The following is a 67621-nucleotide window of genomic DNA, read 5'->3' as shown; positions in this document are numbered from 1 at the left end:
ACATTTCATTACACCAAATACACAACATAATGTTCTTTTTAGCAACGTCATATGACCCCTTTAAGATAACTATAACAGTAATTATATTCACATCCACAGGCTTGTACTATGATGGTGGCTGAACAAACTCAGGGTTACAGGATTAGTTTTGAGTTGACAAAACCAAACCAGTCCAATCCGGCTTTGTTGGTACCATGATGCTGATCATCAACTTTCTGTGTCAACTCAGGTGTTAATCCTGAGTTTATAAAGCAACGAACAACGAACAGCCAATCACATGCCTTGAAACTCTGATTCCCTTCTCGCGAGAGAGTCAGTGCATTCACTACCACAGATTCAAAGATTGAAAAATATGAATAATTTAAACACATTTACACAGCAAGACGAAACGATCAATCCATGAAAGAGGACAAATTAAAGACAAATTAAAATCATCTTGCCATATCAGTACAAGTAAAAGCTGTGAAGTTAGTTTATATAGTTGATACAATTTATAGGAATAAAACACTTAAAATCTAAGCTCATATGTAGTCATGTTTAAAGCTATTGATTCTAAAACTTACTTATATTGCATATCTTTATATATTTATATTCATTTAAAATAAAAGCTTAATTATTATTAAACTAAACTGGCTCATGAAATGGATTAAGGGTATAATAATTATAGAAATCGTATTAAATAATTATCTCTAAAAGCCAGATGATTTTATCTTTAATAATGTTTTACTATGTAGTGTCCTTTAATTTGGAGTAAGAGAAACTGGGCGAGGGACTTACCTGGCTAGTCAGCTAAACTGGCTTCATGGTACAGGCCCAGTACCATGAGGCCTCAATGCATGATGTCTTCTGTTTATTACTAGTGCGCTCTGCAGTTTTGTCATCTGCAGCTTTAAATGCTCGAGCCCTTTAAAGTGGAGTGGGTTTTGATTGGCTGTCAGAGTTTTAATCGTTCATCTGGCCTTATAGGGGTTATGCGCAACAGACTTCCGTATTCTGTTAACCTGGCCTCGCCGCTTCCGGTTCAAGCATTTTGCATATGCTTCGTTAAATATGAAGCAGTTTCACTCAAGATGCCTTCAAAGTAGATACCAAAGATTATCATAGCCAATGTCCATCACATATGTGGAATGATTTTTTATTTGTATTTTTTTCACTAACATTTAAATAAAATTTTTTTTTATAAAACATCAACAATAAAAACAGCTAGCTAGTTTAACTGATTATCTTAAAATCCATCGATATCGCTATTATTTATTATGGCTGTTAGCATGTTCTCCGACAAGCAGAAGCGATGAGACCTGTTTTCCGAGTTTGGTCGGGTGACGTTCCTTTCTTATTCTCAATTAGCGTGACAATTAAAACTTTGTAGTTGTCCTTATCGTCCTTTTTGTGAACTGGCCTGTGTGTTTTGTGAATCTCAAAACGTGACTGACTCGTTATAAACAGCTGGTTCATATCATTTGGTTGTGACCCTGCTGAAAAAAAAAAAAACAGCTGGTTGGCTGGTCTTAGCTGGTTTAAGCTGGAAGTAGCTGGTTTTAGCTGGTCTCCCAGACTGGCTAAGATAGTTTTAGCTTGTTGGCCAGCTGGTCTCCCAGTCTGACCAGCTAAAGAAGTGGCCAAAACCCCTCTAAAACCAGCCTGCTTGACCAGCTATGACCAGGCTGGACAACCAGCTAAAACCAGCCAACCAGCTTAGGCTGGTTTTAGCTGTTTTTTTTTTTTAACAGGGTAATCGGACATCACTGCTCATGCAGTGTTTGTTGTTGTGTGAAGGAAACACCAGCACTCACTTGGAAGATAGAATGAACTACCACCTCCTCATGAGTTTCTGACGAAATGGCAAGGTTTATTTAAATTTGTTCGTTTACATTATTGTCACAGTCTTCTTAGTCTTATTATTCTGGTCCTGTGTGAACACATAATGGATTCAGAATCAGGGATGCTTGTTCCATCGGGAGGTCGGATTTCCTCTGTGCTAGAAAAGCATTATGCCATCACTGTATATGTGTGATATGATGAGATGTGAAATCGGAGAACAGGTCAGTACAGATATAGGGCAATGTGTATTTCTCTGTGTGTGTCTTTGCGCTGACATTTGATCGTGATGAATTTTAAAGCAGGATCAAGGGGTAGCGAGCGACAGTCTGGGCCAGTTAATGAAGACAGTGGGAGGTATCGGTGCATTATATGTATGTGTAGGACTGCACTGAATCACAGAGTGGGATCAGAAGACCTTGGGGTTGAAGGGCAGTGTGTTTAGTCTATGCAGTCAGTGTGGGGTATGTTTTTATGTATGTGAGATCAAAAGCAGTGGTTATGAAACTCCACCCCCTCTCATCCAGGCTAGCATTCACCCAGTTATTGAGCATTCAATAAGAATATCTTGGTATTAAAGTGTCCAAACTGTAAAAATATCTTACTATTCAGACTCATAGAAAAAGGTGCATATCCTTTGCACTCTTATGGATTAGTTTAGACCAGTGGTTCTCAGTTCCAGTCCTCACCACTCTGCATATTTTGCATGTCTCTCTCATTTAACACACCATTCAGATAATCAGCTCGTTAGAAGAGAGCTCCATGCATGAACTGTGTTCCAATTGACATGGTCCCTACACAGTGTTCATTGCTCCCTACTACCCGAGTATGGGAAATCCATTTTCAAAGTTTTTAATTCTCATTATTGTAATATTGAAAACAGTAATGTTTTCAGGTTGTTCAAGCTGTAGTTTACAAGCAGTCTACAAACTGTCTGTAGTAACTGTCTGCAATATTTATAACTGTCCTCAAAGCAAATGTCTTCAGAGTACAATTAAAGCAAACTCTACAGCTGGGTTGTGTGGTATTACAGTATCTCTCCAGTCACTGTCTTTGATCAGCGCATCCCTCCAGCCCCCTGTTTCCAGGCAGTAAAGCCCCCAGAGCTGCTCTCATCTGTCATTTTCTCCCCTTACACATCCTCCAACCCTCTCACCCCCTGCTTCTAGGAAATATTTCTCCCGGGACTGTCTTTGTTTAAAGCAAATAGGCCGAATCCAAGCCAAAAGCAGAAAATGAGTGCTTCCATTCATATACATGCACTGTTCCTGGTTCTGAGGCCAAGAGCTGACTAAGCCAAGGCAATGCTGAGTAAATCTTTAGCATCCAACCTGCTGCTATTTGAAAACAAGAATAGACGATTATATTTCAGTTTGCTGTGTAAACATAACATAAACATATATTTCATATGCAAACAGAACAATGTATTTTTGCTTTAATCTCACAAAATCATGTCATTTTTCAACCTAAGATCAAAGGAAAAGAATAATAAATTGTTTGCATTAAGAAGATGAAGCCTGTTATTAATGACCATTAAGATTTGTTGCATTGTGACATTTTTTTTCATGATAATTAAACTGTCAGATTCTCATTGCCATTCTGTCTGTCTGTCTGTCTGTCTGTCTATCTATCTATCTATCTATCTATCTATCATATTTAAAATGTTATATAATAATTCGTAACATTGATATTTGTAAAATATAGTGCAATTATATAATATATTTAAAATTATATAATGTAATAATAATAAGAACAATAATGTACATAAATACTACACCGTTTAAATATGCTCTTTCCAGTTTATTTATTGTAGTAATGAGAATGAGATTGTTTTGTAGTATGGTAATGAGAACTGCGGTTTAAAATGTGCTTAATGAAACTAATTCTGTAATGGTCTTCATTTTCACAAAGCAAAATCTAATTTCTTTCTTTCTTTGTCTTGATTTTGGGGTGAAATATGACCTGCACATGATCTAGACAGGTTTCGTGTGATTCACCCTTCAAGTGAAAGGAGCGTCATATTCAGAGATTTTTCTCTTTTGCAAATGGATTCCCAGTCCCCAAAGCACTCTAGACATGAACCATCATGTCAGTATAATTGTAAAATGATAGGCAATAAGTCAGACAGATACACGTGAATGAATCGTAAGATGAGGGTGCCCATTTCAATTATGTACATTAGTTATAGATGAGGAATCTTTCGGGAATAACCCATACCGAATACATTTGCAGAATTAATACACTGTGCAAGGCCATTTTCTTGTACGTAATTGCACCCTAATTATCCATTAGTTATTGAATTAGCCTTTTATCTGTTTGTCACAGGCAAAGGCTTAATAAATGGAAGAGAAATCATCAACTTGGTTATCAACGCTCCAAATTTGCAACACAGTGAGCGAGGGAAAATGCAGAGAGAGAGAGGGATGGAGAGAGATACACTACAGTAGCAGAGAAAGATGGAGACAGACAGACAGAGAGAAAGACATACATATATTCATGAGCATCTTCGGGTTGTAATTAAGAATCAAGTAGCTACAATGAAGCCGTTAGTTTATTAAGTTTTAAGAGACTATGCAAGTAACTCGGAAGATTTTTGCTTTTCTTTCTCTCTGCTGATGCACAGCAATCTGGGAAATTATTTTGCAAATGATTTCAACTGTTTTTCCCCCCAACATCCTTTTGTAATTGTTTATATTATTTATATTGTACTGTAAATCGTGTATTCTGAGTTTGCTGACCTTAATTAATTTGAAACAGAATGTGACCATAAAAAAAGTAAAATATCAAAATATCTATAAAAAAAAATATTGTTGATTAATGATGTATTTCATCAAAATTTGGATGTATACTGAATTATTATTATTTTTTGGTTAAAAAACAGTTTTCACTCGGAAATGCATAGCAATCTGGGAAATTATTTTGCAAATTATTTCAAATATGTTTTTTTTTTTGGTTAATTATTTTTATTTTATAATACTTATATATATATATATATATATATGATTTGTGGATGTGGATTCAGTTTGATTACCTTAATTTATTTGAAACAGAATCCAACCACAATATCAAAACCAAAAATGTATTAGCAACTTTAATTTATTATAGCTGTATATTACATATATTTTTAATTTAAAACATTGATTTAGAAAAAATCTTTGGCTTTTTATAATTAATTTAGTATTTTTGGTACCAAATTATAATAGAAATTACATAGAAATACCACACATTCTGTTATGAAATTCTATAGAATTTTCCCAAGGCATTCCGACTTCAACTTCGGGACATCTAAAGAGGCTTAAAAATAACAAGGAAAATACAATATCAATAAGATTCTACCATTTATTACACATAATGACATTCTTAAATAAAAATGCTTCACTTAACAGTTCTTGCATAGATATATTACAATACCAATTTAAAAAAGAATTATGAAACAAACCAGTAACAAAAATAAACTCTTTTCCTTTTTCCTTAATAAAGAACATTGTCATACTAACATCATATAATACAAATAATATATGCAAACACTTTTTACAACAAACAAAACAAAACAAAAAAAATCAATAAAAATAAAAATCAGCATAAATATAGGAGCAAAGTGGAAAGCATGAAATGCCTGCGAAAAGCAGAGGGATTGGAACAGATTTAATTTACAGCAGGAAGTGTGGAAAAAAGCCTTTAACTGGAAAACTACGCTACAAGTGCAACAAACATTGGAAATCACTCTGTTTATCAGCTTCATACCATCCATTTGAAAGCTTTTAGCACAGCGTTTTGAGCAATGGAAGGGTACAAAGAAAACAATGCTTCAGATGTCTAGTGAGCGAACAGAGACCAGCTGCTAATGTGAATGTACAGACTAATGTGTCAATCCAAAAACAATGTACAGACCTCTAAAACGGACTAATCATAGTATCACGAGATATGAAATGCATTCAAACTCCTAATTTAGTGTTCCCTGCATGTTTAGTAGTGTCTCAGCTCATGTCAGATCTTTAGGATGTAAATTTTACATTGTAGAATGTAAAAACATACCTGCAAGTGTGCATTACAAATAATTGCATTATCCCAAAGCAAAAAGGTCAGTTAGTTGTCTGTACGATTTAAAAGCTGTTTAAGTGGGTAACATACAAGGTGTATGCACACGAGAGAAACTAAAGACAGTGCACATAAAACAAGCCCTAAAAAAAGCATACAACGAGCTTCTCTGTAGGGTTTCTCAGGACCATTAAGACAAACTCATTAGCTAGTTTTTGCCAAAGTAACATCCCTAATTGGTCCGGCTGGAGGATGTTAAAGAAGGATTTTAGGAAAAAGGTGCACTTAAAGTGAACAAATGGTCAAAAGTCCACAAGGAAAACTACTAGTGAGGATCATATATCTTGATTCATAGAATGCAAAAATTTGACAAGCTCTCTGAGAATTTTAACACAAGATTTGTTTCTGTCCCATGAGCATTCAAGTACATAGTAAATCCTCACAAAACCTGATGAAAAATGCCTAGGTCATATTTCACCTAAAATTGCCCGTTAAGCCTATTAAGAAGACTATTAACATTATTTTGCATTGTGACTATATTGTCATGATGGTTTATCCCCAACTTCTCAACAAACTGGTTAAAATAAATCAGCATGACAGCAGTACAACAGACTGTACAGTAACACACACACACACACACACACACACACACACACACACACACATATAAATTAAAAATTATTATATAAATATATATATATATATATACATACATACACACAATTTTATTTAATAATACATAATATATAATAATATAATAACATATATCAATTTAAATGAGAATTGGGTAATGATATCACAATGCAGAAAAAAGTCTTACTTAATCCAAATATTTCTTTTGGTTTTTGAGGTGAAATGTGTAACATGTTTTTGACAGGTTCTGTGATAATATATTTATTATTTCTCATATGTGTTTTACCCTTCTTGCCACAGAACCTAAAATAAACACCTGATGTCATTATTTGCATCTATTTCAAATGTAACTCTTTGTCGAACTGAAACGATCTTGCATGCATAATCAATAGGATTGATCTTCTAATAGTTGTTAAGAGGTTTCATTAATGGAAATATTGGATTGTGTTGCCCAAAAATATGGAATAAAACGATGCTTTAATTCCTAGTCTGCATAGCCCATGATCATGTTTGCTACAATTTTGTAACATTTCAGGTTGCAGTCTTAAATCTTCTATGAAAAGCATGTTTCATGCACTAGATTTTAGCTGGAGAAGCGGCCCGTACAATGGTCTCTTGAGGACATCTGATGCGCACGGCTCTGCTCTGGATTCCGGTGACCTTGTGTCTTTGTTATTTTTCATAGACTAATGTGGCCAGGGAGGGAGGTAAGCTGACACCCAGCTACACAGTGAAACTGACTGTGTCGGGCGGTTGCGATAAGATCTCCCGGTCAGCATAAGTGTGGCATGCGACCCCCAGTGTGGTCCTACTCCGTTCCGCCCCATTGAGGGGCTAGCCGCTGCCGGAAGAGCCCAATTCCTTTCTCATTACCCATACTGCCATTCTGTCAGACGTGCCTCCCGTTGGTCCATGTTAGACAAGTGAGTGAGAAGGACAAGGAACTGACAGACGGTTTCAACAAGACATGATTATCCTTGTCCATCGCCTATTTTTGGGTGATATGAACCAAATGGTATTTTAAATCTACACATATGGTTAAAATCATCATAATATGCAATAAAAAATGACTATGCAAATGTTTATGCTGTCTAAAATTACATTTTGATTCTGATTATGCATCTGATCTCAGGGGTTTAGAACATTTTGAATAAGCCAAAGCATCAGTATCAGCATCTTGATGTTTATATACAGTATGAAATGGTTAAAAATAAATAAAATAAATTGTATTTATTTTTTGTGCTCATTTTATACATCTTCAGATCTGGGCCTCTGAGTTCAATCATACAAATGTGGTTTCCACAATGCACACAAAACAGGATGTTGGAAAAAAGGGACAGTTCACACAAAAATGCAAACTGTCATAATTTACTGACCCTCATGTTGAGTCCAAAGCTGTATGACTTTCTTTTAGCAGAACGTTTATAATATTTAACAAATATTATGAAAGTGAAGAGGAACAAGTGGAGCTCCGAACAGTTCAGCTGCAAAAGTAGTCCATACAACTTATACTTAAATTGAAATCTGAAATATTACGTATTATAGCTATGTTCGTGCAAACTTTATACATGAAGATACATTTCATCACTTTTGAAGTCCCAAAATCCAATTTTTTGCATGTCTTGTAATTGTTTGTTACAAGCTTGAAAATGTGGAAGTGAGAAAGAGATTCAAGAGCTACTGCACAAAGTAAGACTTGTGAATAACAAGTTACATTTTGGTCTGTTTTTAGACACAGAAGTCTTGAAATATAGTCACATGGACTATTTTTATGGTGCTTCCATGTCATTTTATAGAGTTTGACAGCCTCTATTCCTGTTTTTCACTGTAGGAAAAAGAGCATTCTTCAGAACATCTTCCGTGTTCCACTAAGTAAAGAAAGTCGCACAGGTTCGGAACGACACAAGGGTGGGTATACGATGACAGATTTTTAATTTTATGCGAGTTCTTCCTTCAGCAAGCATTTCTGTAGATCTTTATGCATGAGCCACAGTGGGATCTATCTGGAGCAGATCAGGCCTTTCAGTGGTCTGAATGATTGCATAAGTGCAGGGCCTTCCACAATCAGGAACACTTTCCATCCCACACTTGATTGTACATTGTAATTTAAACCTCACTTTTACTATACAATTTTCACACTGTACAGCCGTTTTTACCAGGAACACAAGGTAGATATGTAATGTGTAAGTAAAAAAAAAACACCACAAAGTCTAAACATGTAGATGTCGCCTATAGGACCAGAAAAACACACAACACACATCTTTCTTATGATGTTTTCATCTGTGCAAACTAAAATAATTGATGGGAAATGTCTGTCCGGACAGTTTTTCGGGACATTCTGTGATGCATTTACAAAATCTAAACTTTGTGATCGCAAATCTCTGCCTTGAGTGATGGAAGTCATTGTTCTGTTGTGAAGTCCGCAGATAAACCATGGTACTTTTCTCATTTCATGCTAGTCCTAGAAATTCTGAAAGAACCCAAGTTTATGGGATAACATTTCATGGGTCATAAATAATGTTGAGGAATGCTAAAAATGTGTGCAACAACAACATTGCTCTTCTTCTTTTTTTTGCCACTAAAGGTTTGCGTTTCTATAGAAATGAAGTCCACCTCAGATGCGTCTGTGCCAGTGTAGAATCCACTACTCTTCGCTTGTGCATATGGCAGTTTGTTTTTTTTTTTTGTCCATTTTTATTTCTTTATCTTTTTCTAATTTGTACACATCCACAGGAGAAAAGCAAAAAAAGAAGTCTTCTGAATTATATAACATAGTCATCATTCAAAAAGATCTCTTCCTTCATTTTTTTTTTCTTTATAAAAAGTCACAAAGTGTCGCTGCGCAGCAGTTGGTTGGCAGGGAGGGATGTCAAAGAGAGAGATTTGTCCGTCTACAAAGAAGGTGAGAGTGTTTCCTCCACTGCCCCTAGTAAGATTCAAATTTGAGCAATGGGCGATTCCACTTGGTCGCCTTTTGCCTTTGAAATCCAGATTTCTCTGGATGGACATTCCACTTTAGATCTTGGCTGTGCATTGGCGGGATCGAAGCAAAAAGAAAATCCTTACTCAAAATGGAAAAAAAAAAAAAAAATCCATCTCTTTGGATTGGCATCCTATCCCTATGATATTCTCCAAAATTTCTCAAGGAGATGCATTCGGGACACGTCCCACACAGTGCAGTGAATCAAATCATTGTTCAATGGTAGCTTGTCCGTTTGTGACAATCTGCGTAAGATGTACTCTACGTAAAATTGACGAAAGATTTAAATGGATCTTGGAGACACTGGAACACAATAATAGTAGTAACTAAATTGAGTCATTAATGTTTTAAGTATTAGGCAAATACCTACTGAAGCACGTTGTCTTTCAGTGACATAAGATGTCGTACCACCTTCTCAGATCTGTAGACCTCCAAATTTACGTCCTCATGGTCAGACGTGGCCGACCAAACCTCAAGACCTGTTCCCTCACGAGGGGCCTCTCTCTGGTGGGATGAGCGAATGGCCTGAGTGGTATCCGACTCCTTCCCATAATCCCTCTCTTTCTCTCCCTCTACTTTCTCTCTGTCTCTTTCTCCACCTTGCCATTTTGCCGCCTCTTTCTCCTCCTCTTCCTCCTCAGATGTGCCTCTTCATGTGCAGTGCCAAGTGATCAGATCGAGAGAAACACCTAAAGGGAAAGAAAAAAATAACTGATTAGGAAACCTGTGTGACCTGAAATATGGATCTTTTTGAATCTAAGGAGAACTTATTTTAGTTTTAAAGAATTGATTATAATAGCTTTCAACTTTTTAAATTATGTCTCTTAAATAACTTTAGTAACACTTTAGATTAGGGAGCACTATTCGCTATTGATTAGTTGTTTATTAATGTGCGTATTAGGTGCTAACCAATACCTAAACATAACTACTACTACTACCTTACTTATAATCAATAAGAAGCAAATTAGGAGTTTATTGTGGGAAAACTCTTAGTTAATAGTGAATATTCCTTAATCTAAAGTGCTACCATAACTTTTTATAATTTTTTAAAGTAAAAGTTTTTAGTGTTAAAATAAAAGATTTGGTCGTCCCAATAATACATTTATTAAAATTAACAAAAATATAATCTTTTATTTTATATTCTTGCTAATAATTTTTTTATTTTATAACACTGTATAAAATGTTGTATGAATAACTAATTATATACATAGCAATTATTATCATTATCTATATTAGATATTCTACATTATCATGTAGAATTATAATAATTATAGGCAATAATAATAATAATAATAATTCATCATCATCATTATTATTATTATTATTATTATTATTATTATTATTATTATTATTATATTGTTAACATAAACTTAAAGCTAAAAAATAAGAGAAAAGGTATAGATAAACCTAGTTGATTATTGGAGCATCTTGACCCATCCCTCAGACATATGCTTTCATGTTAAGTCTCACCTGTCCTGGAACGGCAAGGGGAGGAACACAAATTGGGAAATCAAGGGGTGTGTTTTTGGCAGGGTTGGACAGATGGCAGATCAAGCCACTGCCAGGAGGCACCAAACCAGCTGGTGTACCTCCACCCTCTTCCACACCCCCACCCCGCTGTCCTGACAGGGGGTCCGGACATGGTCGGGCCGGATTAAGAATGGGCCTGAGGGCCAAGGCTACAGGTCTAGCGTCTCGGTCTACTGTATTTACTGTTCAGACGAGACTGGGAGACCTTCCACATGCTGCTCTCCACTGTTCCCGTCAACTCCATCATTGTAATGGTAATCCTGGGCTCCCTTGACAACAACAGAATGGATTCCCCAAGGTGTATGAGCAGCCAGGATGACAAGAGAGGGTGGAGCTGAGCTCAAAGTGAGATGCGCAAGTCTAACAAGCATGAAGGACCTATTTATACATCAAAGCGAAGACAAGTTAAGATTCACTTCAGAGGTGGAAGCTCTTGGTCAATACCAGGAGGCAACAGTCTCGCAGGCACTGCGCCCAAATTGAAAATGTTCTGAAAGAAAGCACAGATCTACGTGCTTAGCTTTGTACCCAAATGGAAATGCATACTTTTTATATTTTAGTTTAGTTTATAGTTTGTTTTATGAAATAAAGTCCTTCCATGTAAAGTATGTTGGAACATTTAGAGCGTACCAGCATGCATTTACATTAATTACAGCTTTTGTGTGGAGTATCCCAAATCTTTCAGTTTAGTAATGTCTTAAGCCGCGGTCACACTAGACTTTTCGCTCCACTGACTTCCATTCATACGCATGCAAATGTGTCAGAGCGGAAACGCAAGCCCGTGCGAAGATATTTCTCATTTCGCTGTGTAGCAAAGTTCAATTTTGGTGAACTCTGACCTGCGAATTTGCGTCCTGTGAATGCGTGAGACCAATAGAAGATTAAAAACCTCACAAAGTGTCCTCTCGGTACAGAAATGGAGGAATCGCTAATTTTAGCAGTGTCGCATCATCTTGCTTTATTCAACACAACTTTAAAAGATTACAAAAATCACATAAAAAGAGAAGCGGCTTGGTTTGCGGTGGCAAGGGAAACAGGAGCGGATGGCACATTTGAAAAGTGAAACGTGTAATTTTATGTGATTTTTTTTATTACATGAGATTTGTATGTGTGCGTGTGTGTACTTGATTAACTATACTTGTGACTGATTGCAATCACTTACATAGAAAATAATTATGACTAGTGAGGATATTTTGGCGCGTGATGTCATATCCTGCTCCCGCTCCATTTCGCAGCACCGTCCGAACGAATTTCGCCTTAGGCCGCATTCACACTGCAGGTCTTGATGCCCAATTCTGATTTGTTGACTGTATCAAATTTTTTTTGAGAACCAACTTACATCTTATTTTAAAAGTGACCCATACACTTGGAAAACTTTAGGCTGAAAAGGAAGCAAAAATGACGCAATTTGCAATGAATGCAGATGAAATGATAATACAAGCTTTTGCTTGAACAAAGGCTCAAAAGAAATAAAACCTCAGAATATCTCCACTAGGTTGAGACTTCGTCATCCATTGTGCCATTGAAAAGAGTCATGTGATCGCGTGATTGGTGTCCACCTAAGTTGATATAATTCGCCGCCGTTGCTTTTTCAATGACGTACGACTCACATTGACAGGGGAATATCCAATCTGTCCGCTTACATGGCAGACACAAATGTATGTATCTGGTTCATATCACATTTATTTCCACATAAAAGAGGCCTGAAATCAATCTGAGAATATCGGAATCCATGTGCTTTTTTCCTGCTTACACGTTCATGGGACATATCTGATTTGTGCCACACTGGAGGAAAAAAAAAATAGGTCACTTGATCCATGTAATGTAAATGCAGCCTAAGACAGTACTGTTATTGCTAGAACTAAACTAACAATATCTGAAAACCGCAACTGGTTTAGCTGTTTTCATGTATACACTACATGATTTTAGGCCCGATTTTTACTCGCCAACAGTCTTCTGGAGATTGTGGACAAAAGCGCAAAATCAGAGGCAAATCAGTACTCGTTCACGTGAGTGACAATTGCGTAGAGTGAATTCTCAACTACTCAATCTGAGAGAAGCGGCAATGTCTGGACCTGTCTGTGACTTAGAGTGAAATGTGTTTTGACTGGAAATTACATGAGCCAATGAAAGAGCACTATACAGGGCAAGGAAAATTTCAAGGGGAGGAGTCGTAGTATTATGTCTTTTCATGTATTAAAATAGAAATAGACCCATTAAAATACAAGAACAAAATTAAAGTTTATAAGATTAAAATATGAAGTATAGAACAAAAAGTTTAAAATGAAGGAAAAACAAAACACAAAATATACAAAGGCTTTATAAGACATTACAGGAAGGCCAGAATAAAAAAATATATATGTTTTAAATTTAGATTTAAAACTATTAATACTTTCAGCACATCGTATGTCCTCTGGAAGGTTGTTCCAGAGGTGAGGAACATAACGGCTAAAAGCAGCATCACCAAATTGTTTAGTTCTACTATGAGGTGCCGTTAGAAGAAAATAATCTGAATATCTGAGAGTCCTTCTGGGTTCATATACTGTGAGCATTTTTGAAAGATAGTCTGGAGCAAATCCATGCAATGCCTTATAAACTAATAAGAGATTTTTAAAATCAATACGAAAACTAACTGGTAACCAGTGTAATGACATTAATACAGGTGTAATGTGATCTCTCTTTTTGGCTTTTGTCAATATTCAAGCAGCAGTATTTTGGATTAGCTGTAGTTGATTAATTGTATTCTTTGGTAGACCCGCAAGGAGGGCATTACAATAGCCAAGACTGCTAGTTATAAATGCATGCATTATATTTTCTGTATTGCTCAGAGAGAGAAATTGTCTTACTTTAGCACTGTTCTTCAGATTAGAAAATGCAATTTTGGTAATATTATGTACATGTGCTTTAAAGTTAAAATCTGAATCAAAGACAACTCCTAAGTTTTTTGCCACTTGACGGGTTTAATCCTAGTATATTTAGCTTAGGGGTCAATTTCTCTCTCTGTGCTTTTGATCCAATAATCAAACCTTCAGTTTTATCTTGGTTGAGTTGTAAGAAATTTTGTGACATCCAGTCATTTATGTCAAATTAAAACAGCAAATTGAACAGGATCATCAGGAGACACGGATATAATTCAACTTTGTATCATCAGCATAACTATGAAAAGTGATACCATGCCTCCTGATGATGTGACAGAGAGGTAACAAATATAGATTAAAAAGCAGTGGTCCTAAAACTGATCCCTGATGAACCCCATGATACCTTGTATGTTCAGACAAGGTATTATTAATAGATACTACAAATGTTCATCCGCTAAGGTATGATAAAAACCAATTCAAAACCAATCCAAGTTCCAGATAGACCAACATAATCACTTAATCTATTCATGAGAATCTGGTGATCTATTTTATCAAACACAGCACTCAAGTCAAGAAGCACTAGTTCAGTAACTACTTCGTATAAATAATTTTATGCAATAGTTTAGGAACCTACTATGTATAAATAATGATTATATATAAAAAAAAATGAGTTTGTCTGCTGGCCCGTTCAGACAAACTGATTCACTAGAATGAACTGGACTTCCCAATATGCAGCATAAAAAAGAAAGAAAATATTTTAGGACATTTTAGCTTCCCCAACACTAATGTGAGTAAATGTAATTGGGGAAAAATGGGGCAGATGACTCTACTTGTCACTCACCATGTTCAGTTTCAAGCTTATTTACAAGATCTGGTGAATACAGAGAAACCATTGTCTGAATAGCAGATGTTTTTAATCATTAAGCTACATCTAGCGGCACAGGTGACAGGTGGACCATCTTAGATGGAGATTTGAAAATGAAAATATTTCAGACTATTCATCACATTTTTAGACTCAGGACACCTGTGTTAGATTTTGCTATTAAAAATAATGTTTAAGATATAAATCAGTTTACAAAAATTGCTGACCAAGAATTCCCAAAATCCCCACAAGGTGCTAGAACTAAATGAGGCTTAGTAAGAATTAAATGAGGCTGATTTGTATTTATTATTAAAAATCCAAAATAGTATTACAATATACACTACTGTGCAAAAGTCTTTGGCCATTATTTGTATTTTCACCAACAAAAAATGGTTTTAAGTCAGTTATTTCTGTCTTTTGCTGTATGTAGTGTGTCAGTAGAAAATATGTTTACATTTCTAAACATTTCTTTTGCCATTAATTGGAATAATGCAGTGAGATTTTTGTATGCACAAGGAGTCTGACAACAGCCAGTACTGATCTGATCTCACTGATCTGATCTCACCATCATCCAGTCCGTCTGGGATTACATGAAGAAACAAAAAAATGGAGACAGACTAAATAGAACTGTGTCAATGACTCCAAGACGCTTCAAGAACCCTACCTGCAAAGCTACCTGAAAAACTATGCGCAAGTGGACCTAGGACAAAAGCTGTTTTAAATGCAAAGGTTGGTGACACCAAATGTTGATTTGACTTAGTTAATAGAAGTTAATTGATGAATAAAATCTATTTATGACATTATTTTTGGAAGCATCCTCACTTTACAGCATTTTTACATGAGTGCCTAAAACTTTTCACAGTATTGTAGCTTTGCAGGAAGGTTTCTTGGAGAAGACGTTGCCACAGTTCTTCTGGATTTAGTCTGTCTCAGTTTTTTTTCTGTTTCTTCATATAATTTCAGACGGACTGGATGATGGTGGGATCAGATCTCTGTGTGGAGCACACTGACTGTTGTCAGACTCCTTGTGCAAACAAAAATCTAACTGGATAACTACAATTAATGGCAAAATGTTTGGAAATGTAAACTGATATTTCCTACTGACACACTACAGCAAAATATAGAAATAAGTGACTTAAAATATATATATTTTTTTGTTGGTGAAAATACTAATGGCCCAAGACTTTTGCAGAATTCTGTATGTGTGTGTGTGTGTATATATATATATATATATATATATAAAAATGATAGTAGAAGTGCAACTAAATATAATTATCTTTGTTTAAACATTTGTTTAATGTTTACATTTTTATTTTTAACATTACAAACTAGTATTACAAAATAGTATTTTTTTTTAATTGTAAATATATAATTATATTTATTAATTTCAATATAGTATTTTTGCATTAATATGTACAGGGAAACTGTCTAGTTGCTGGTCACCATTAAATTGTCTTGCATTTTAGAAATTAATATTACATGTAGTCTCATTCATATTGCATGTACAACAATTATACAAGAATGAAAAAGGTTAAAAAATGAAATAAATTCACTTCATTTTATTTGTTATAATGTGATGTATACACTCTTAGTCCATATTTGACCCAAAGTTGGGTTAAAACAACCCAGCATTTTTTAGGGTGTAATATGAAGTTATAACATGAAGTGTAACAAAATGTGACATGTCAGCTAGCATTTGTAGGCGTCACATAGGTGATTCTCTGGAGTTTTGAGTCTCACCTGTCGCAGTGATTGCACTTGAAAGGCTTAGCGCCGGTATGTTTGCGGTAGTGCCTTGTCAACTCGTCGCTTCTCGCGAACCGCCATTCACAGCCTTCCCATGAGCACTTGTACGGCTTCTCCCCTGGTACGGACACACAAACAAACATGCACACACCTGATTAAAAACGCCTCCTCATGGGGCCTTGAAATCAACGACTCGGTCCAGCCAGCCGTCTAATTAATTTGTTTTAAGTTGATTAGCCTATCAGAAGAGTGTTGACACAATTGGAGTTCATGAAATACATGATCGTCATTAGGGCTCACAGCTGTCGGACCAAATGAACTCGCACTCGATGAGCTTCCAATAAGATATTCAGTGTGTTTAACAGATGCGAGAGGCTGCATTCACATTTTTGATGTTCTATGTTTTTGTTGTGGATTGGAGCTGCCTTGCAGGAGAGCTGTGGTTCGTATGGGGTCTCATCACTTGTTCATTAGTGCTGCTGAATGTAACATATGAAATGGGGGGCAGGCAGAGTTTATTTGGATCTCTGGGAGAGGTGATAATTGGAGTAGTAATGATGGGTAATGGGGAGGAACCTCATATTTACTGTCAACCAGCTGGCCCTGTCTCCACTGTTTGCCACATCTACAAATCTTCTGAAACAAGACTGTGGCTTCATATAAATAGCTTGACAATAAAAAAGTCAGATTTTCATGCAAAAACGGCTCCTAAATTTAACTAGTAGTCATTAAATCAACATTAACTGAAATATTAAATCAAAATTGATCCTATTTACAAGGCAGTCTATGGCAAAAAAGTGTATTTTTTAATCAATAAAAAACAACATCCAGAAAACAAACAAAACAATGCAAACAACTTTCATTTTTACTTTTATTTATTTATTAAAAGTAATTTTTTTTATTTATTTGGTTATTTTTTAAATCTTATTTTTTGTTTATTTATAAAATAAATGTATTTATTTTTAAAACATTAATTTAACATCCTGTTTTACTTAGATCCCACTATGCAAGTAAAATGGACTGTGAATCAATTTCATGTTGTCTTCTTGTCTAGCATCGAAAACCTTCCATGACGGCCACAATTTCATTCTGAGCTGTAAAAACAACAAGTTATATTTAGGTCAGAATTTAAGTGCTAAATTGCATTCCCTTTCACACACATTCACAAGCTAGCCACATTAAGCAGGACAGGTTTAGACCTGTGCTCACTACGACCACAGCACCAGCCAATTATACGTCAGGGAGGCATGGATGCTCGAGTTTGTCGCCTAGCAACCGGGCAGGAGCGTAACGTAGGAGGCAGCAGTGGAGCCGGCTCGATCTGGCATCGTCTGTCCCTCTGTGCCACCAGCCAATTACGGCTCATACTGGCAGGGGAGGATGCAGTTGCCTGGCAACCAGGATGTTACATGATACATATATGTACAAGTGGATATAGGTGCGTATGTGTGAGCGCATGCATACATGCTCGTGGGAATGAAAGTGCACAGAAAAGGCTAGCAGTGTAAACTGATACCAGCGCCGAGACCTGAGAATCGTTCCCAATTATAGAGTCCCATTCGGAGACACATCAGTTGCCTGGCAACTCCCCACCCCCATCACACAACCTTTCCTCTCTCACACACACTTTTTCTCTCTCTAAGCACCCTTACAGGTGCCAGAGTCTCGCTTAATTACATTTTCTCAGTTAAACTGGAGACAGAATGACTCATTATGATCTGTGGAGCTCACGGCGGCACCAAGCAGAAAGCCTATTTCTGCCCTTCACCGCTCTTCCAAGTTTTTTACGAATCAGACTTCGTTATTATGGAACGCTGAGCGAGAGACAAAGTGGAAACGAGTGCCGCCACGTTCCTCTCTTCACCCCTCTATGTCTCCCTGAAAACTCGCTCTTATCTCGTTCCCAAACGCCATTCATAAAACGCTCCAGAGGGCAATGTCATTTCCATTCACGCCGCCTTCATTTCTGTACAAATCTCAATCACAGAATTTGTCTCCGAAATAGGATTTTGCCAATTGCAAACGAGTTGACAAATCGTTTTGGCATCAGTTTTTAACGTAGCTCACTGCATCTTTGTTTTCTTGGACAAATGCAATACCGAAATTGCTCAAAGACTATGGCTAATGAATAATGCAGTTTTACTTCGCAAAATGGAATTATGATTTGCATTATTGTGGCCAATAAGCAACAGGACAGTTTAAATATGGACTTTTTCTGCATTTAATATAATATAATATTTTTGTATGCACAAGGAGTTCATACAAAGGAGTAATATAATATAATATTTTTGAGTAAAAACATCTAAACATTCTTTAATATTGTTTGGCATCAGATTTTAACGCAGTTTATTGCTTTGTTTTTTTTTGTGGAAAAATTCAATACAGAAATTGCTCAGAAATACTATGGCTAATGAATAATGCAGTTTTAGTTAGCAAAGAGGAAATAAAATTTGATTGATGCAGCAAGCAATCAAACAGGACAGTTTAAACTCTGATTTTATATATTAATATATTATTATTATTTTATTTCTATTTAGTTTTTTTTTCTTTCCATTGGTACATTATTTAAAATGCCCCCCTCCAATGTAGCTGTCGAATATTATTTGAGTTCCAGCATATTTACCGTATAATACTTTTGGCTTTTGTGTGTCTCATTCACATCAAACCTGGTGTGACATGTCAAGCTTGACTATGCACAAATTAGATTTAGGAGCTATGGTGGAGGGCAAGATTTTCAGAGAATTGTTACTTAAAGCTATTGTGTGACTTCAGAAAGCTTGGAAAGCACACAAATCATATCAAATACTATTATGGTGCTTTTTTTGTCCTTTTTGGACCTTGACAAGGCGTCCTGGTATTCTTGTGCATTCTGGAGCATCAGTCCTTGCATCACAATATGTATGCCTAAAATACTTCTAATATATCAGAAGGGAGCCATTAACATGTGGCATGTTCTGGTTTCAAGACTTGAGGATCTGCCCTGGTGTGTTAACAGGCACGCAGCAGACGTAGGGAAATATACAGGCGAGTATGTCTCATTCCAGCCGGTCCATCCATCATGAGGCAGTTATTCACTCCGTGGACAGCTTTGGGACAGCCGTCTGAGTGCTTTTGGATTGAGATCGAAGAGACAGAGAATTATGGCCGTTTTCTGCACCATTCGAATCTGCTGAGGAAGTGCTGTCGCAACCTTGAGAAAATGTTTGTCGCAGAGGGGGCTGGACAGGCATGCTGCCATGGCGACGACGAAGTACCATTAATTACATCAGTTTGTCGTTTATTGTGGAAAATAAGATTGATGGCGCAAAATAAGAATATTGATGATAAATGTGGTGGAAATGACTGAATATTTCTCATGTTATCATGTTATTAATGTAAGAGCAGGTAAAGTGTTTGTTTAAAACTGCAAATAAACTAAACATTTAATTAACAACTACATCAAACAGATGATGCCATGTTGTTGCTAGATATGTTTCGGCTCCCTCCCTTAATAAGTCTATGGTCTATGGTATTTTCGGTCGACCTTCAGTAGAGTGAATCATTGTGTAACACAGTTCGTAGATCGGGAAGAAGGAGGCGGGAACCAGCAAACATTTAAACATAATTTAATAATAAAATAAACAAACACAACTGAAAATAGCGCGACAGCCCCTCACGGACGACTGCCGTGCACAAACAGAACCAAAACACAAAATAAAGTCCAGGCCTGGTCCTCTATCATCTTGCACTATCGTCACTCCTCCTTTTATCCTTCCGGAGCTCCTCCGTGGGACTCGAGACCGGTGAGTGGCGCAGGTGTCGTGCATTATCACTTACTCCACCGGCCTCGCTCCGTTCCCATGGCTCTCGGCCCCGCCCCATAACCCCATCAAAGGAGACGGAAGGATGAGGAGAGACAGAGACGAGAGAAGGGAGAAAGGGAAAAAAAAATCTTGTTCCGGTTCCCAGACACACAGCCGCTCGACCCTCCACCAGCTGGGTAAACTCTTCCGCGATGCCTGGCGGCGGCACTGGATAGCCGCCCGGTGGACGGTGACTGCTCCTCCGGGTTCGGGGCAGCCAGCAGGAGTCCCCCGTTCCCTGCTCCTCCCCATCATGGCGGACGGCAGGAGGCTCCGACCTCAGGCGAACTGCGGCGACTCCTCCGCTCCCTCACGGACGGCAGCCGTCCCTCCACAGCCCAGGCGGCTGGCAGCGAGTTTGTCCGCCCCCCCGGCAACTCACTCCAGCCCATCGTCTTGAGCGTCCATGGCGGCAGACTGCTCCGCCATGCTCGATGGCACCGCGGATTCACCACAGCGGCGAGGGATCTCTGGCAGCATGTCCCTCCTTCCTCCCAGGTTTCGGCACCAATGTAACACAGTTTGTAGTTCGGGAAAAAGGAGGTGGGAGGCGACGAACATTTAACAAAACTTTAATAATAAAATAAACACAAAACAGCGCGACAGCCCCTCACGGACGACTGCCGCACATAAATAGAACCAAAACACAAAATAAAATCCAGGCCTGGTCATCTCTCGTCACTCCTCCTTTTATCCTTCCGGAGCTCCTCCGTGGGACTCGAGACTTACTCCACCGGCCTCGCTCCGTTCCCACGGCTCTCGGCCCCCCCCCACTTGTCACACATTGACTGTATTTATGATTTACTTATTTATTCTACTCATTTATTCATGACTCATTCATTCAACCCATACTATATATACACACAAACATAAAATAAAAAAATACTGAATATTGGTTGAATGAATGATTCAATCACTCACTCAAATACAGTAACTTGTATTGCTCCTGAATGAATCAGTGTTTTAGAACAAAAAATTATTCTACAAGTACTTCAGTGACTCACTCATAATGAAAGTCACTGTTCTAAAACAAAAGTCAGTGTTTTAGAACAAATCAGTTCTATAAATGATTCAGTGACTCATTCATAAATACAGTTAATATTTTTGTTCCTAAACAAATCAGTGTTTTTAAATGAGTCAGTTAAGTGAATGATTCATTGACTCATACATTAAAAGACAGTCACTTGCCACATACTGGTGTAACTTTGTAATCTGCAGGAAGAGTCGCTGAAAAATGCAAAAATCAGCAGAATAATCCCTGCAAATAATTCTAAAAATATGCATGCTTACCTGTGTGTGTCCTCTGGTGCGCCTTCAGATGTGAACTCTTGGTGTAGACCTTCCGACACCCGTTGAACTGGCAGCGATGAACCCTCTTCTTGTTCTCTGCCATCTCACCGGCTCCCATTGTGCAGGTGCCACCCTGTTCCCCGTCGCTCTGTGCACCACTGCTGCCATGCTGGGGAGAAAGTGGCACCAGGTGGGCTGCCACAAGCTTGGCAGAGCTCAAGCCCACCTTTCGGGCCACTAGCTTGAGCGTGAGGGTCCCGTCGGGTGAGGCACTGAGGGTGTGCATGGGTTTGACTAAGTGACGGCCTAGTTCTGGAGATGAGGGTGGTGTTAAGGAGGTGACGGCATTCAGCTGGGCTGCGTTGACCCCTAAGGTGATGTCTGGAGAGGTCAAAGTGGAGGAGAGGGTTTCTTTGTGTGGGGTGAGGTGAGGAGGAGGACTGGGGGGGTTGTTGAGGCTGGGAAGGAGGGGGTCTAACAGGTCTTCATCTGCATCTTCCTTTATGAAGGACGGGGTAAGAAGACCATCCAGGTCCTCATCGAAAAGGTCAGACAGCCGTTTGGGTTCCGTCTGCAGATAGCGTTCCAATTCCAAACATGTCTGTGGAAAAAGATTTAGGTATTTTTATTGACCTGAACACTTCAAATGATTTGCTTTCTTGGGCAAGCAAAACAAAACACCTACACATCATAAATGGCACGCTTCATTCAGAAAACAAAAAAGTAAAGATTTTGCAAAGTGACACTTTTTTTTTTTGTAAAATAACACATAAATTGAATAATTTATTCTTAAATTTGTATTTTAACTTTTTTGTATTATTTGTAATTTTGCAATTTAATTAAAAATCATGTACAGTGTTTGTAAAGCCTCTCAAGTTTTAAACTTTTAAACATTTTTTTTTTTTAATAAATTGATACTTGATTTGTAGTTTATTCATAAAAACTTTATGTAAAAACCATACTAATGTAATATTTTTTGAAAATTATCACATAAATTGCTTAATTTATTCATAAAACCTTTATGCTTACATTAATCATTCTTAAAGGGGTCATATGATGTTGCTAAAAAGAACATTATTTTGTGTATTTGGTGTAATGAAATGTGTTTATGCGGTTTAAAGTAAAAAAAACACATTATTTTCCACATACTGTACATTATTGTTTATCCTCTATGCCCCGCCTTTCTGAAACGCATCGATTTTTATAAAGCTCATCGGTCTGAAAAGCGAGGTGTGCTCTGATTGGCCAGCTATCCAGTGCATTGTGATTGGCTGAATACCTCAAGCGTGTGACGGAAATGTTATGCCCCTTACCATATTGTGATGCCTTTTCCTGGCCGGAGCGACGAGACAAAAACATTAAAACTCATTGTAAACGAGGCATTTGTTGCATCCAGTGGGGACATAATTAAGTGCGTTGTGATTGGCCGAATTCCTCAAGCGTGTGACGGAAATGTTACGTCCCTTACCATATTGTGATGCCTGCGGCAACCACATGTGACGACCCCGGGCTGGACTCCGCTTCGTCCACGGTGAAAGCCGGTCCGGAGATCGACAGCGCGAAGTTGATGTATTTCCTCAGCGGCCAGCACAGATCAGCTCCAGGCATGATGAAGCGGATATCATCCTCTTTTGGAAGGCCAAACAAAGTAGTTTCGCTTTCACAACGAAACACACAGCGCCTTCACGGCAGCGGCGGCAACAACAATACTACAGCGAGAATAAAAGTTACGCCTTCTTTCTTTGCGTGAACATTTGGGCGGCGTTATGCAAATCTTCCCACATCGTGACGTAGACATGTGGGGGTGTTAGAACGAGTCGTTTTAGGTAGGCGTGGTTGACACTTAACTTTTATAAAGAATATCTCTTTGGATTTGAGACTTTAGTCTTTGCAACTTTACAGATCTTCTTTATGCACCAAGAGCTTGTAACACTCCAAAGAGAAAGGAAAAATTTTAATCGCATCATATGACCCCTTTAAAACAGTTTGTGTGTAAACTGTTGCAAGAACACAATCAATTTTCCATAAAAAACATACTTACATTCTTCATTAAAAAGTAATTTTTACATACATCATTCGTAAATCATTTGCATTATATTTACACAAGAATTACATTTAAATTTACACATTGAATTTACTTATTGCGCTTGTTTCATGAATTAGACCTGTTCATCATAAAACTTACTTCACATGCTTTAGGCCCTAGTAATATGGAAAGCATTGTATCTTGACGTTACTGAGATGCATCAAAAATGCAGTTGTTACTTGACACCAGATCCATTTCTTCTTTTAATATCACTTTAAATATCACATTTACGCTTTGTTTAAACAATATTAACTATTAACTCAAGCAATTAAATGAAAGATAAAATCATCCAGGCTAATCTACTTTATTAATGGTGTGTGCAATGTGATTTTTTTCTTCTTCTTCAGACTAACCCCTTTCTGGGCCGTTAACTGGGTACTGAGACTGCTACTGCATATAATTTGCTTCAGCAGGTCTTCAGGAATAGATGGTTACACTGTGATTGATTACACAGGCTAGACTGGAGCTCTCTGGAGCTGAAGAAACAGACCTGGCCTGAATTGCTTGTTAGAGCGCCTTATGTGGAGCAAAACTGGCTCTTTTCACACAGAAGGGGAGAGGGAGAGAGGTTGTGAGAGAGAAAGAGCCATCAGACATGGATTCTGCCTTTTTGGATGGGTTTTTATATTTCAGCCTAAAGAATTGTGCGCAGAACAGCAGCGTCAACACAATACAATTTAATGGCAATTTATATGCCGCTACCTCTCCATTAAGATACTTCAAGGGGCCATATAATGGACATTAAAATTTTTCTTTTTAAATTAAACGACACAAAACCTCTTCCAGTGTACACTATTTTTAAACTGTAAAGCAATTTTTAAAAAATCTGTAAAATGCTCTGTTACGACTGTTGCTCTCTATCTCTGATATGAACTAATTTAAAGGGGTCCTATTATGCTTTTTCACTTTTTTAATCTTAGTCAGTGTGTAGTGTGTATGTTTGGGCATAAAAAAGATCTAGAAAGTTATAAATCTCAAAGTCCACTCCAAAGGGATATATTTAATTTTAAAAAAATCCCATTTCAAGAACTACAACGAACGGCTCGTTTGGACTACAGCGTTGGTTTCCGGGCTTTGTGATATCACAAAGCGGCTCATTAGAATATCATTAAAAATAATTCCCGCCTACAGAAATTCGAATGGTTGGGGGGTGGGGAGGGGCGAGGTTGTGGTTAGAACGCTTGGTTGAGTGAGTGCATCAGACGAGACGATGAAGAAGAAGTGCTGCTGCAGAGTTAGTGCATCAGAGAAAATGAAGAAGAAGAGCTGCTGTGCTGTAGCGTCAAATTTTCGGCATGTCTAGAACAATTCTTACAAGTACAACACAACGTAGCTGGGCACCGCGGACAGACGCCGAACGCCGCCGGTGTGCCTACACTCATTGAAAATAATGTATTCGAATTTTAAAGACGTGGCGCAACGCCACGCTGCTCTTCTCGTCCGGTGTGCGCCCGCCTGAAACGCCGTTTATATGAAAAATAATCAGTTTTTCGAACCACCAAGCATGAGAGCATGTTCTAGTACACCCCCAAAACAAAATCAAGACTTTGTAAAAGAGCATAATAGGACCCCTTTAAGATAATGGGTAAAGCTCATGTCAGCTCAAAACTAAATTACAAAAACAAACGTAAATTTTTGTGAATATTACAAATAATAAAGTTAGATGCTGGAAAATGGCCATGCAATATATACTGTGTATATATATATATATATATATGATTTTTTTAAATGAATGAGATAAAGTTGGAGACTGAAAAATGCCCATGCAATACTAGGTTACAAAAAAAGACAATAATAATTCCAAATAATACTTTGTAAATAATTGAATACATTTATATTATATTATTTTATATTAAATTTATTTTATAAATATTAGAAATAGAGTTAGAGACAAAGTTAGTTAGTTACAAAAATCCTAATAATAGGCCTGCTTTGTAAATAAATAAACAATTTTTTTTTTTATATTTGAAATAATAAAATGCTCCAAAAGTGCATAATGTTTTTCCTTTAAAGTACTTTTTTTTGCACAGTTATGTGAGAAGCAGCAATAAAGTCAAGTTTTTATTTTCTGAAAGGTTTCTCATAACATGACCCAAACCTTTTACAAAATGATAAAGAACAGTAACCTATCATCTCAGACAAACTGGCCTCTAGCTATAAATGTCTCGTTTGAATCTCTGGCTCCAAACACAACGGCGGTTCGGCGCAGCTTCTGTTGCTAGGCGATGCTGTTTGCTTGTCAGCTTTATGAAAGGATCATCTGCCGTTTTTTTTTCAGCGTTAAAAGCATTTTAATGTCTGCGCTGAACTCGAAGGTTTCAGAAGTCAGGTAAACAGAGCATAGCTGAACTGACATTACCTGAGACGTCACCCAGAATATCTAAACACGACAGAAAATGCTGTAGTTAGAAGACACAGATCTTCGCATAACCATCTCAGAGCAATCTGGTAAAAGAACCATTTCACTCGACTCGTTCAAAATAAATATTTGCATTTCTAAAAATCTGTTGTTTTCTCTTTCGCAAACACACACACGGTTTCTCGCTGTGCCCTGAACTGATGGGTAATTAGTCACTTAAATGACGCAGTAAAGAGATACTCTCCATTCACTGAAAGCGCTGATGGGCTTGTGCATCTCTGTGCATGTTTCCCAGCTCAACCAATGACATTTAAAAGCCTCAATTCAGCACGCCGGCAGCGGTGCGCGCTGTATGGGCCCTTTGGACACACGCCGACATGGGAGGGATTGATTTTCTAATGTGCTATAGGTCTGCGGTGGTCTGGGGTGTCATGCCTGCATGCTGTTGAACCATCACACGTATGACAGGAACATGGGCAGAGTGAGTTCATGGGAATTCGCGTGAGCACATCACATTGAGAAAGGGCAGACGTGTGTATGTGTTGGGGAAAAAGAGTAAGATAAATTTTGAAGGTGAGGCATTTGCGAGTCAAGGAGAGCAGGTTTTCCTTATCGCTCTTTTGCTTTTTTCTGTCTCGCCACTCTTCTTCTCTCCCCTCCTCCTGCAGGCCCTGAGGAAGTGACATTCAGGGGATATTGTTACTTAAAATGGCAGCAAATTCAATGCGCTCAGTGCCGTCTGGGTCGCTTTGGGCTGTGTGATTTAATGGTGCAGCAGACTGGATGCCAATCAAGTCGAAAGCGATGCCATAAAAGCTACACGGCAGATTTGCGAATCTCCAGCAATTTGGATGTTTAATCAAAAGTGATCACAACTCAACGCCCCAGTTTTGACATAAAATAGGCAATAAAAAGCAGAGCGTTGCTCTGTTGGATAACAGATGACTTGAATTTCATGTTGTAGTTCCTGTGTGGGTCACACATGATCTGTGAGAGACTGTCCCAAGTCAAGGTAATTTGGTGTCTTCCAGGCATTTCATTACAATCAGAAAGCCAAGCAAAGCTATTTGATATTCATGAAGCTGATATGTATGAATTAGTATAAACAGATAGAGTGCCAGACATAGTTTTTATCTGCAAAATCCAATCAGATGAAACACCATCAGAGTTACATAAACTTCCTAAAAATCAGTTTTGTTTTTTTTCTAGATTGAATGAGACACATTCAAGCAGTAGCACAATAGCAGATATACATAACCTGAGAAACAAGCTGGCAATCGTAAACAGGCAACAGTTAAAAATATATTACTTGGTATTATTATTATTATTATTGTTGTTGATTGCAAAATAATCAATAATATATTATCATTAATAAAAAATAAGAAATATTATTATAAGTACTAACAATATTGAGTATTATTATTATTTATTATTATTATTATTATTATTAGTAGTAGTAGTAGTATATAACAATCATAATAAATAAATACATTAATTAATTACTTTTTAGAATTATTGAAATAAATTAAATGCAATGAAAGTGTACAATATTTCTCCTTTAAAAAACATTTGTGACATAGATGAGATTTAGGTACAGCACAAGTGTCAACATCTCTTTTCCATGGTAAAACTCACTGCCATGATTGAGCAATGATTGATCATGAATACGTTTTGAAAGGTCACAAACTTTTCATTTTTATTTTGGTGGTCCAATTGGTAAGAATTGGCCTATACATTCTTCAGTTCAAAAACAGCACACACAACTCTGGCATCTGGGACATATTTTGAAATATTTCCACTTGACGTGCCGTCTTAAAAATGCTAAATTCAAGGCACAAGATGCTTATAAATATGACAAGATGTGATGCAACGGTAAAACATGTTCTGATGCATATGCACATTGACAGGCAATTTAAAAATAGTGCAGACAGAACTCGTTCTACCCTTGGCTGATTGATTTAGAGTATTTAAGCAGTCAAAATGAGCATCCCCAGTGACAACCACTATACTAATGACAAAAACATCACCACAGAAATACAACAAACAAATGAAACACATCATCTAACACTAATCAGATGTGACATTTCTTCTTTTTGTCCTAAGAAACCTGATTGGTTGAACATCTTGCTCCAAATGTCTTTCAACTGGCTGTAATTTGTCATGTCATCCAGCGGTTTCAACATTTGATTGTCAGTGAAAACCTGCTGTGCCAATACGCTACTGCTTTATTTCCATCTATGGTTCCATAAAGAACCTTCAACATCCATGGAAACTTTCCATTGGACAAAATGTTCTTTATATTGGAAAAAAGGTTGTTTTAGGAACCCAAAATGACATCACTGCAAAAAAAAAAAAAACCCTTCTGGAACTTTTATTTATAAGAGTGTATTTAGGATATGGTACACAAATATAACAAAATGCAAATAAATAAATCATCATAAACCTCAGTTGCATGTCTTCCGCCTTATAAAGCGTGCACATATCTAACAGTATCTAATGTCACTGGGTGCAGAAACCGAGCAAGTGAAGACCCCCTGCTGGCATCTGGCACCACGTCGTAGAAGGAGCGACTGTCAAACACTGTGAGGTTTGAACTGATAAAGTGAGCCATCTGCCACATGCCCCGCAGCGAGCGCAGCTGAGAATCTGAGAGTGAGAAATGCAAGGCCTCTTCTCTGTCAGTCATGTAGGTGCCCTTTTTTTGGAAGCCTGTCCATCGATGCCGATTTGTGACCTGTTCCTTGCCGCGGGTTTGACGCTGATCTATCATCGGTAAAGTGACGAACCTAACTCGCGATCAGTTGTTATGGCAGCGATGTTGACATGTCTGTCTTCCATCATCGAACCCGCTACGTAATTATCTTTTCTGCATCTGTGCACCTGTGACAACATGTCACTTCCTCTTGCATCTCAGCACGCCCTCTAGCCGTCTAACCCATCACAATGCCGCCGTATATTCGGCATAAATGGAGCAATGGGTGAGCGCAATATAAAACCGGCTATCGCTCGCTTAAGTTTAATATAGGGTAATCTGATTTGAGAAAGGAGTCGGAGATACCCTCATACAATCTTCCCTTCGCACCATGACGCTCAGTGGGAATACCGTCATGCGGTGCGCCAATTAACAGCGAAGCACTGCCTCCCTCCAGCAGACAAAGCTAATAAAACAAGCTGGTTATAAAAATGAATGAGGAGCCCATGGAAGAGAAGCAGCACCGACATCCAGACCAAATGCAAACAGCTGGTAAGCGAGTAATTTTTGGGAGATGATTTAGCATCAGCTGTCCCCAGCTAAAGTCCATTGACGGCAGAGAAGCACCGAGCTCTCTGAAAACATGGGAACGGGGGTTATTTGTCAGGTCAGGTTGCTGATCGCTTTCCTAGAGCATTTGTCAAAAGGTCCAAAAGGGAAAACGTGCTTGCAGAAAATAATCTTTCCCAGTGGCTGGTACCTGCGTTTCCAATTTCGAGAATGGAAGAATCGTTCGCTGCTCGGGATGCGTGATGTTTCCGTATTGGCCTCCATTCAAAAGCATGTGCACCTTAATGCATTATCCCTTGTGCTGTGCTGAAAATCTTTTACATAATTTGGTGTTTCCATGACCAGCCTTTTAAAAATAATATTCTATATTATCACCAAATCTTGGACTCACTCCTTTTGTCAACTTGTTTCTTTCAAATATAACCAGTTTTGCATTTCGTTTTCTAACTGATTGATCGTAGGCCTCATAGATCTGAGCTGCACCTCAGTTTTTGAGTGAATAAAGCGTTATTTGTGGACAATTTTGGCAATATTCACTCAAAAACTGAGGAACATAAGTTCAGATCAATGAGGCCTACAATCAGTTCCAAAAAGAAATACAAACCCTGTGCTAACTGAAAGAAACCAAAAGAAAACAAGTTGGTAAAAATAATGAAACCAGTATTTTATTTTATTTTATTTTTGAGGGAACACCTCAAGTGTAAAAAGATGGATTAAAAAATCCTCAAAATGTACAAAAGTGATCTTTTTTTTATTTTTTTTATTGGGTAACTAAAGCAAAGTCTCTAAATTTTAGTCTAATGTGCTAACATTAACTAGCATTTTTTGGGGGGAAAAAATCTAATTTTGAACCAAAAAATATGGTTATTTGGTATTTTTAACCCATTTTTGTGAAAAATATCTTTCTGCAGTTTCCTTGGTTACACTAGTCTCACCAAGATTGCATTTTTTTTGCTCAAAAATACAGTAAAACAGTAATACTATGAAATATGATTACAACTTAAAATAACCGTTTTCTATCTTAATATTTTAATTTGTAATTTATTCCTATAATGACAGAGCTGAATTTCAAAAAATATGGTTATTTGGTATTTTTAACCCATTTTTGTGAAAAATATCTTTCTGCAGTTTCCTTGGTTACACTAGTCTCACCAAGATTGCATTTTTTTTGCTCAAAAATACAGTAAAACAGTAATACTATGAAATATTATTACAACTTAAAATAACCGTTTTCTATCTTAATATTTTAATTTGTAATTTATTCCTATAATGACAGAGCTGAAATTTCAGCATCATTACTCCAGTCTTCAGTGTCACATGATCCTTTAGAAATCATTCTAATATGCTGATTTGCTGCTCAAGAAATATTTCTTATTATTATCAATGTTAAAAACAGTTGTCCTCAATTTTCTTGGGGGGAACTTTGATACTTAATGATTCCAAACTTTTAATTTGTAATGTTTTTTTATTTACTTATTTGTGTTATTTATTTATTAGGAACATCATTCCTCCGTGTAAGTTGCTAAATGAGTAACGCAAATAGTATTTGTTGCCATTCTGACCATACCAACTGTCTGAAATACATCTGACAAAACACATGAAAGCTGATTAGCCATTAGACAGAACAAAGAAACCCTTCCAAAAGGCTTTTTAAAAGACCAGGCACTGTTAGATATACACACCGACTCCATCTACTTACTCCAATGACACCCTCCTGACGAATGGGCTTAGAAGTGAAACTCATCCAGCCTGTTCTCTGATCAGTCATTGATCTGTAATGTAAGACTTGGGCTAAAGGGAGAGGGGGACCACAAATGACCACCTGCCAGTGCTTTGATTCAGGAAGGGACTGGTCAGCTGGCGGCACCCGGAGACACAGTCCCACTTCAGACCACAGCCGATCGATAGGATGGGGGGAATGATGGGGCCATGCGTGATCTCATCAACAGTGGCCCTCACAACTCGCCCTGCCTCCCATTTACAGCCTCGCCAGGCGGCGCCTTAATAATAAATTATATTATTAAATATATATATAATTATAGCAAAGTTAAATATTTAAAAATATATAGTATTTATATATGTTATGCTTATATTATTATAACAATTGTATTTATTATAATATAAAATTTTATGTGTGTATGTATTCATATGTGTGTATACTGATCAAATATGTATGATCAGTTTAAGTAAATCTTGCTAAGCAAGGAGACAAATGATTTAATGAAGGAGACAAAATAAAAATAACTACCACTTCCTTGAGTATTGTTTGTATTGAGTATTTGTTACCGCCACACTTATGCAAAACTGAATGCTAAGTTGGGACTGGGCACTGTGTTAGCCAAGCGTCTGCATATGTGTACTTAAATATGTTTCTGGTTTTGCTTGAAATTGTAAACCTAAAATTAACAACACAAAACATATAAAATTATTACCCAGACTCCAGAGCAGTTTCTAAGCACCCCTACTGACATTTTCAAAAGAATGACATTGATCTAAGTTTACGAATGCTCACATTATCGGAGCGTGGCCGTTTGCTGAATGTAGGCTAATGTCTCCTGACACCTTTAAGTAACCATAAAGGCAAAGCTGGCACTCGTGAAATGGATCCTGAAGAGCCCTGTTGACACTTGACATAAGCATTAATAGGAGCGTGTGCAGTGAGGGACAAAACAATGGCCTCCACTAAAGATGTAAATGTTTCCTCAGAGGACGTTTGTCATCTCCTTGCTGATATATGGACCTGTCCTATTCCAAACACGCCATTCGGTGCCGTCGCAGATAACGGTAGAAGAGGATAATTACTTAATTATGCTCATGCTTATCAAGGTACCTCTGCAAACAGAATATCTTCATTTCTGAATTTTAGCGGAGCTGCTTGCCGCAGCTCGTTTAAAGATGTTAAAGGTATGGAGTAGCATGCATTTCGGGCCTGATAAACCAGTTGCCGGCAATATAACAGATATGACATAACACCAATTAAGAAATCACACTCTCACACAGAGGCTCTGGCATATTTTTACAAGCCGAAGGCAAATAAAGTGTTCCTGTCCCTCCTGAGCTGTAGCGCTAATCTTATGCTCGCACTTATGGGGGAAAGGCAATGTAATTAGCAATAAACCAGCTCTCTTATGTGTGTGGATCAATCAGTACTAGACCATTTGAAGCTAGTTTTACTGTGGGAGGAGGAAATCTCTTGCAAAGAATGTGCTTTGAACATTATTTCTTATAATGTGAATGTTCCAAGCTAAACCAGTGTCTCCAACAGCATTTTGTTTTGTGCCCTGTCCTCCCTATAAACATATAAATGAATAAATATAAATGTAGAAGTAAAAAAATATTATTTATTACCTGTCATTTAATATGTAACTTAAAATTAAAATTATAATGTATTATAAATATCTAAATAACACACACATACGTTTATATTATAATTACCAAATGAAGGCAAAATCAGACAATCAGTCTGCAATGATACAAAAAAAAATATTTCAAGTACATAACTGAACAACTAAACACAATAAGAACCTGCAGTTCAGTAAATGGATCAGGATGCTGATTCTGATGTTCTGATTTTGGTTCGGCCAAGAATCAAACTACACTCCTAGTGTTGTATGTTTCTAGTTCACCGAAAAGAACTGGCACACAAGAATCACTTGTTCATGAATCAGACTACACTGTTCACACTGTATGTTTTTGATTCACCAATAAATAGGCTAATATGAATCACTCGTTCATGAATCAGACTACACTACCCTTACCAAAAAGTAGTATATTAACCCATTTTTGTGAAAAATATCTTTCTGCAGTTTCCTTGGTTACACTAGTCTCACCAAGATTGCATTTTTTTTGCTCAAAAATACAGTAAAACAGTAATACTATGAAATATTATTACAACTTAAAATAACCGTTTTCTATCTTAATATTTTAATTTGTAATTTATTCCTATAATGACAGAGCTGAATTTTCAGCATCATTACTCCAGTCTTCAGTGTCACATGATCCTTTAGAAATCATTCTAATATGCTGATTTGCTGCTCAAGAAATATTTCTTATTATTATCAATGTTAAAAACAGTTGTCCTCAATTTTCTTGGGGGGAACTTTGATACTTAATGATTCCAAACTTTTAATTTGTAATGTTTTTTTATTTACTTATTTGTGTTATTTATTTATTAGGAACATCATTCCTCCGTGTAAGTTGCTAAATGAGTAACGCAAATAGTATTTGTTGCCATTCTGACCATACCAACTGTCTGAAATACATCTGACAAAACACATGAAAGCTGATTAGCCATTAGACAGAACAAAGAAACCCTTCCAAAAGGCTTTTTAAAAGACCAGGCACTGTTAGATATACACACCGACTCCATCTACTTACTCCAATGACACCCTCCTGACGAATGGGCTTAGAAGTGAAACTCATCCAGCCTGTTCTCTGATCAGTCATTGATCTGTAATGTAAGACTTGGGCTAAAGGGAGAGGGGGACCACAAATGACCACCTGCCAGTGCTTTGATTCAGGAAGGGACTGGTCAGCTGGCGGCACCCGGAGACACAGTCCCACTTCAGACCACAGCCGATCGATAGGATGGGGGGAATGATGGGGCCATGCGTGATCTCATCAACAGTGGCCCTCACAACTCGCCCTGCCTCCCATTTACAGCCTCGCCAGGCGGCGCCTAAAAATAACCTACATCTCATCTGCAGGAAGATCGTCGACACATTCGCACATAGTCTCGGGCGTACAGAACTGAAGAGATGCGAGAGCCAGACTACTTTAGTCTCAAAGCTGCTAAGACTTTATAGTGACTTAGAAGCGTTTACATGAACAAGTTACTAAACATTTGAACATTAAACAGGTCACAATAGAACATAACACAAGAGAAGGGCTGAAGGGCTAAAACAAACTTAAATTAATTGTTATTGTATACTAATAGCACACTTGAATAAACTTCTTTTTCATAAGGGTAGTCACACTATATGTTTCTGATTCACTACTAAGAACCATTTCAGAGCCATTTATGTGTAATGAGCTGTTGATAACTGACTGCAGGCTCAGCTGACTTCTGGTACCAAGTCAGTATAGCGACTTTGCATAGTTTCAGGCAGTTCCGCACAATAGAGCCATAGTGCCAATATAGTGGCTTGTTAAAAACCCCAGGTTAGAGGTCACTGCATGGGTACAGAGCCCCAGTCAGACGCTTCATCAGCAATACTATGTCAGGCATGCAATAGCGCTTTGTGCGCTTTGCAACTCGCACTTCGCCAGTGTTCTCTCAACACTCGTTGCATGCGTCAAGGCCTTTGTCACTCTAATTGTCAGAGGAAGTTCATTTGAATATGAATTAGTGTTGACATTTTCCCTCGCAATGATTTGGGAGGAAGCTAAAAGGGAGTAGGCGCTTTCCTATCAGAATGTCGTATTAATCCACATTGTGCGAGGGCTAAATCAGGATTTACAAAAGAAGAAACATTAGTGGTGTGCCTTGAAAAGTCAATCCAGTATATTTTTCATTGATTTGAATGCTTGAACCATGCAGCGATGCCTCTTGAATGATAATAAAGGATAGGGTGCCAGAGATAATCCGAGCGACAATGCCAAAGCGCTGTACGAAATAACAGGATTTGGTTGTTTATGTGTTTACGGGTTGCCTTACGGGCCGCAGACTAGCAATGCAAACTAATCTTATCAAGATCCACCAATTTTCATTAAAGCACTTAGAGCATTAAGTCCCAGCATGAATCCATTGATAGCAGGGGAGTGAAGGGGTGCTTCTTATTTTAACTGAGGGTTAACAGCTTGTTACCATACAAGGGGCGGCAGTCTGCCCTGAGGATGGGACGACCTGTTGTGGCACGAGGCAGCGGGCCTAATCCTCATAATGAGAGCCACAAAGACAAAAGCATTAAAGCATGGAGAAAAATAAGGATAATGGGTGAAAAAACTAGGCGACATTCCCTAATGAGCTAAAGGGAAATGTTTTTTCAGAAAACTTGATCTGTGGATCTATGATCACAAGTCCCAGCTTTAATAATGTAAACAGCACATCCCCACCCAAACCTTAAACTGCTTTCTGTAATTGGAGATAGCAAAAAGCGCAGTGTTCTGACATGTTGCATGGTGGTTATGATTATTAGGAATGGTAATTGTGAATAATAATTCAGATTCCTTAAAGGTTCTATTAATGATTGTGATAGTACTTCTGCGGAATACGTTTTTGGGAAAAGAAACGCAATTTCACTACCAATTGATATTATAATTTCAATAAATAATTTAAATGTAATTAAATAAATTATATATTATTATATCTCAAAATACTACTCAAATAAGTTTAATGCTCGAAGTTTAAAGCTCAAAGTTTAATGAGCAACCAGTTTATTCATTTTTATAAAATACTACTGACAAAACACACACACACACACAAAGTTTTGCATACTTTCAACACTGTAAAAAAAATTTTGTAAGTAAATACAACAAATATATTCAAATATAGAAAATACTATGTCAGACTTTCTAATTCAACATTTTCTTTTTAATTAAATGAGTTATTTGCACTTTATAATTATTAGTGAAATTTACTAGCAATTTCTATCTGAAAATAGTTGCAAAGTAAATCCTACACAATTTTTCTCCAGTTTACAGTAAATATTGTGTAAAAAAGACTTTATAATTATTAGTGAAATTTACTAGCAATTTCTATCTGAAAATAGTTGCAAAGTAATCCTACACAATTTTTCTCCAGTTTACAGTAAATATTGTGTAAAAAAGTATTTGATTTGAGTGATTTTGTGTAATTTGTCATCACGTTGTGTTTTATCAGCATTGTATAGCTTCTGGCCATCCTGCTCATTAAACATTAGCATCAGCTATTAAAAACCCATATTGGTCAACCACTAGTCATTAGCTAAGTTTCCATCATACTGTTTTAATGCGCATTTTGAAGCATTTTGCGAATAAATCCCGCATGAGCATTCAAAAAAAGTCATGTGACTTTGCACTATGGGACAGCATAACCTGAGTAACCAGCGGACCGATTTTGTTGCACAGCATCTGAAATATTTTCATGGTCATTCTGAAGTGCCCGAGCAAAGTCTTTCGTCAAAGTATTTCTATATAACTGACTCCTAGAACGGTCTACCACAACTGCGTTCCCAAACAGCTGACATTCACCTCCGAAAGCAAGACCGCATTTATTGTGTTTCGTCTGCTCACTCAAAGCGCAAGTAATTTATTATATTTGAGAATTATTATATTCAGTGGCTTCTCTTACTTTTCTTACTTACTTACTTTCAGGAAGTGACGATTTTGTTCTCTCTGACTCGTTGGATGGAAACAGTGCTTGTTCACAAATGTTTTATGTGATATTTCCAATTTTGCGCATAAGTTAAATTTGCAACTTTGGATTGTCTGATCCTATAATTTCTTCCGCTGTCCTATAAAGGCAAAAAAAATGCCCATAACAATAAATATTGTGCAAATTCATCAAGACACTAGAGATGCTGGCTCCATATCTTACCTGCATGAGTCAGTACATTCTCAAACGCATCCAGATTAACTGTGTAGCCCAAATTTCGAGTGAGAAGTTGACAACTGCACCCCCCTCTATCAACATGAACCATGGTACCATCATGAAGATTCTCCCTGGTGTCCTACTCTCTCCTCCTTTTGATTTGCATTACAAAGAGCAGGATCAAAGGGCTCGGGTTGGGTACGATGGCAGTGAACATCCCTCTACAGTGAGCCATTGTGTTGTTATGCAGCGCACATTCGACACAGTGCAACTGGCCTGGTGTGGGGAGATTCCCAGCGCTGCTCTGATACATCCAGTGCAACTTTTAGTTTTGGCCAGTTTCTGACCAAAAAGGCGAGGGATGTTTGGTTTGCTTACATGTCAGTCTTAAATATCTCAGTAACTCTAGTAGCAAAAAAAGATCGTTATTTCTAAAACTGAAGGCTGTTCTGTCTGTGAGGATTATGATATTGGAAGAGGTGAACAGAGAAGTCTCAGCTTAAATAAAAGGTGATTTCACACATTCACATGCCTTTTTTTCATTAAAATCAACAGTATTTTTTTGTGTAGATGTCATATGTGAACATGACACCCATTATCTTATAATAGAACATCTAAGCATATTCCTAATACTAGGGTATCTGCATGCTTAGGAATTAAACATAGTACATATAACACATTTTAAGACTTTAATTCCATTTTTTAAATAATTAAGATCAACGTTTGACAAAAAAGGAAGAAAAAATGCATGAAAAGTGAAGTTTTAACACAACTTCAAAATATTTGGTAGGGCTGGACGACTCATTTTATTTATTTTTTTTAAGAAATATGCCTATCAATGCTGCAAAGGTACAGTACTGTTGAAAAGTTAAAAGTTATTAAGATTTGTTTAAAGGAACTAATCGTTTTATTCAGCAAAGATGCATTAAATTGATCAAAAGTGAAAGTAAAAAAAAAAAAACACAGGCAAGAATTCTGTTTCTCTTCAACTTTGTTCATCAAGAATCCTGTCAAAAAATGTTTCACAGTTTCCACAAAAACATTCAGCACTACTGTTTTTTTTACATTGATAATAAGAAATTTCACTTGAGCATCAAATCAGCATATTGGAATGATTTCTGAAGAATCATGTGACACTGAAGACTGGAGTAATGATGCTGAAACTTCAGTTTGGCATCACAGAATTAATGACATTAGTATTATATTAACATTAAACAATAATATTTTAAAAACATTGTTTAAGGCGAATGTGATGGAAAATGTATCTAAAAGCCTTTACATTAACACAAAAGACCTGTGCAAACAACATTTAAGACTTTTAAAATGCTATTTAGCATTTTTATGGCCCTAGAGTTTCAAAGTGTTTTTAAGGAACTGCTGACCATTGTATAGTGGTGTGTGAAATTGGCCACATTTTTTGCCACATTTTTCACATTGGTTGATTAACAAAAGTCTATCAATTCAAAAATCTTCTGACATCTTGACAGTGAAACGTTTTCTGTTTCCCATGCTTCTATGAGAGTGTCTTCATACAGACCTTCCCTTACCAAAAAGTAGTATACTTCAAGTTTATTTTAGTAAGTATACTTAAGTAAAGTTCAAGTATATTTTTAAGTATACTTATGTAGTAAGTATACAGATATCAGTTTTTAGTTTAAAAGAAGTATACTAATAGCACACTTGAATAAACTTCTTTTTCGTAAGGGTTACTACAACTGCAAACAAATTCCTTCTCCTTAGTATAACATATTATCACATACTGCCTACAGGGTGGAAGTGTTGCTGTAGTTAAACTCATCCCCTCTTACCGTCGACACACACAACGGTATAAAAAACGAACAAACCCGCTGAGCCGACTGCACCTCAAGGAGGTGCAGAGCTGCCGTTTTCATATTCCCTCCATCTCAGGAAAGCGCGACAGCCCCCACCTTTCCTTTCCGTGGTGAGTTCATTGAGTTCAGTCCATTATGGCAGAGCTGCTATAGCCTACTTACTGTGGCCATTTTGAGTTATCGCAAATAATTTACAGCCAAGTTTTGCATTGTCTTTAGAGTAGACCGAGGATGCAAGATGGAGTCCAGACATCTCAGAACTCCCACTCTTGGACCCGTTTACTCATGCTGACCCTTCTCTGTTGCTGTATGTGATTAACATGCCAGCTAATGGAGGACGGTGAGTCACGCTTTCGGATGGCAATGCTAGCCTATTTTTCTCAAGGCACGTGGGTAATGTTTCAACTTCCAACGGATGAATATGAGAGTCTGAGCCAAGAGTGAAAGCGAAACCTTGGGATTTGAGATGGGGAGGACGATCTTTTCACACCTGCTTGAGTTTGTGGCTCCACATCTGATTTGATTCAAATGATTCATAATTGGATTAATTAGAAGTAGATGATTAAATACCATAAAGCCCAGAGCATGAAACCTTTTAGTGAGAGCTAGAGAAATACTGTATATTTTGACTCTTTAATGCTTTTAAAGACATCTGTATGTTCATACACAAAAATAAATGAAAGAATAACAACAACAGTGTTGGTTGATTTCAAATGAACATGGCACCGACTCTAAACATATGTAAATGAGTACACACAAACTAACTTAAAGATGGTCTCATTTCAACTATTACTCACTCCCACAGGTATTTCTAGCAATGCATCCCAAAATAACTTCCGACCCAAATAGCTCTCCCATGCTAAAACAAAGACAAAACTCCTTATGCCACAATAACTCATGAGTTTGTGCGGGCTCTTCTAAAGAAGAATTAGGAGAACCGACGCTCTCCGTTTCTTCTTTTAAGAAGAGTGAAAAATCAAAGAAAAAAAATTGACATGGATTTCTAAAGCTGCATAAATTAACATTAAGATATCAATTACTTTTAACGAATGTTATATTATTTGCCATTTTTCATTATGCTTTGTTAACATGAGATAATCAGGATTATTTCATTATATTGAAAGACTTAGTTTTTTTACTGTTATATCAAAATAATAACCAAAATATATACATGCAGCTTGAAAAATCCCTTTTCTAAGTGATCAAACTTACAATTTCCAGCTAGCAGAAAACAAAACAGGCTAAAAAACATCAATGATTTGCTTAGCTTTAAATATTAATAACCAATGTCTCATTCAATCTTATTTGAGTTTCTTTTTGTGGGCGTATAATTAAGATACAAAACACGCTGCCAATGTTGTGCAATCTTGACATGAACCAATTCAGCTTGACTGATGTACATCCAAACTCGGACAGTGCTTTGCCAGGCTTCCTTTCACTTCCTCCAGTAAGCAGCAACTGCAAAGCAGTCAGAAAGGAAGAATGCATTTGTCTGTTTCAGCTTAAAGAATGGGGTGGTGGTGAGACTGGGTTTTGCTTCATCCAGGTGTTACAATGCAGGCCAGTACTGGAGCCAGGCCAGGTCATGTGGAACTCAGACAACGGTAAGTTGGAGCATATGGAAATAAAGCTGGCTTTGCATATATGCCACGGCTGAGTAAGTCGCATACACACACACAAACACACGAGCCACAGACATGGAGGCTGTAGAAGTGCTGAGCTCAGCGATGTTTCTTGGAGAAATCCCTCATCTGACACTCACATGCATGCACAAATGTGCACGTGCATGCTGCATGCATACAGCATGATGAGCTTTCAGACATGCTTTCCCAAAAATGTTTATAATGTGCAAATGTCTCGTTATTGTAACTATTGCACAATGCATGTTTTTTTTATGCATAACTGATCCAAAATCAATCCATGTGAAACAAAAAAAGCTGAATTTCTCTCCTTTGTAGAATAGTGTCCAACTTGTCTCTGTGCAGCAATAGATGGAGTGATTGATTGAAGTTTGCATAAACCTTGATAAACAACGCCTTTTGTCGCTTTAAGTTTCATGACCCATTTTGAGGATGAATTGTTGCCAGCGGTGATTGATGGCTTCAGATGGAAAAAGAGAAGAAAAGCGATGGGATATTTACCGAGAGAACATTGTCCTTCATTGTATCTTTCAAGGTCTGTTGGAAGACTTTCTCTGGAGGTATCGCAGGAGACGCTGGCTGTGAGATTCCATGCATACAGAGACCGATGGGAAGAATGATGCCAAAACACACTAGTGCAATAGCTGTAACAAAACGTGGTTCCTTAGCAAAGTGTTTCTTTAATAATCCTGCTGTCAATGGCAAACAATATGATTAAAAATGAGGGACTGTTCCAGGTGGGACAGAGCAAGAGAGGTCACAATACCACTCATTTGAATTCTGTAATATGTCAAATTTCCAAGTGAAATTCCAAGTTCCTAGTTATTTTTAAGATTCAAAACACTGTCATATCTTGCACCGATAAATTGTGCGCAGTAATGTTTCTAAATGAAGTCTCTTATGTTCATTAAGGCTGCATTTATTTGATCAAAAAATACAGTTAAAATTGGAATATTGTGAAATATTATTACAATTTAAAATAAGTGTTTTCTGTTTTAATATATTTGCAAATGTAATTTATTCTTGTGATGACAAAGCTGAATTTTCAGCATTATTACTCCAATCTTCAGTGTCACATGATCCTTTAGAGATCATTCTAATATGCTGAATTTAAGCTCAAGAAACATTTCTTATTATTATCAATGGTGAAAACAGTTGAGCTGCTTAATACTTTTGTGGAAACAGCAATGCATTTTTTTCAGGATTCTTTGATGAATAGAAAGTTCAAAAGAAATTTTTTTTGAAATAGAAAATTGTAACAATTTAAGTCTTAACTGTCACTTTTGATCAATTTAATTCTTTCTGAAGGAAACTTTTCTGACCATCAAACTTTTGAATGGTAGTGTATATTAAAGTAACTAGGGTCAATTTTGATTCCACGTTGACTTGAAAAGACCAATCTTTCTGAAACTTTCCACATAAAGGGTGAGACAATTTGCATTTCTTATGCACTTTATTGCCGGTCCAATCATTCCCTGCCCTGCGCCGCCTTGTAAAAGTTTTACATTTTATCTTAAATGAAGGGAAAATCGCTGTCAAGCTGTGCGCGAGAGCGAAAAAAGTGCTCAGTTCTACTCGGCCTGTTAATCAAAGCCTTGAGTGCCAGTGCTGTGTCTCTGCACTGCGCTAGATTCGGGACTCATACATAAAGATGCTCCACTTCACTCCTTTTCCCCCATTCCGCAGCTCTGGGTGCTGACACTTACTCCAGAGGCCTTCAACAAATGAGTGCACCATCTCCCGTCTCCTCTTTCATCAGACGCTAATCTTTTCATCACCCTTCAATGTGGCAGCCATCATGGGCAATCATCTGGCCCCAGTCAGATTAATGATCTCAGCGCCTAGAGTGGGTTGCCTACTCACTGCTGTAGTGCAGGAGTCTAATTGGATTGCTAGGGGTCAGCTTGAGTATTGTTACAGGGTGACCCTAACGGCTGAACTTAAGCTCGGAAGTGGGAAGACTGTTGTCATTGTTAAGATAAGTGTCATATGCGACAACATAAAGTAAGTGCATGCGAGTTTGTGATGCAAAGGATGGCGAAAAATATTAGATGCTCTGACACAAATGTCACTGGTGTTAGTGGAGCCGTGGCCTGTGGGTTACCGGACAATGCTCGTGTCGTGATGCAATGCGAGTCTGAATCCAGCCCAATTCAACTGCCCAACACTTCCTGTCCTTTAAATGATGGAGCCAACAATTAACTATAGAATATATAAATCAGTATATATTCTATATATATATAGATCAGATCTATAAAAGGGGGTCAAATTGACCTGATAAGTTGCGGTTTCTGGTATATTTGAATAAAATAAAATCACATTAAAAATACATACATGTGCATGCTACCCTTTTTTTTTCAAGAAATTAATATTTTTATTCAGCAAGGATGCATTAAATTGATCAAAACTGACATTAAAGACTTTTACTTTGTTACAAAAAAATTATATTTCAAGTAAATACTGTTCTTTTGAACTTTTGGTTGATCAAAAAATCTGGAAAAATAAAATTATGGTTTTCACAAAATATTAAGCAGCATAACTGTTTCCAGCATTGATAATAAGAAATGTTTCTTGATGTTTCATCAAATCAATATATAAGAATATTTTCTGAAGGATCATGTGGCAGCTGAAAATCCAGCATTACCATCACAGTAATTAATTCAAATGTAAAATATACTACAATAGACAACAGTTAGTTTCATTTGTAAAAATTTGTAAAAATATTTCACAAAAAAACATTACCAACCCCAAACTTTGGAATACATATATTTCCCATATGTGGGTCATACTTTACACAGAAATTAATCAATTAAAAAATATTAATTGTAAATTACAAGTAAAAAATAAAGTAAATTACGTGTTTGTTATAAAAATTTAAATAATTATAAATAAATAAATACATAAATAAAAATAATAAACTAATAAAAAATAGTTGTACATTTACACAGAAACTGAACATTCAAAACATTTAATCAAACAATGTAAAAACATAAACTTTTGACATTGTTTAATTACCCTGAAAATAAAGATAAAAACATGATGTATTTACTGTGATGAAAACCACTGAATCCAATACAGGTCATGTTGACACCCTTTATGCATTCCTGTAGGTGTTTTGGGTCATGCATTCTAGGGTTAAAAACAAAATTGATGTCACAAGCATGCAAAACAGCCTACCGAATATTATTTAAGACGAGATTGGTGCACAATTACTGAATTATCAGAAGCTGACAAGCATGTCACGCAAGAGCCAAATGCAACCACATTCTTAAGTAATCTTGAGAAAGCACCATATGTCTGCTTGCAGGAGCCAAGACTACTGATGAAACAGGCTCTGTTTTTTACACCTGAATTCCACCCACAGAAGTTAACCTGTCAGAAGGTACAGCGAGACATCTCGGCAGAGGCACTGATATCTCTGCATATTTAAAGATGCTTCACCTCTTATAAGGTTCCCTCATCGGGCCCATTTCTCGCTCGAGTCGACTGTCTTAAAGCAGTAGCCATGTGCTCTGCATGACAACTATATTGTAATAACTCCCAGAATTGACTCATGCGATGGAGAGCGCTATCGCTTTGTCATTTTCAATTACTGATGCTTGTCAGTAGCAATGGGATCAGTGCATTGATGATATCTCAAGCAACCAGATCATTTCAGCTCCATTACACGGCATGTTATCCAAAAATCTGTCGCTGGTTTCGATGATAAATGAGGACTGTGATGTAGTTAATACGAGCCAGCACATCTGATAATGTAGAGGACTCAATCTCAGAGCAGTGCAATCAAGCGAAAAGTGTGAATGGAATCTCTAAAGGGTACGAATGGACGCATTTATGGATGCATAAGCATATTGGTTTGGAATATGCGGTTACGATGGCTAATGGTGTCTCAATAACATTGTGGTTGTGGATGCACTCTGAAAGTCCCTTTTGTGTAACATTTTAGTATGGAAAACAAGTCAGCCAGAGGACAGCCAGTCTCATTTTCTTCTCAAAGCGAGCCACATATACTAAACAATGAGTCCATAAATTATTCTTAAAAGAGGAAGAACTCTGTGTATTTTATTAAATGATCCATATGGTCTTTCTCCCAGCATGAAGACGTGGCCCACAGAGCCATGTGATCCGGAAACCTCTTTAAGATTTCACGGTGATGTGGCTGGGTTTGGCTTTCACCGACGGGCCGACTTGCACACTGTAAGAAGGCAGCTGTGGTGCTGAGAGAATTACATAACACACATTTCAGCAGTCATCGCCTACGGTAATGGGAATCCGCTCGGATCCATGGGCCTAATCGAGGAGATGGATATGTGAGAGCCTGTGGCCACTGCCTGGACTGGCCCGAGCTTGGGTTAAAGATGGTTTTGTGGCATGCAAAACTAAATTTCGATGCAACCAAGAATTGGAAAGTATATGGAAATACAGTTTCATCATTTCTGTCACTTTTTCTTTCTGGATTCTCAGCAGCCAGGGTTTCAGAGTGGCAGAGACTGCAGCACGGAATATGCATGCTTGGCACTTTTGCTCAATGCCTCCTGTCAATCCTCATAAGCATGCAACTACAGGAGCTATTCTGCAGTTTGGGACATGGGGCTGTGACACAGGATAGATTTCAAAGGGAAACGAGAAACGTGGCATGTTTTTGGATGTTTTTCTTTGAGGCTTTGCATTGAGGTTTAGCTACACTGTAAAAAATTAGATGCAGAAACGTTTTTCACTCAGAAATTGCTAGTAAGAAACAGCAAATAACACACTGAATGAAACAATTTAAATGGTATTTTCTTGTAAAACATACTCCAAAAATCTTTATTTACCGCTTTGAAAAAACAAATTACTTCATGTTTGAGGCACTGAATCATTTACTCGACTGATTTGTTCAAATCATTCAGTAACGTCACTACTGTGTGTTGTTTAATTTAATTTAATGAAAACTATTTAATTTAAATAAAACTGACATGTTTTCTTGTAAAACACGCTACAATAATCATTATTTACAACTTTGAAAAAAAAAAATAAAATTAAAGTGTAAATGGGAGTTATGGGTTAAACTGGGATGGTTTATTATTAGACTTTTCTCCCAACTTTTCCTTGGGGCGTTTAGTCAAGAAAGCAACGTAATGCCTTTAGAGAAGCGTTCCTGTAAGTAGTTGACACTGTGAAACACACAATGTGCTGCCGTAGCACAGTGCATTAGGCTCTTTGGAGAGTCATTACAAGTATTAGCTACAGAGTTTGCCCTGGCCTGAGGCTGCAAGAGAAAAAACGTCTGTGGTGGATCAGAGTGTGAAATAATCCAAAAATATTTTCTTAACCACATCCTGATTACAATCCTGACATGGAAATATAAGAACCTCTTATAATAAAGGGTCAAATGTCCTTGCTGTGATTATAGTATTACCACATAAATTAAACGTCGTAAAGGTCTTTCAGAGAGCTGTAAGTGTAATTTTCCTTTTCTGCTTGTCAGTCAGACTTCTAATGCTTATTAGTAGTTCATTGCTTGCCATATGACAAATCGTGTAAGAACAGCTGGGAAGCACCATTAACCAGCGCCATTAAATGACTGAAACCTCATGCTGTGGGAAAAGTACTTTAATATCTACATCCATTAACATTTTTTCTTAATCTCAAAAGCAAATGCTACTTATTAGAGCTGGGTAATGTGCAATGCAACAGTAGAAATTTTACCATACAGTTTACATGCCTAATAGTGGGCAGGACTACTTATCAATATGTGATTAGGAAAATACAGAGTGGGACATAACAGAGCAATTAAAATCTCACTGTTTTGAGTGTATTGTTTTTAAGTCTTTGCACTGATCTCAGAATTATCATTTGTTATTAATAATCTTATCTTTTGATTTGCATCAATTTTCAAATAAACGAAAATATGTACTATTTGCAAAATATTTAAATATTTAATTCATTAAATACAAAAAATTATTATTAAAAAATTAATAAAAAATAAAATAAATAAATAATTGCATTAATAGTCAGTTTCTGTTTTTTTGTTTTGATAGTTTTTCAGAGACTATTTCTGCAGGTTACACCAGTTTGCCAGTATGAGGTGAAAAGTGACTGTATGCGTGAGTAACTGAATCATTCATTCTAATGATTCTTTCAAAAACTGATCCATTCAGGAGTGAAGCAGGAGTGAGTCAGTGAATCATTCACTCAACCAATTCATTTAGAAAACTCTTGATTCATTCAGGAGCGAAACAAGTGATTGTCTTTATGAGTAAGTCAATAAATCATTCACTCAGATTATTTGTTCAGAAACCCTGAAACATTCAGTAACGCCACTTCTGTGTGTTGCAATGGTTCTGCAGTCGCTTTGTTTAGAACATTTGCCTTTGGTGAAAAAAAAAGACTCAATATTACGTCTAAAATGTAACTTATTATTACATTCTTAATTATTGAACTGTTGTATAAAAGCAATATCACACTTGCAACCATGCTGATTTTTGGGAACAACAGCACTCTTGCTCATGTTATATTGCACATCAGCAGTGAAAAAAAGACTTAAAACAGTGAAAATGCTATTTTAAAACTGATAGTATAAATGATATAAAATTAGTAATATTGTAATACAAGATTCTGGTTATTTCATCCACCCCTAATACTTATTATTGTGGTTAAACGTGGAAACATCTTATACAGTCATTCTTTTACCGCACCACAACATGCTATTGCAGCTGCAAGCAAGATTTCAAAACCAAGTCTAAAAATATCAGACAGCTGAAATGAAAGCGATGAGAACAAAAGACATTTCAAGTTCCCCTACATCCCAAAATAGATGTTACGAGACAAAAGCACTCCAGAATAGTCTGATTTGCCACTGTATCCCATGAGTTCCAGAATGGTCATTCGGTTTCGATGGGAACAGACGCCAATCTATTCTCTGTTCCAATATTGCAGTTACCCTTCTCCACAGGAGTAGGTGAGTCACACTGACAGTCTCTTCAAGGTGAGATTTTTTTGGATATCCTCTGTCATGGCTATAGGGCATGTGATGGTTGATAGAGTGGCTTCGGGCAAGAAACTTTTGTTCTATATTGAATCTTGCAACTACACAATCCCTCTTCAACACTTTTCAATAGCTCCTGGCTTGACAAAGCTGGATACTTGACTCGAACATTAAACAAATTGAATGGGATTTTTCTTGTAATATCATATTTATGACCTGAAATGGCCTCTGAGGTCTTCGAGAGCAACGTGTCAATATGTTGACTGACATTTTGCTTAGCTGAAGTCAGGATGATTTTACACACAGTCTCATGTCATCTCATATAGTCAATTCTAAAACACAATCAGAAGCTTAAACTCAGGTGAAAAGCTGCAACGTCAAGAGAATAAGAAGTCTAGTAGGCCTATTAAAGCTTGGAAGAAGGTCTCTAACTGTTCTGGCCTATTTCTTTCCACTTACTAGGGATTACACGGTTTGTGAGCAATATTTGCTGCTCTGGTGGAAGAAGTCTGGCCTTTAGGATCACTTAGCAATATAGAGCACCAAGGGCACATGAGCTCTGTTGAGGTCAAATGTCAGTCTTTGAGAATTTCTTATTCATACAAACCATTGAAAGTCAATAGCAAATCCAAACACTGCCTCTCCAGCTTTTATACACACACCTACTAGTCATACCACTACACACTGCAATTGAGATATCTATAAACTTTTCTTCTTCAACATCAAGATCTTAGGTTAACATTTTTAGGAATTTTTAAAGGTCCCATGGCATGAAAATGTCACTTTATGAGGTTTTTTAACATTAATATGAGTTCCCCTAGCCTGCCTATGGTCCCCCAGTGGCTAGAAATGGCGATAGGTGTAAACCGAGCCCTGGGTATCCTGCTTCTCCTTTGAGAAAATGAAAGCTCAGATGGCCCAATTCGGAATCTTCCCTTTATGTCGTCATATGGGGAAAGGTTACCTCCCCTTCCTCTGCTTTGCCCGCCCAGAGAATTTGGCCCGCCCATGAGAAAATAAGCTACTACCGTGCGAGGTGAGCGCAATATTTTTTTTTCCTCGAGAGACATCATGGCTTGCAAACGAGCGAAGCATGGCAGTCGCCCCGCCTTTCTCCTCCTCATTAGCATTTAAAGCTACAGACACAGAAATGGCACGTCCTAAGGAAAGCTCATTGTGGGACTGGCTCGTAGTGGCTGAAATTCTGCACCAAGGCTGAATTTCGGGAAAGAGACTTCAGATACAGTACTAGGGACCACTTAGGCCTATATAAAAGCATCTAAAAAGCAGCATGTCATGGGACCTTTAAGTGCATATTTCAGTTTCTGTAAATGGTTACCATTCTACAATTTGCAATTACCTTTAGCGTCTTTGCAGGTTACTTAAAGGTGGGTTTTTAAAAGTACACATATTTCAATTAAAATTATGCATGTGCATATGAATTATCATATTACATTTATACACTCTTGCATATAAGCATATCCATTTTCAAAATGACCAATAATGCATGACCATCTCAAAACTCAAGGTTGGAGGCATAATGTCCAAATAATCCAACAAATAAACCATGGTGCCAAAGCACCCACCATTGCATGCACATGCATTCACTTCTCATATTGAGAAAAATACATGGCAGTACAATCACAACCCATAGGTTAATAAAACTGGCCGAGCAATCTAAAAATCAATGCACGTTGAGAAGGCAATGCACCGGCATCAATGGATGGATCATGCGTTGCGCCTTCAGCACTGCGGAGAGCTCAACTCTGCGCAAAGCATGCCTCCATCCATGCGCTCGCGACGCACCACAGTCATTACTCGCATGTGCACGGACGGTGCAAACCAGTTCTGTTCCCTAAATGGATTTCATAAATCTCAAATCGTTATGAATGCACGCCGGTGCTTAAACCAACTTCCATGTGGATGTCAGTGTGCTTTGTCCATGCGCTGCATGGCTCCATCCTCGTGGATGGGGAAAAAAGTGACATTTACATGGAAATTAGTTGAATGTACGTATAAAGACCCTTCACAGTTGCATAGATATGCGCACTATATACTTATGTCATGCACGTTTAACTGCCAGACACATTATGAGTCAATCACGCGCGTGCATTTATATATAATGCAGTAGAGCCGAGAATCTGTGCAATGCCGAGGGGACTGAAAAAAACACTGATAGGACAGCTGTAGATCTATAATTCAAAGAGTCTCTCTTTGTATTATTCAGATCTTAATTTCCCAGCATGTTTAGCTACATTGCACGTGGTCGCAATAAGTAAACTGTATAGCATGAAAACATTAACATATTTCAACCAAATGGTATTTTAAAATGCGTATGCAATAGTATGCAGAGTTGCAATTATGCAAAATGCAATAAATATTGTTTGTCGCGTCTTTCTAAGTTGAGTGCACACGCACGAGCGCACTGACGCGCGAAAAAAAAAAAGTTGGACAAATTGCAAATACAGAGATAAAAGCAATTCACCTGCTGCCAGTTTTCCTCCAGAGACGGCATCGCAGAGAAGTAGCCAGTGTCATGAACAAGTTGAAGTTCTTGAAAAATACTGTAATTGGCCAGAACATCCATGTTTGTGCAGCTAAACGGTGCGTTTGAGAGACTTTGATTCTCTGCGCGAGGAATCCGCGTTCGCTTCAGCGCGAGCGACTGAAACATTCAGATCAATCGCGAAATCCGACACGTTTCAGTTCACTTACGGTCACTAAAATATGTTTAAAAGTAAAGGATCCATCCATGCAGGGTTGTTTTCTTTCCTCACAATGTTTCTGGAAGGGGAGCAGCAGGAGCACCACAGTAACTCACAGGTTACTGTGTCAGTCAGTGTGTGCGGAGCCAGCGGAGCGTCTGCGGATGCCCGCGATTCGAGGGGGCGCGTTTATCTGTCAATCAACTTCGTGCGTAACCATATAAGGGAAAAAGGGACGACAACTTTGGTGGCGATTCAGAAAGGCGGGGCTAAACTCGGATAGCGGGAGGAGTTCGATGCTGTTTTGGACCTCTGATTGGTTCTTAGACTTGTCACTCACAACATACATACCTTTGAAAGCCGAGCTATTTTTAGACCGCTATATAACACACGAATCAGCGTTCGAGTCTCATACGAAGCAGGAGCTTCCAGAGAGCGGCAACGTGGTGGCTCAGGTCTGTTCAACACACTAAAGTGGTAAAAAAGACACATTCAAAAATCTTGACAATTTAAACGTTTAAAGCAAACATATAAACAGTGCTCGCAATCTCACGGTTAAAATGGCTGTCACTGTTACTGTAGTAGTAAAAGAGGTTTGCAAATTAAATCCATATTTAATTTGATGTAGGTATATAGGGACCTATTCTCTTAAATGCTGTTTTAGCCGCAAAGTGAAGCGCACAAACGGACATAAGTACACGTATCTGTTTGATAAAAGTTAAAAACGTCTGCAGAGTTCTGTCAGATAGATAAACAATCTTGACAATTTAAACGTTTAAAGCAAACATATAAACAGTGCTCGCAATCTCACGGTTAAAATGGCTGTCACTGTTACTGTAGTAGTAAAAGAGGTTTGCAAATTAAATCCATATTTAATTTGATGTAGGTATAGGGACCTATTCTCTTAAATGCTGTTTTAGCCGCAAAGTGAAGCGCACAAACGGACATAAGTACACGTATCTGTGATAAAAGTTAAAAACGTCTGCAGAGTTCTGTCAGATAGATAAACGGCTCAATATGAACAGCTTTAAAATTCCCGGAAGGTAAAAACCATTACATAATTTTCATGCATACCTATTCATATTTACATGTTTCTTCAAGATACTTCAAAGACTAGCAAATGTCATGATATTTTTTTTGTAAATGCCATATGGCTTATCTCTATCTATCTATCTATCTATCTATCTATCTATCTGTATAGAATGTGTTGCTTCATATCTAACTATCTGTCTATCATGCACTCTGTAGCCCTGACTTTTGATTTGCTATGTGCCGCTTAACTCGTGTGTTATTTACATGGAAATCAGATGGCATATAAGCTTGAGTACCTCTTTGAACTATAGTACTCCTCAGCCATCTCACAACATCCCTGACCTTGTGTCATGCATGTAATTAGATAAGTGGAACCTATAAACTGTGAGAGGCTCTGAAAGGAAAATCTTGACCAATCTGTTCGCTCTTTCACTTCAGCTGGAAAGAAAAGAGGGGGGGAAATTGTGGAATAGGCTTTAGTTGTTATGGCTCATTTGATTTTAATAATTCATATTCTTCACCAGATGATGCTTTGGCTCTTGGTGAGCATGTGTTATTTCTTTCATCTGGTACCTGCACTGTAGATGGAAGGAATGAAGTATGAATGAATTCATGAATTCACCTGTGTATCTAAGAGCGACCTTAAAAAACACTCTGGAGCTGGAGGAGGTAAAGAACAAACGTGTTTCTCTCCTCTCTAACAGTTTTCATCCAAGATGGTCTGAGACGCTGGGATTTTCCTCTGTGCTATTAAAACAGAAGGCTAGAGGACAAGGGGATTGTTCCATCAAAAGTGTGATATTGAGGTTTTAGTATGAATGTCCTCTCACTCGTCGATTTGACTGACCCATATGGATGTGAGATGGCATATGGTCCTTTGGAGATTATAAAGGATGCTTTTTATATGTTCTTCAATTCAGTGCTTTGGTGCTTCACAGAGTACTTCTAAAGAATTAAATGAAAAAAACAAAAATCTTAGGAAGGTCAGGTTGTAAAAGAGACAGTGTCAAAAAAGTATGTTTTTAATGGGAATTTAAAAAAGTGTAACAGCATAATGCATAAATAGCGTAAATTAATAATTTGTATTCATGTTGATCTATGTGTTTTTTTTTTTTTTTTTTAATAATGCAATTTTCAATAAAAGGCAATAAGACACGTAAAACCATCAAGTATTTGTTTTTTTTTTTTTAAAGAAATATTTTGCATTTTGTAAGCATGAATTTCATCAAGTTGTCTTGGGGTTGTACCCTTTGACATCTGGCAAACTGACCTTGCTGAAAATGTCATAAAACGGTCAAATAATCAGAATTTTTATTTAACCTAAGTAACTTAACTTTCTTTAGAATTTCAGCCTTTTAATGATGTTTTTCTTCAGTTTTTTAATCATACTTTTTTACTTTCTCAAGAAAGTTTCACCATGAAAAAAGATTAAAATGAACTGAGAAACTGACATGTTCATCATCACTGAAGAGTTGTATTCATCATTGTCTGTAAATTGCATTTTTTAATGTATTTTTTAACAATTTAGATTTACAAGATGAGCTTGATGACATTTTTTTTTTAATTCTACCTTGAGATCTTATTTTTAAGAGAGTGTGAGAAATTTGTCCCTCCTGTTATCTGAGCAAACATTCATCTCTGCTAAATCAACTGTGCATGTTAACTGCATGTTATGCAAATGTGTGGAAATGAGTAGTTTGGAGACAGTTTGATTTGAGCGAGAGACTGGAGAAATGTAGCTGATTTGCTCTCTTTGTGTAAGCCAGGTTTATGTGTGCCACCCCAGCCCACCCCTGTGCGTCCACAGTAGCAGCGAGTGCTGTAATCTCATTATTCTGCTCTGGGAGGCTGGCTGTTGGCCCTGGAACTACGATTTACACATGGCATTTCAACAGGGAGGGGAGGGCCTGCTATCGATGAAGCACCCTATGACATTTATCCATTTGACACGTTCCCCTCTCTCTCTTTCTATTTCTAACTTATATGCACAAACACCAAATGTGTTTGCCATTTCGCTTAATCTATAATGCAGCTATATAATGTTTATTGGCACTAGTTTTAACAAGCATCATAGGGATTTCAACAAACTAAGAGTTAAATGGATATTTCACCCAAAAATGTAGAAGTCTTTCATCCTTAATTCATGTTGATGTAAAGAACCTTAATGACAGAAATATTACACATCTGGAAAAACTAAAGAAATAAGGGTGCTATATTTTTTGTGTTCCACAGAAGAAAGAGAACCATATATGGTGTACAGGTTTGGAACAAGTTGAGTAAATATGACAGAATTGTCATTTTTGGGTGAAAAATGCCTTTAAACCTATAACATCAAATTAAAATAGACCCTAGTTTCTTTCTTAATGCACATTTCTGGTCTCAATATGCATTTTATTCTGAAAAAAAACAAAAAAAAAACAGTGGATCTTAACATCCATTACACACTAGCATTAAGTCAGTGACTGTTACACAGAAATAAAATCAATTCATAAACTTAAAATCGGCACACACTGTAAAATCTAATTAGTTGGGCTTACTTAAAAAAAGCATGCAAACCGATTGCCTTGAAAAAACGAAGTAAAGTGAAATAGGAATAGTATGTTGTACTGACAAATGCTTAGTTAGTATAGTTTACTTACACGAGAGTTCTAGTAACTAAAAAAGAACTGTAGGGGGTACTTGATCCTTTCATTTAGGTTTACTCATGACTTAGTATAGCTACTCACTGACTCCCAGAGTGCATTGCGGCAGAATAAATTATGCAGTTGCTTTGTTTTACAGTTGTTAATTTTATTTGCTGTCTTGTGTCACTAGTAACACAACAAAAAGAGCAAATAAAATGGTTATTGCTACAATTAATGAAAATAAATGAAATTGAATTGTTACCATTGTTGTGATTCACGTGCTGAATGTTTAAATCTGTGTGTGACTTTAGCAGATTACCCCCACACCATTTGAAGATTATATAAACCCAATTAAAATCATCTCAAGGTATTTATGAAAAATGAAATTTGAAAAAGTTCATTAATAAGCGCACACACACAATATATTCACTAATGCTTTAGTTAGAAGGTAGGTCATCTCCTAAAAGCAATCTATTTATTACTTTTCTTCCCTTGAAATCAATTAACTCTGACTTCATGATGCATTGCTGCATTAACAAGAAGAAAATTATAGTTACATATACCAAGTTCCAAGTGCCCATCCAAAGGGAACGCTGATCACTATAATGGTGAATTAAAAAAAAAAAAATTTTTAGGAAAACCAACATAAATTTATTAGGGTGACCATACCTGCCATTTTCCCAGGACGCGTCCTGGGAAAATGGCACGTATGGTCACTCTAAATTTATGTTAGCTTATGTGATGTTCTCTCAAATATTTCAGTTGTATTGAGAATTCAACATTCAAGATGACTTTGGGAAACGAGTGAATGCAACTAGTGAAAGATAACTGCAAACATGGAGGAAATGGGTGAAAAGTCTATTAAGACTCTTTTTCTTTTCTTCTTCTTCTGTTGTTATGTTGCACATTAGCAACTTATTAGTGCACTGCTGCCTCTCACAGGTGTATTAATGTCATTGGTTCCTTTGTGGCTACTTGAATATTATAAGTAAGTGTCACTCAAAACAGTAAGTAAATTGTTTTATTTGCCTTGAAAGTAGCTGTAACTTAATAAAACCTAGTAAGTATAACAACTAAGTAAAGATTACTAATTAAATCTAAGTAAGGTAAACTAGAGTTGATGATTTTTTAAATCGATGAAGGTGCTGTATGTCCTGAGTCACAGCAGCACTCATATTTTCTTCATAAAATGTACAATTTTAGTTTTTAAATCGTAATCTGACTTGATTTATGTCTTATGCCAAAGTAATGAGAAGTGAACTCGCATTGCCCTTATGGAAATTCTGCTTTTACCCTTCTGTGCACTGCACATCTCTGCAAGTCTTCTCCCTTCTTTTCCAAAAACGCTGTTGATTTTACATGATTATTAAAGCAGATGCACAGACTTTAAAGGATATCTAATCTGACTATCTAATCTCTACAATAAGTACAATCATATTGCCCTGATTTTATGGCAAAGGCCATAATGTGTCCGTAACCACACCGAGGCACTGACGAATACATTAATCTCCACTCTCCTGCATTTCGTTTCACTGCTGACATAGCTATTTACTGACAGTTAGTGGTATTACGGCATTAATAATGGAAAAGATGCCATCCACCACACCACCATGAAAAGGCTAATGGCAGCAAACTGCATATTTGGAGTTTTTCATCTTTCTTGTAATGCCACAGTGCATGACACGAGAATCAAAAATAATTTATGTGCATGAAATTTAATTTATTAGCTGCTAATGCTAATTTCTGGCCAAGAAAGCACAGCAGCGTCTCTACTTCCTCCGCAAACTAAGAAGAGCCAGAGCCCCGGCCCCCATCATGTACACCTTCTACAGAGGCACCATCGAGAGCATTCTGACGAGCTGCATCACTGTGTGGTATGGTGCCTGCAACGCATCCTGCCACAAGACACTTCAGCGCATAGTGAGAGCAGCTGAGAAGATCGTTGGTGCCTCTCTCCCCTCCCTCCAGGACATTTACAACACCCGTCTCACCCGCAAAGCCCTCTGCATTGCAGGTGATCCCACCCACCCAACACACAGCTTCTTTAGTCTGCTGCCATCAGGGAGGAGACTGCGGAGTCTCCAGGCCAGGACCAGCAGACTGAAGGACAGCTTCATCCATCAGGCTGTCAGGAAGCTGAACTCCCTCCCGACCTTGCCCCCCCTCCCCTCTTTTGCCCCACGCACCACTGAACTCTGACGGACTCTCCCACTCCCCCCTCCCAAATACACACACACAGTCACTTTAATCAGTCTAAATAAGCTCTTTTTGCACTACAAATCATTATATCTGCACTGTTGTTTACTTCACTGGTTTGCACTCTATCTGCCATGTGCCGTGTGCTGCTTTATATATATATTTTTATATATTTTTTTACATTTTACCTTATTTGTATATTTGATATATTTATATTTAATCTGTATATCTGTATTTATGTTCTACTGTTAGTGTTATCTGTATGCACCAAGGGTCTGAGAGTAACGCAATTTCAATTCTCTGTGTGTATGTGCTGTACATGTGGAAGAATTGACAATAAAGCAGACTTGACTTGACTTGACTAATGATGGACGTCATTTGAAAACACAACTAACGCACAATTTTTTATCTAAAACATAATTTGGTGCATAATTTGCCATAGTGTGTGTATATATATATATATATATATATTTATAAAATCTTGAGAATATATGGTTAAAAATACAATTACATTCATTACAATTAATTACATTTCATACTGGTCTTTTTGAGCCACAAGCACTAAGACATTTTGAATCTACATACAATGCCATGTTTAATCAACAGTGGTCCTCCATATATTATATAACAGTTTCATATTGAACAATGTTGCTTATTGTTGGCATTGTGGGCCCAACATACAGTACATTGCAGCATGAATGGTTACTGTTTAGGATTATAAGATGTTTGTTTTGCTTTTTGCTGACTTCATTTTTTGTCTTTGTTGTTGTATGACTATGGCTTGTAGAATCTTTGTGTTATATGATTGTAACAATATATACAAATGTAATGATAACATTTAACATTGATAATTTATAATTTAACTGATACATTATATATTATTTAGGATGCTATTGTATTTAATTTATTATACAATTTTTAAATATAATTTTTAATAATATTTTAATAATTTATTGAATTATATTCTGTAGTCTATAATATTCTATTTTAATATATTATATTATTCTTTAAGAAATAATTTAATAATTTAAAATAATTCAACATTTCTTTTCTTTTCTTTTCTTTTCTACATTCTCTGTTGGCTTTCATTGTTAAAATACTTTGGATTGAGTTTGTCATTTTCATTCTTTTCAAGGACTTACATCGTAAATGCAAATGTTGTTGGCCTTCTTAAGAGAATTTAGCTTGCTTTGATGACGTTTATTAGAAACCAGGACAAAAATATAGATTATGAGGAGTATTTTGAATGTTGAATAGCCACAGAGCATACATGTAATGTTGGACTTTATTTTTGCGTAAGACTTTGAGGCTTGATTCTGATCATTAATTGCTCATCCTGAAGAAGTACAAGTAATGGAAATCTAATTATTGTCGACTCTCAATGTTGAAGCTTCCGTTGCACAAGAGAAGAGAATAGAGCGCTACAAAATGCCCTCTCAGCTCGCTCTCACAGTTAATGCTGCGCTGGTGCTTCTCATGCCAAGTGAGAGGAATAAACAGCAGAAAGCAGACAAGAGAAAATGCAGACAGGACCACAAAGGGCAGAGCCTCTCAAGCCAATTAAATGAGAGAGAATGGCACACAGACAGGAAATTTCCTCTGACCTCCCTGCCTTCCTCTGAAAGGTTACAGGGATGCAAATGTAGCCTCTGTGGAGAATATTGATAATCACGCTTGCCTTTTGTTGGGCTGTGTGGTTTTAGTAATGGGCCCAGGAGAGATGGGACTTTTAGATGTAATTTCTTGAATGCAATTCAGATAATTAGTGATTCTGCAGAAGCTACTGAAGGTTTGTATGCTTTACACTTAGTGTAAAATATAACAAATGAGAAATATCACAAATTAGACCTCCTTAATATCTCATAGCTTCTTGTAGGTGACATTGAGATGAGTGAATGCCATTTTCAGTGTCCTGGTTAGGTTTTTCATCTTGAGAAAAATAGCCCAGTAATCTCACATGTGTCTCAACATTGTCTCAAATTGTGCTCAGATATGCCAAGATACAAAAGTCTGCAGTCTAAAGTCAAAATGAACTCAGTTTAATCAAATTCTCCCTAAATCAATTTACCTCAGCATTCCACTTTTTTTTATGCTCTATGCTGAACCTGAGCAATAAAACTTTGAGTAAAGCTTTGAGAACAAACAAACATGCATACAGACACTCAGTTGTTGCGATCAATCCGCTGACGAGTTCAGTGATAATGCATGCAAGCCAATATATTTAAATAAGTCATCTGCATGAAGACAAAAGCCATTTGAAAGAGCATAATTTTCATTGATCAAGCTTCCTTTAGATCTGTATGTTGTCAATTTTTGCTATAGCTTTAACGAGCATTTAAAAGAGCCTTGTGAGAAATCAAAAGAGTGCTAGTGGAAATCTACATAAAGACAAATCTGCATTGATCCAAACCCACTGTAGCTCTTTTTGTGCTGGATATGTGAAATGAAAGAAGGCAATTATAACTCTGCTTTGTATAATGTTGACATAATGCAGAGATTAATTCAGATGTGCCTCAGATGAGCAGTGAACAGTTAATTTATGTGTGTGTGGACTGTGTTAGATTTGTGATGTTTGCATGGTGACTGAGCACAAAAGAGAAGTCAGAGGTCACAGATTTGAGCCATTCATCAGGAAACCATGGCAAGAGTCACAGCGTAGCAGCTGTCAGGTAATGCCATTCACTGACTGGTGTGTGTCTTTGTGTAGAGGGGGAGGGTGGTGTCTTTACACAAATCATTCATCAACTGGAGAGTGACATATGCCTCTTTAAGTGCCAAACCATTACTGTATACAACCACCCATATCTCACCATATGCATAACATTAAGGTCAAAATCCTTTACAAATTTACCATTGTAACCATAATTTTCTACAGTTTACTACAGTTATTGTTACTGTAATAAATTGTTACTTTGCAACCACTGTCATAAAAAAAAACCTAAATACATATTAGTACTATTTACTACTTTTTTTCTTGTCTGAGAGTGAACAGACAAATTCTGAAATATAGTTGTTTGAATTTAAATGTCTTTATATGGAAGTTATAATAATTTCAAAGCAGCAACAGTAAGTGTGGCGTTAAAATGGAAGTTAAATAAAAATGAAGGTTGTTATTTTAAGTATTTTCAATCTGAAATAGTTGATATTATTCAGTAATATTATTAAACAAAAAAGTGCATAATATATTTATAATCAATTATGCATTATACAATATTTTGTTTTGAAGAGAGCCTGTACACTTTAGTCACCATGGGTGCTTTATTTAATTGGACCCAAAGTGGTGGAAATGCAGTCAGTGCTGTTGATTTTTGAGCTGTTGAAAAATTGAAAAGCAGCAAATTTCTAGTGGATAAAAACTCTTTTAGACTCGGCCTAGAACCTCCAAATGCTGTTGATGCTGACTGAAGTGTACTGAAACTTTCTCAAGGCAATGTATGTTGGCAGGAAGACATCAAGGTACATACAAATCCAATGATTTTAAAGGCTGCATAAATGTGTCCTTTGCTGCCTGTTGTATTGTGCTTGTGAAAGAAAAAAAAATAGCATCCGATAGAGCTGATGAAAAAAAAATCAGACATAAAAACAATGCATGAAATATTTGTTTTATTGTATGTATAACTTATTCGGTAACACTTTACATTAAGGTCCCCTTTATAAAGTGTTTATAAAGGTGTTCATAAATGACTAATAACTCATTTACAAATGCATTATAAATCATTGATAAGCAGTTATAAATGCATGAATAAAAAGGGTCATTTTAATGCAATACCTGCCAAATAGTGAGCCATTTTTAACTCACGTTATAAATGCTTAATAAATATATTTATTAATACTTATTTCACTCAAAACTAGATTCCTGATTTATTTCATGATGCAGCAAAAATTTACTTTTATAGTCAGACTGAAGGGTGTTGTATTTATGGTTCTCTCATTTATATCTCATGACTCATGCCACTTTTTGTACAATGTTTCTTACCAGAATCTACTCTGTACCTTACCCATGAAGCATTGCAAAAGTTCATGATGCCTATCCACAGCAATGATTAGAAACTGATATATTTTGTTTATCAAGATGAAATTATCAAACTTTATTTTGGGGTGGAAAAAAATCATAAAAGCACAACCATGACATGATGAAATATCAATAATGAAAATTGTAATTACACTATTAGTTACTGAACCTTAATGCAAATAATTTATGAATGAGTTAAAAACATTAATAACCTGTGAAAGTGAACCATAATGAAAAGAGTACACCTGTGAACCATTTATTAATGAGTTATAAATGTTATTAACGTCTAAATGTGAACCTTAATGTAAAGTGAACGGATGTGAACCATTTGTTAATGAGTTATAAATGTTAATAACCTGTGAAAGTAAACCTTAATGTAAAGTGGACACCTGTGAACCATTTATTAATGAGTTATAAACGTTAATAACATCTAAAAGTAAACCTTAATGTAAAGTGAACAGCTGTGAACCATTTATTAATGAGTTATAAACGTTAATAACCTGTGGAAGTGAACCTTGTAAAGTGAACACACTAATCATTTATTTATTATTAATGCACACACTGAAGGGTATTTTTTCCAGGTGAAATGTATTTTATTGTTGATGCACTATATGAGTAAACACAACAACTTGAAACAACATTGCTGAGCATAACACACGAACAAATACACACGAAAAGTGGCTTATACAAGTAAACAAGAGAAGAAGTCACGCTATTAGGACTGTTTTAACAAGTGAAATTTTAATCTCACATAAGTGTTTACTGATTTTACAGGTAAGCTAACTGTGAGGTGACATTGCAGACTGTGTTTTTCAAGTGTTGATATCGCTGTGTTAGTTCAATGTAGTTACTGTACAAATAAATAACCGCGCCGGCTCTCCCACGGACGGTTCGCGTGCGCGCAGGTAACTGTTACTGGAAGTGTGGATAGTCAAACACTCATGTTACAGTGGGCTTTATCGTGATATCAAAAATCATTACTGATTGCTTATTAATATGATAATGTTCTGTAACGGTGCTTTCGGTCATTGATTTAATGATTATTTCAAAACTGTTACATTAGATAAAATATAAATATTTAGGTGCCTTTATTGAGCTTGCATTTATCAAATATTTTTGTCATATAGATGTGATGCTTAATTATAATTTGGTGGAATACTTGATTGTTTTTTCTGAATTGTTTAATGTGAGTTTATTTGTATAAGCCACTTTTCGTGTGCAGTTATGCTCAGGAATGTTGTTTCAAGTTGTTGTGTTTACTGATATAGTGCATCAACAATAAAATACATTTCACCTGGAAAAAAATGCCCTTCAGTGTGTGCATTAATAAATAAATGATTAGTGTGTTCACTTTACATTAAGGTTCACTTTCACAGGTTATTAAATGTTATAACTCATTAATAAATGGTTCACAGCTGTTCACTTTACATTAAGGTTCACTGTCACAAGTTATTAACGTTTATAACTCATTAATAAATGGTTCACAGCTGTTCACTTTACATTAAGGTTCACTTTTAGACGTTATTGACGTTTATAACTCATTAATAAATGGTTCACAGGTGTTCACTTTCACAGGTTATTAACGTTTATAAATCATTAATAAATGGTTCAAAGCTGTTCACTTTATATTAAGGTTTACTTTCACAGGTTATTGACTTTTATAACTCATTAATAAATTGTTCACAGGTGTCCACTTTACATTAAAGTTCACTTTCACAGGTTATTAACATTTATAAGGCATTAATAAATGGTTCACAGGTGTTCACTTTACATTAAGGTTCACTTTCACAGGTTATTAATGTTTATAATTCATTAATGAATGATTCAAATCTGTTCACTTTACATTAAGGTTCATAAGTTATGAGATATAAATGAGAAAAATATAAATAACACCCGTTATAAAAGTCTATTTTTGCTGCATCATGAAATAAATCAGGAATCTGGTTTTGAGTGAAATAAGTGTTAATAACTATATTTATTAAGCATTTAAAACATGTGAGTAAAAAATGGCTCACTATTTGGCAGGTATTGCATTAAAATCACCCTTTTTATTCATGCATTTATAACTGCGTATCAGTGATTTATAATGCATTTGTAAATGAGTTATTAGTCATTAATGAACACCTTTATAAACACTTTATAAAGGAAACCTTAATGTAAAGTGTTACCACTTATTATTTTTCTAGATTACATTATTGTAAGTCTGAAGGTAGTTTTCTGATGAGGGACCTTCAAACAAAAATGCTATCTGTTAAGTCACTGACTGACCGAACAGTGAGGTTTCAGACAGAGGCTACACTCCAGCCAAAAGGAGAAAGATCGTCTGTTCATCCATTTATCCAGCAGCTCAGGCCATGCACACACATCTGCACTGACTCTGGACAGCCTTTATCGTGAGCACACAGCTCCCTCAGTTCATGCAAGGCTACTGATAACAGGTTTCTCCAATCAATACACAACATGCCCCTGCAGACCATCTCAGGCACTGTTTTCATCAGCGCTATGATTCTGTGAAATAACTTGGTTCACTTTTAGACGTTATTGACGTTTATAACTCATTAATAAATGGTTCACAGCTGTTCACTTTACATTAAGGTTCACTTTTAGACGTTATTGACGTTTATAACTCATTAATAAATGGTTCACAGCTGTTCACTTTACATTAAGGTTCACTTTTAGACGTTATTGACGTTTATAACTCATTAATAAATGGTTCACAGGTGTTCACTTTCACAGGTTATTAACGTTTATAAATCATTAATAAATGGTTCAAAGCTGTTCACTTTATATTAAGGTTTACTTTCACAGGTTATTGACTTTTATAACTCATTAATAAATTGTTCACAGGTGTCCACTTTACATTAAAGTTCACTTTCACAGGTTATTAACATTTATAAGGCATTAATAAATGGTTCACAGGTGTTCACTTTACATTAAGGTTCACTTTCACAGGTTATTAATGTTTATAATTCATTAATGAATGATTCAAATCTGTTCACTTTACATTAAGGTTCATAAGTTATGAGATATAAATGAGAAAAATATAAATAACACCCGTTATAAAAGTCTATTTTTGCTGCATCATGAAATAAATCAGGAATCTGGTTTTGAGTGAAATAAGTGTTAATAACTATATTTATTAAGCATTTATAACATGTGAGTAAAAAATGGCTCACTATTTGGCAGGTATTGCATTAAAATCACCCTTTTTATTCATGCATTTATAACTGCGTATCAGTGATTTATAATGCATTTGTAAATGAGTTATTAGTCATTAATGAACACCTTTATAAACACTTTATAAAGGAAACCTTAATGTAAAGTGTTACCACTTATTATTTTTCTAGATTACATTATTGTAAGTCTGAAGGTAGTTTTCTGATGAGGGACCTTCAAACAAAAATGCTATCTGTTAAGTCACTGACTGACCGAACAGTGAGGTTTCAGACAGAGGCTACACTCCAGCCAAAAGGAGAAAGATCGTCTGTTCATCCATTTATCCAGCAGCTCAGGCCATGCACACACATCTGCACTGACTCTGGACAGCCTTTATCGTGAGCACACAGCTCCCTCAGTTCATGCAAGGCTACTGATAACAGGTTTCTCCAATCAATACACAACATGCCCCTGCAGACCATCTCAGGCACTGTTTTCATCAGCGCTATGATTCTGTGAAATAACTTCTTTTTTAATTATGTCTTTACCCTCAGGCTTCGGTGGAAATCATAACTTGTCCAGTCTGAGGTCAACAAAGCCAGAGAATCCAAAAGCTACACTTGTCCACAAGTGGCTATGGTGCTATTACATTTGTATTGAGGTCTACAGGTACTTGTTATCAAGACACAGATATTAAACAAAAGGTATTGCCAATTTTTTGTTATAATGTTTTAATAAATATATATATATATATATATATATATATATATATATATAATTGCAGATATTTTATTGTATATATAATATACAATGAAATTAAAGATGGGTGAGAATAGTCTTGCTGTCAGTTTGTTGTTGACTGAAGGAGTGTGTTCACATGTTCTATGTCTGATCTAAGTCTCCTGACCTTCATGTGGCTTCAGTCAAACACATTCCAAGAATCATGCAAAAGATGACAGTAACAGCACAATGTGAGGTCTTTTCAGTGAACGTTATAATAACATCTGGTCTATCCACCCATCATGCTGCTGTTAGAGGGAAACCCAGCATACCATGTGTCATATGATATGTGACTTTATACAAACTCAGCTGCAAATGTAACTCTATTTATCTTTAAGCACATGCTATTTATATGCACACAAACATTATTATTATTATTTTAATTAGTTTTTTTAATAGGCACATCATTTTTGTCATGGCATAGCAAAAATATTATGTCACCTTTTATTTTACTTTCTGCGGTCTAGTCACTTAATTATAGCTCAAGTCATTATCATACATTACATAGTGCTTTACAGATTAATAATTTATCTGCTTTTAATTAAGAATATGAAAGTGTATGAATCAAAGTTCCATGATATTTTTTAAATATTACATCAAGTGATTATCTGTTAAAAATGTATGTAATAATGCCTGGTAGTTTTTAATTTCATTTCATTTCATTAATTAACACACTTTAATTATACACCCCTTTAAGACAAATAAATCATTGTAAGTATTCAGAGAAAGAATAATTGACATTATATATTTGCTTATATTTTCTTTGGGGGGTATATTTTTGCATTATATTTTGCATTATATTTTTGCTGATGTATATATATATATATATATATTTTTTTTTTTATATATATAATACTTTTATTTATATCCTCCAGTTAACAGATAACCTCTGTTCCTAGAGTGTCTCAGCCATGGAATTCTATTAAGATTTCAGATTAGGGAGAATTGTGATGGTGAACATGGATAAAATCCTTTTGGGACAGTGAAGAGCCTCAGATCCATGACCTCCAGAAATGAGAGAGAAGGATAGATGGCTTTTTCATAGAGGATTCAGAACTCTTTGTTCTTGTAGATTGAAACTGCGGTACACATGTGATTATATGGTTTAAAGCTAGATTTAACCAGGCAGAAAATCATAGCAGCTGTAGTAGATGACAGTGCAAGTATCTGGAGGAATTGTCTTTTTATCACGACATCTGAGTCGTAATTCCGCCGCTCATATAAACTTTCTGCTTGCGCAGTTCAAAACAAAAGCTACCAATATTGGTTCCTTTAAAGGCTTAAAATTAGTCTGGGAATATTTTTATAGGGTACATGTGGTTTAAAGGTTCTGCTGATAGCAAGGTTTTGTTTGAACGAGTCATCAAGGTACAGTACTTTCTTTTAGTGCATCCATACGGATTTTCAAGTTGCGCTTTGTTATTAAGTCCACCTCCATAAATATCATCCACAAGTGGCCAAAAATAAATCCTAAAGCAAAGATTGTCTACTTCTATGTTTCACTGTTTTAAAGCTTTACTCTCAGTAATTAATCCCAGTTAGTTAGGTTTCAAAATGATCATGTTTTAATTTTTAAAAGGTTAAAAACCTTGATTGCACAAACAATCACTGTTCAAAAATTGTAATTGTTTCCGTCAGTCACTGAAATGCAGCACATGCAAGTTTATACAACTGGACATAAATGTTATACAAATGGCATTACTGTTAGATATGTTTGAAAACAGTATTTTTTAAATTTAAAAATTATATTTGATTATATCTATATCTGCATAAAAAAAAACCTTGTGGCCCCGAAAAAAAGATGTTAACCCAGTTTTAAGCATATTGTTGCAAGCCTTTTATTGCATAGACATCACTTCTGTGGATGTAACAAAATTATGACATACTAGTTTGGTAAAGATATCAAGATAAATAACATACAACATTTGAAAGCTTTGACTTTTACCACTTTGACCATCATATAGAAACAGGCAAGTTTTTTGACAGTTAAGCCATTTATTATAGCTACTGTTATCCGCTGTGGTTTTGTTTCTTAGTGTTTTTTGCAGTGTCATTGCAGATGAATATAGACATAAATGACAGGTGGTTGGAGGTCAATGTTGAGAGAATGGCATCCAGTGTTGTTTGTCCAAGGTTGTTCTTCAAAATATCTTTGTTTGTGTTCCAAAGAAGAATGAAAGCCATGCAAGTTTAACTACGTTTGATTTAACTTGTAACATTCCATTGAACATTTTATCTGTCAATTAACAAGAGTTTGCAGTGCAATTGCAGATGTAACCTACTGAGATAATCAACACTGTTTTAATTTGTAAGTGCCCTACCGAAGGGCAAAACAGCGATTGGGCAGGAAATGTTTCATAGCAGCCCCTCAGTGTTCTTCTAGCCTGCAGCGTCTGTGTCAGAACCCTAACCGCTAGACCGCCATCATTCCAGAGCATGTGGCCTATACTGCTCATTTTAATGCAGACAAAAGGAAGAAATCAGCTAAATCATATAGCTCAGCCATGCCGCTCACCAGGAATCACTCTAGGAAGACGTCGCTGTGCTCATTTGCAGTAATTAGACCCATCCTGAGATAGTTCATCAGGGATCGTCTCTCACCCAATCAGCTAGACATCGACATCCTCCTCCACCTGTCTGGACCGCAGGAAGAACTCCAGGTAGCTGTCAAAACCAACGTTTCATACACTATACGAGAAGCACTACCATGCCCTCGTTTGGTATCATACCTTCTTCAACGATGGGGGCGGTAGTTCTCTCCGCCTCGGGGCCCATATCATCTCTGTCACGGGGCCCGTACCTTCCCCCACGGTGGAGCTCATGCAGTATTGATGGAGCAGTAGTGCTTTACGGGGACACTGTAATTACGTCCCTTCATAAGGCCAATTTTGGCTGGGTGGGCTCATAACCTTTCTTGGCTGTATGCGCATCAGGGGGCCCATGAGACAGAGTTCATTAGGGCCTCACGCCACACTAGACGGGGAGTAATGGGCCGAGGCGAAGCGTGCTGTTTATCTTAGGCCATAGAGGCTAATGACGGGGCGTACTGTGTGTGTGTGTGTGTGTGTGTGTGTGTGTGTGTGTGTGTGTGTGCGCACGCTATTGAGCCGGCCTTGGGGGTGAAGAGATTCCATTAATAGGCAAAAGGCGTGGGACACCACTTTCATTATTAGCGCTTTTGAAGCTGGCTGATTGCTCACCGCTCTGCATACAGCTGGGGGTTTATTTATTTATTTATGCCCCATCCTGACAGAGACGATGGCGCTGCTCCTCCAAAAACGTGCTTTGAGGGCAGCCATAAACAAATATCGTATATGACATGAAGGTGACATAAATGCTGATGAAACTATATGGCCCAACTGTCGTTCCCTAGATAAACTGTAATTCATTTTACCACCAAGAATAGTGGAAGTAAACGCACATATAACAAATACACGACTACATTTGCACTTCCTGAAGAAATTAGGAAACTTTTATAGCAGAAAAAGAGTAGTGTTAATGTTCCATAGTAGGTACGTTTAGGTTTTTACGTGTGGGTTTTGTGTAAATTAAATGTCACATCTGAGTTGTTAACATGTTGCTGTGTGGTTGCCAGGGTCTTCGGTGTAGTTTCTAGTGTGTTGCTAGAGTGTTCTGGATGGTTACTTTTGTTGCCAAGTCTGTATTTTCTGAATATGTAGTTAACCTCCTTTAATAATGCATATATAAAAAATTAAATATACCATTCAAAAGTTTCGATTTAACACGATTTTTAAAAAATGTTTTTGAAAGAAGTCTCTTATGCACCAAGGCTGCATAGTAATATTATGAAAAAATGATCACAATTTAAATAACTTTTATATTTTAATGCACTTTAAAATATA

General features: G+C 36.7%; 1 protein-coding gene across 2 annotated transcripts; it reads right to left on the bottom strand.

The window, feature by feature from the left end:
• Positions 1-7178: 7178 nt before the first annotated feature.
• On the bottom strand, positions 7179-50074 carry klf7a (Kruppel like factor 7a). 2 transcript variants are annotated; one of them, XM_016470582.1, is made up of 4 exons: positions 49739-50074; positions 21598-22198; positions 16460-16583; positions 7179-10158 (listed from the first exon to the last, which is right to left on the bottom strand). In XM_016470582.1, the coding sequence occupies exons 1-4, from the start codon at positions 49925-49927 to the stop codon at positions 10107-10109; spliced, it is 966 nt and encodes a 321-aa protein (XP_016326068.1). In that variant the 5' UTR covers positions 49928-50074; the 3' UTR covers positions 7179-10106. The 2 variants fall into 2 exon arrangements, with proteins under 2 accessions (XP_016326068.1, XP_016326069.1); XM_016470583.1 differs by lacking the exon at positions 16460-16583.
• Between the last annotated feature and the right edge of the window lie 17547 nt (positions 50075-67621).

The sequence above is a fragment of the Sinocyclocheilus anshuiensis genome, unplaced genomic scaffold, assembly GCF_001515605.1.
Source record: "Sinocyclocheilus anshuiensis isolate Anshui unplaced genomic scaffold, SAMN03320099.WGS_v1.1 scaffold1744, whole genome shotgun sequence".
Classification (NCBI taxonomy): Eukaryota; Metazoa; Chordata; class Actinopteri; order Cypriniformes; family Cyprinidae; genus Sinocyclocheilus; species Sinocyclocheilus anshuiensis.
The sequence above is the reverse complement of the archived record's forward strand: the minus strand, read 5'-3'. Positions and strand labels throughout refer to the sequence as shown.

Excerpts from the sequence above, each read along its gene's own strand:
- klf7a (XM_016470582.1), bottom strand. The coding sequence starts at position 49,927 with ATGTTTCAGTCGCTCGCGCTGAAGCGAACGCGGATTCCTCGCGCAGAG. Across the intron at positions 22,199-49,738 it reads TGGAGGAAAACTGGCAGCAG|ACATGTTTGGAATTGGAACG; the intron begins GTGAATTGCTTT and ends CTTTTTCCACAG. Across the intron at positions 16,584-21,597 it reads GCACCAGAGGACACACACAG|GGGAGAAGCCGTACAAGTGC; the intron begins GTAAGCATGCAT and ends TGTCCGTACCAG.